The following is a 60,948-nucleotide window of genomic DNA, read 5'->3' on the forward strand; positions in this document are numbered from 1 at the left end:
TTGTCATTTTTGTCCCATGTTTTCACCTGAAAATGAAATTGTTATCTATATCGATAAATCAAAATCAAAATTTGTATATAATTTTTTAGAGCCTGATTACAAAAACAAAAGTCTCACCATTAAAAGCCATGTCCCAAGCACATAATTATAATATTCTCATGATAATTTTATGTAGCCTATATGACAGAATTGCACTGCACGTTGCACTTCACTTCATTTTCCTTTTTGAAGTGATTCCAATCATATTTCAAGCAATTCATCATGGTGAAACATACACATCTGAAGTGTCTCAGCTGAAGGAAATAATCCATTATTTATCGGCTTTAATATATCAGCCAAATTTTCTTGTCTGGCTGATAACGATAACATTAAAAATGATAATTTATCGGCCGATAAATACCGATATGGTGGTCAATATATGTCATGCATCCCTAATATACGCACGCGCGCACACACACACACACACACACACACACACACACACACACACACACACACACACACACACCTATTATACATTTAAGGAATGAAGAAATTTAACCATAAAATTAATAATTACTAAAATGAATCATTTATTGCTTATTACATTCAAGTTGAGACAAGTGTCAAGCCAAGAAACAACATCTAAACAAACATTAGATTGCATAACCATTCTTGATACATTTTTACATTTTTAAAGCCTCAAGATTAGCATTTAAAGTTGCAAAATTTGCATGCAGATTGTATATAAACATGTGAAATTGTATTATTCTTATGCTGTATAAAATATTTAATAAGACGTTTTAATAAGATGTTTAATTTAAAATGTTATTAGCATTGTTAAAACTACACTTATGCCCTTGATCATGTTGTTCCAGAACCAACAGAAGATTTTGACCCAGGAACACAATATACTTGGCAAAGTTGTCGTGGATGCCAATACATCAGAGTTGCTGGAATTCCTCCCTGCATGTCTGCAATCTCAACTGACAGTCAGGTTAAAATCCAGTTAAAGACGGCGAGTCGACTCAGAGGGAGAGCTCGCCAATCACCCAGGGGTCAGATTCTGACCTTTCCTTCCCATGCCCAGCGCCAAACCTGTTGGCTTCACGCCTCAAATTGACACCTAAATGGTTTTGTATAACGGCACTTACATTGATTACAGCCATACTTCCTCTTGAGCTTCCCAGCCAGAGGAGAATCTCACATTCAATTACAGAAAACTTGTTTCATTGATTTTTCGTTTGGTGCTCACAGCTGCGAGTTAGAGTGCAAACGCGTATGTTAGTGAATGTCCGCTGAAGCGTCCCTCACTGTCCTTGAGACCCGGGAAAGCTTCAGTTCAGCCATTAACGAAACAGTGGATCTGAAAGAGTCTGCTCTCGTGTTCACCTGTGAAATGCGCTCTGGGTAATTTGCTCAATGAGTATTGAGCGGCTGAAGATATGGACACTGCAGTCGTCTCACATTCATCAGTTCATCTCTCCGCAGTGCTCAGTCAAGTAGATATTACACAGCCATGGCTCCATGTGTTCATTCAGACAGTGGATATCAGGTTTTTGAATGCCATTGTAGTCTGATTCTTTCTATGCATGATAAGAGAAGTTTTGCTGCAGTTCTTTTCAGTCCAGATCCGTTTCTGTGAAGGAAATTTTGATAAATCAATTTTGTTCCTCTTTTTCTTTGTAAATGTGCTTTCACCAGTTTTTCCTACATAAATCTGTTTTTGCACTCATAATTCAGCCTAACTACTTAAAACAATGCAATTTGTTTGTTAAATAGGCATATTTTGTGAATATTTATCTACACATTAAAAATCCAGTCAGTGAGTCAGAAGCAGTGAATACTTCAGGAAGTAGGCTAAATCATTAGATTGATTCAAACTCTTGAGTCTTTCTGATTCATTTAAATAACTGGCTTGTTCACTTCAATTATACTACACTGGTCATGCTGAATTGTGTTCAACCAAACATTTAATAGATTGACAGGCAGGTAGGACATCGTATCATTCCATACCGAATTCAATGATTGGACAAACATTTGATGGTCCCAGGCCTTCAACAAATGATATATATATAAACATATAAATACATTTAGATCACTTAACTTAAGATTGCTAAGATTTAGATTACTATCAGGATGTGAAGAGACTTTCAACTAGCATAACAAAAATAAAATTCTGGAACAAATCATCTACCCTGCCTTTAAAAGGCTGCTATTATACTTTTTTGGATAGTTAACCAATCGGATATTTAGTGTGTAACATAGCTGTTTGTGAATGTAAATGATCTGCAAAGTTTAAAGATAAAAGTGCACGATAAATGATGCAATTGTCTCCCAAAATAAAAAAAAACGATTTTGAACTGCCTGAAACGAGTCATTAGTAGCTTAATTCCAGTCATTCCTACACGAACCTATGTAGTCGTAACAAATTTGCATAATGCCAGCCTGGTTTTCATTGGCCTCATTAGGCTGAAGGAAATGCAAATTCACGCCTGTACAGTATGAGGGTACAGCTCAAACAAACCTTTCAGCTGTGCTGAATAGGTTGAAAAGTTCGTACTTCAGCAATAAAACAAAAAAAATTTAATACAAATGTGATGTTTATCTAAAGCCATTTTAGCTTATTAGTAAATTATTAGATTCAATTAGAGGAGCTGTCTTGTATTAGGCGAGATTGTCAAACCATCAACATGTATAAAACATCAACAATTACTAGTATCCTCAATTCCCAAACATTTAAAAAGTGTAATTAAAAGGAAAGGTGATGTGACACAGTGGTAAACATTAACAAAATGAACAAATCACAGATTCTTTATTTTCTTGCATTTTACAAAATGTCCCAACTTTTCTAAATTTGGGATTGTAGTTACTTGAAAAAAGTAATCTTATTTCAGAACTCGCGTAACTTGTAAGCTTTCGGAAAAGGAGGGGTTAGAGAGACCGAATCCTTTATCAAACCGTTTTAAAATGAATGATTTTCAGTCACTTTGTTGCTGCAAATCGCCTCTTAAGAGTTACATATACCGCTCGGGCGCAATTTTGATCCCGATATGTCGTTGCCATTTCCATGTACTGATCTGTGAAAGTATATCCTGGCCTCATTTTGTTCCTCATTGAAACTGTTCTGATTTCCCCGCCATGAGATAAAGACATTTGAATAATGATACAATATTATCACGCTCTGTGATGACACGCAGGCTGATGGCTATCAACAGCTGGCCGCAGATATTTCCAAAGAATAAAAAGGCTTCTGCAACAAATTTAAAATCTGCTTTGGGCACGTTATATTAGCATACAAATACAGAAAAACCTTGCACGCCGGTATAAGGATGAAATATAATCTCAAAGAAATGTATTCCCTTGCTATAGGAGTTTGATAGTGGTACGCTAACGTGGTTTTGATTGAATTTTTTGACTTACAGCATACGTCTACACAGGTAAACAACGGCCTCTATTCATCCAAAGAGAAATCAGTGAAGTTACATGGCTCAGGAAGTAAAGCGCTGGAGCAATCAGCAAAGGTAATCGGAAAGTGCTCTGTGGCTGTATGGTTTTAAAACATTGCTATTAGTCTTCAGGTCAGACCCGTGTTGAAATACTGCAGGGTGAGTTTGAGCCCAGATGCAGTCTGAATGATTTACCTCCCGTCGCTTGTGTTTCACCAGAGGTTACAGCTACTCCGCAGAGCATGAACAATGCTCAAGCGAAGTGAAGGGAAAGAATGACAGAGATGGATAAAGGAGGTCAAAAACAAAAGAAAGACTTTTCCCCCACACCTGGTCTCTCCATTTGTCCCTCAGGATGTAGACAGATATCCATTCAAGCAGAGATATAACAAATAAGCCATAAACAAATACTGGAAAATGGCACATGCTAAATCCAGCGTGTCTCGAAAGCTCAAGAGTTTAGGGCGTATTAAATGACACTTTACCCAGCAGATCAAGAAAAAGTTTGCAGGGTGAAGTTGGAATGGTTTATCTGGTAATACGATGGAAGAGCAATTGGATTTGGAAGCTGTTAAGTAAATACATGGTTTGACTGATAGCATGAACTGGCTACTGCAGTGTTCATTCTGTTCAAATGTTCGATTCCAATCAAAGCCTCTATTTGTTCGGGCCAATGTTAGCCACCCTCTTATGGCTTTGAGGGCTTTGTTAGGCTTTGTCGGTGTTGTTGAGTTCTGAGAGAACACTCTCTCATGCAATCCGTGGCCTCATTGGCCTTCATCACCGCTAACTGATCAAAGTGGTTTCTGAAGAGTGAGGATTACCATATGTTTATTGGTAAAAAATAAAGGATGAACGTGTTGCAGTCCGTTACAGGATTAATACAATTTTGTTCTATTTCTACTTTGGAATATTTTGATGGTACTTTTGTGGTTGTGTAACATTCAGAAGTGGATTGAGAAAACGTTTTAATTCCAATACAGTTGCTGGACAGATGGATGGAGGAAGTGAGGGACATAGATAGATAGATAGATAGATAGATAGATAGATAGATAGATAGATAGATAGATAGATAGATAGATAGATAGATAGATAGATAGATAGATAGATAGATAGATAGATAGATAGATAGATAGATAGATAGATAGATAGATAGAAAGAACTGAGATAGAAAGAACTGAGAATGTATTACATTTTAATTTAATTTGAGGTGGCAAACATGATTCAGAATTCGAATTCCAATGTGGATATAAGTACTTACAATTAAATGTGATTAAAATATAGTTATATATTAAAATAAATACATCAATATAACTTAATAAATAAATGTTTCATAAATAACTTTCGTATTTAACTTTCATATGACGTTATATGCAAAAGTAATTTACTAAATATGATGTTATAAAAAAATGTAATAATATGATGAAATTAATGTACATTTATTGTGAACACTGCATTTCCCAGAGTTCATTTACCTTCAGTAAATTCCACTTCCTGACTTTTCAATTCATCTTCCTGTGGGGTGTGACCAATTCAATTCAAAATTAATAAGACATTAATTGAAAAACAGCCAATTATGCCAAACTGTGCACAATCCTGGAACTTTTTATGGTGTTTTTTGTTTTGTTTGGTTTTTGGTCTTGTTTGGAGATAGACATCTCTGCACTCATTGTACATATTCCCTGTTGCTTAACGTATATGGAATGGCTGAAAAAAAGCCTAACACCTTTAGCTTTGATTCATGGTTTGACTGTAAATAGAATAATGGCTTAAATAAGGGAAAACAGAGTTTTTCTTGCCTACAGCCATTCAGTGATGTCTCAGGTTAAATAGTTTGGCTGTTCTTGACAAGAAGCATGAGCAGGGAGAGAGATAAATGATCCATCAGAGAGAGGTCACATTGGCCACACTGTCTCCCACTGTCAATCAATTGATCTTCTATATTAGTACCGCCCTTGCCCACCCCTCTCATACATTATTCATGTTGTGGCAATGGATTTAAAACAAGGCACTAATTATTTATACAAGGCAGAAACTACAGCTTAACAACTCATCAGGATGAGATAAATTATACTGTTCCCTCACTAACATATGCTCTAACCCATAAACTCCTTATGTATTGGCCAAAACTGCTTATTCTTCACTTGCTCAACTATGGCTCTCTTGTTATAACATATGGCCCGAACTATTCTGGTATACAGATTCATCTCAAATAAATCATTTTTAATATTGCTAGTGCAAAATGTGTTCGGACCGTCAATCGCAGATGCTCATTGCAATTAGTGCTAAAACAACACACATGGGCATTAAAGTATTGTGTCTGTACAACAAATCTTCAATTAGCAATTGACTTTTTGTGCACTCTGGTGTGTATTTTATTTTCATGGTTTGTTAAACATTTGAACAAATTGTTAAAAAGCAATATTATGTACCCTGTTAAATACAAATCAGGTTTAACATACAGAAAGCATTTCTCAAGGGCATTAAGTGGTGTGGGAGAGAAAACTGGACTCAGATCAGAAGTCTGATTAACCCCACTGGGACACACTATGGTGTAATTCCTAAGCACTGGTCTCAGATCAGGGATTAAAGTGGCAAAGGCAGGACGTTTTCATTGCAAGGTGTGCGAGTGAGGGCTGAAGATCTCCTGTGGGGATTGTGTAATGAGAGAGGAGTCACAGGGGGCCGTATGGAGAAGAAACCCCCCGCTCATATTAGCAAGCTAACAGCCTGATTATTCACCACGTCTACTGACTGACTTGGGTCACCTCATCACTCTACCTGGGAGCGAGACAGAGAGAAAGAGAAGCAAAAGGAAGACAGATTATCTGTTAATTTGTGTTTGTGTCCATGGATTACAAAAAGGATGGTTGGTGTCCTGATTGATTAATAGTTACGCTACAAAGTACAGTAACAGCTATGACCATCATATACTGCACCGCACTAATGATGGCTTTATTTTTTGTCTTTCCCCAAAGACAATTATTTCCCCAAGTCATAATTTTGATGAAAGACACCACTGATCTGAGACAAGTTTTCTCTTACACACCATGCCATTGTTTTCCATAAATTAATGCTGATTTCTATTTATACCTATAGACTAAACATGTAATATGCATGTGCACGCCGTCACCGTTTTCACAGATTCACGTTTTTGGAGTTTACACGGAGATGATAATGTTTTTAAAAGAAATTCAAAACTTGCACCTTGGAACCTATTTCAAAGTTTGCGTTCTCGAGCCACCAAACACTGTTGTCGTGCAAATGAATGACCAGAACACATTAAAAGTTTTCTGTTTTCAGTTAAAACGGTGTCGTGTAAGCGGCCCCTAAGTTAATAACTAATGATCTTTGCAATGGAAGTGAATCGATCAAAACTTTAGCTGGACAATAACTTTATTCTAGAGCTGCTGTAAAACCAAAACAATCTCTGTTACTTTAATTTCCTATAATCACTGTAAAGCTGCTTTGAAACAATTCATATTGTTAAAAGCACTATATAAATGAAGGCGACTTGACATTTAATAGGGTACATAATATTGCTATATATAATTACTGTTTAAAGCTGCAGTCCATAGTTTTTCCTCTTTGTCGCCATCTCTGTTCAAAATCTGCAATTGCAGTTATTCGCGGAATGACTTTACGTGCGTTGTGCCTCGGCATGGCACAGCTCGGATGAATCCAATGTTTTGAGGAGAATGTGCAGCTGTCAATCACCGCGCTGGTGGTGTGGATACTGTCATTCGGAATCACAGATTCTACTTTTTGGAAGTATGACCAACATAAGAATTTTCACCGTAAAATGTCGTCTGAAGAAGTAAGTAACATCCACTTTCCTTCTGACCAACTAAGGGAAAAAAGCATTGCAGTAAATCGCACCGATTAAATCTAACGATTGCTTGTCATATCACGTCAAACTGTGCAAATTATACTTTATTCTCAAATTGTTGATGTTAACAACATCAGCATTGCGTGACTACATTTAATGCCCTTCCATATTTATCCTTGTTTTCGCATGGGCCGGTTGCAGTCTTTCGCGTTTGTTCGGGTGAATCTCCAGTTGTCACTGGTGATTGTCGTTTGAACCTTTCTGGATCCGCCATCAAATTGATTTGAATTATATCAAGTGCTGTGAGAAAAGGCTATAAATCTCCACCTCCAACATCCTCACACTCAACATAGCCTACTAGCCGAGACACTTTTGTGTACAGATGTGACGTAATGACGCAAAGACATGCTCGAATTTCCCGGGGAAATCCACTAGTACCACTGGAATTAAAAACATTATTACATTATTAAGGCAAGCAGATCGTTTTGAACACTGGCTGGTTATGTACTTGCTCAAAAAGTTATTTTGGATCATTTTTAACCCAAAAAAGCAACTGACTGCAGCTTAAATAGTGCTAAAACAACACACATGGGCATAAATGTATTGTCTTTAGTAAACTACTTTTCAATGAACAATGGTTTTTGTGCACTCTATTGTGTATTTATTGTATCATGTTTAACATGTAAAATAATTAGCAATAGTGTGTGTGTGTGTGTGTGTGTGTGTGTGTGTGTGTGTGTGTGTGTGTGTGTGTGTGTGTGTGTGTGTGTGTGTGTGTGTGTGTGTGTGTGTGTGTGTGTGTGTGTGTGTGTTCATTTATAATTTGAGTATTTTAATTTTATATCATGTAATTTTACATATTTATTTATGTTTTTGTTTTGTTATGTCTCGTGCACAGTCCATTTGTCATGGACTTCAAGGCTCAAAACTTAGTTTTTGAGTTCATGGCGTACTGAATGAGAGAGGTGAATACCACTCTTCAGCTGTGATTATATCCACACACACAAAAAAAATATTGCTCAAATAATAAAGTGGTTATGGAGACCGTAGTGTTCAAATACTCCCATTACATCAGTCTCATGCAGGAGTTTCCGAGATCATGGTTGTAAATATAAACCTTGAGAAGGAATCCAACACAGCTGTTTTAAAAAACCTAAGAGCTCTAGTGTGCTTTACTGGCCATGTGTTTGTGATGTATAATATCACTGATCCAGGCTGACTGCTGTCAGATTACGGACCCTGCAAGCCAATGTTTTGAACAGACAAGACAGTGCGGAATGAACAGGTTGTAGAACATGACATTTCTTTCACATTCTGATTACTTGTGTGTGCGCAATGGCTGGGTCTGTTTGTTTGTTGTGGGCTGCAAAGTCTGAGTGTTCATCAGAAATCCACAACAACCCAGCAGAGGGTATAATTTACAGTGATTGCATTTGAATACTCTCTGACACTCACTCCTTGACAATTCTCCTTTCTTTCTTTCTTTCTTTCTTTCTGCTCTCCATTCTTACACAATTGTTTTCTGTTTCACTGTTTTTCACTGAGCAGGGGTGCGTTTCCCGTACAACTATACAGCTCGCTGCTTAACTACCATAGTACGATGCATCCTTGGAGAAATCAACTAGTCACGACCATAATAGACATCATATAGATAGACGCCCTATCGACCGCTACTGCCTACTGGCGCGGGTGAGCCGTGGGGCCGCCATCTTAGACCGGTCACCCGCTCCACTCAGTGTAATCTGTATGGCAGGTGCAATGAGCTGTCAGTGCATTTAATTAATCATACCTCACTGAAAACTGAACTGATTTTCGCGCGGGTTTTTCTGCTGCAAAGGTCATTCATGTAGCTATTATACAGGACACATGGTCCGGCGTATTTTAAAATTCATAGTAGGCTTAACAGTAATATAATATTCTGATATAAGATATAAAGTGACCAGACGTCCAAAATCAAAATATGTGATGTAGGATATAAGGTATTTTATAAAGCACACACACTAAATATGATAAAGTAGCAGAAACAGATAGTTGCAGTAAAGCAAGATATTTTAATAAGTTGAAGAAACGTGTGTGTTTTACATTTGCATTGCTTCCTGATATCACATGCGCAAACACAAATAACCTATATATATATATAAAACAGTTATGTCCGGTCGAAAAATGTATGAATTAACTTCAGATTGGATTGCGCTAAAAGTAAGTTTCGTGCCTCTTACAAGTGCTTTCGAACTTCTTTCTGATCTGAATGGTAATGACTTCTCCTAGTGTCTAGAACGCAACTGAATGCCTTTTCAAGCGTCTCAATACTTGAAGAACCACAGGAAACTACCTTTAAACACGAAATTACTTGATTTACAGAGGGTCTATTCACACGTCTATTATAAACGTTACCTGAGGTAATTTTCCTGGACCTTTTTACAGAAGCTAAAAGTCGCCGTAATCTTTACTAACATTGTCCGTAATGATTACTGAGATACACATTCGGACGGGACTAAAATAACCGAGAAGCTCTTGTAATTATTACTTTACCCCACCTCTCCATGTCAGGTGAACACCGGCTGGTGCAGTAAACATTGCCTAGCTAACGTTAGCTGGCTACGATTTCAGTACAGTAATATCAAAGATCCTTGCTCCTTCTCAATTATCTGATAATATTCTATTCACAAAATACAACCAATAGTACGGTAATGTTATAAAATTAATCCCCCGGGCCCTATTTGCAATGGTCCGCCGATTAGAACAGGAAAATACTCCACAGTGCTCTAGCATCTTAAGTCAAGTCAAGTCAAGTTTATTTGTATAGCGCTTTTCACAATACAGATTGTATCAAAGCAGCTTCACAGTATTAAATTTAAATAATACAACAAAGTTTATTTCAAGAGGAATTTATTGATTGATAAAATTAAATTAAATATCCCCAAAATATCCCCAACTGAGCAAGCCAAAGGCAACAGTGGCAAGGAACCGAAAAACTCCATCAAGTGACCTAATGGTGTCCTAAAACTCCATCAGGTGACCTAATGGAGAGAAAAAAAAACCTTGGGAGAACCCAGGCTCAGTCGGGGGCCAGTTCTCCTCTGGCATTTATGAGCTAGAGGCCGGTTATCTTAACTGCTGCCACGCAACGAAACTAGGAATACGACCGGTTTAAGATGGCGGCCGCATTTCTCAGTGCCCAGCGGCCAATAGGGCATCTAGTCTCTATATAATATCTATGGTCACGACTGTTTCCCGAAACCATATGTCGCAAAGTATCGTATAACCACGTTGGTTTATGACGTCTCGCACGTGGTGGACTAATAACTTATTTTAATTAATCTGTTTGAGATCGAATTAACGCTAGATTTTGTCAAGTTACAGACATGGTACCTGAAGACCATTTCTAATTTTTCTCAGTTATTTTGCTTTATTACCAGACTCGTTCTTACATAGTAGAGCACGTTCGAACATGCGCAGTCTTCAAAAACGGTGCTTTAAATCTCTTGACAAACTAAAAGACGTAAATTACATACAATGTATTCTAAATAAATAACACGGGTTGTACTGAATGTCAGCTTGCTTATTTGACTAAATATAAGGATTTATTCAGTCTACATCTCATGTAAACTAGAAACTATGCTTCTAACCACAGCTCGAGAGCTGTCGTTCCAACTACACAAGTTTGCGATGCTGTTTGCGAACGTTCGTTGGAACGATGGTTTCGGGAAACACCAAATCGTTGAAAAATGCTGATAACGACGTAACTTGCGACCATAGTTGGCTAACGATGCTTTCGGGAAACGCACCCCAGGTTGGGACAAGTGTGTCAGCAGTCGGACATATTGGTTACTACCCTGAGGTTTGGGCATGTGTCAGGTAAATTAGCTGATAGTGTCTATACCTTCTTCTGTTCCTCCTCTCAAAAAAAGAAAAGCTGTCACTGAAGCGCTAACCTTTTAAAAGGTACACCTTTGTAGGCCTACTATACCACTAAACAGTGCATATTACTGTCTTAAAGGTACATATTAGTTCCTAAAGTGCACATATTAGAGGCATTCGCATCATTCTTGTAACTATTGGCGGAAGTACCCGCATTTTGGCCTGTTCGCACCACAGGAACTGGGAACAATTTTAGTTATAGGAATGCCCTTTTGGAGGACTAAATTAGCTCCAACTTCAAGCACACTAGGAATTCCAGTGACGTAAGTGTACGCTGATTGGACGAAAGCATGCCATACGAAACCCTGGCACCTGTCATTTAAAAAAATCTTACTGGCAACCACTGAATGCAACCAGGAAAATGGCTCTAGGGGAAAATGTTGGTGTTTGGGGACTGGCCTGGTGGTTCCTACACAGTGTGAAAGCCCCTAATAGTACCTAAATGATACATATTAGTACTTTTTGAAAAGATACCATCACAGTGACAGCTTTTGTGCCTTTTTTCTGTGGGTGATTTCTTTAATTACAAACTGATATTAAATAATGCAAACAAACTGAAAATCTAAAATGAAACAAACAGTTGTTGTTAGAAGTCTAATTTCACTCTGACTGATGGCAATCAGTGTTACTGTTAACTAAAGAAATACTAAAACTGAAATTAAAACGAAAAAATATATAAATTTTTTTTTTAAATGACTGAAATTAAATAAAATGACAAAACCTTAAGCTAAAATTAAAACTCTAATTCAAATTATTAATAAATACTATAAAATAGTATATAAATAATAATAAAACAACACTAATTGCAATATGGCATTCCAGCTGAAAAGACTCACATAGCTTTGACCTCAAACATTACATGATCAAGCGTGAACAGCTTTTTATGGTCAGTTTTCCATTTTCAAGGCTGAAGGTCTTTATCAAACAAAGCAAATAGAATAGAGTATACCCGAGCACAAAAAGCAGACTGTTTGTTTGTCTGTTGCTCAGTCTTGTCACTAACTTAACATTCAGCAGAGCAGAGACTGATGGATTTAATTATGATTCCATCCATGTGAGTGTGTGAATGATTTCTCAACATTCCAGAATGCAAATAGCAGGAGAGGAGGGAATTGTGCATGATGGGAATCAGGCAGAGAGTGTGTGTGGGGTGGGGGGGGTATTGCATGTCTGATTAGTTGGAAAGTCGTTTACACATTAAAGTTTAACTGGCTTGTGGTATAAGAGCATATCGGCAGCCAAAAAGTGATAAGAACAGGACGCATGACTAAGATGTAGGTGAAATGGGACGATTATTTTCCTTTCTAAATAATATTATAGGAATGCAAATGTCAGAATACATGGCACTGTCTATGATACAGGGTACAAAACTTGATCTTTTATATGACCCTTTACAACAAATGGTCGATGAAAGGAGGTGCTTAACTTTAGAAAATGTTGATTGTCAAATTCTATAAGTTTTTCAGCTCAGGTCAGTAAATTCCCCAAAATATTTGTTTCTTTCAACAACTTGTAAAACAGAGTCGACAAATCAATCATCAAATCAATCATCGTCGGCAATCATCACAAAAATATATGTAAAAATTATTAACAACAGTGATTTGTTCAATAACAAAATTTAATTATTTACTTGTAAGTTCACTGTGCTGTAAAAAAGTTGATTGAACGTATTGTTTTGTGAAAATGTTTTTAGGTGTAATTGTTTATCTAACATTATTCTATTGGGCTCTTAAATGCTTGATTCTGATTGGTTGATGAAAGTTAAGGTTTGCAATTATTTTCCAGGAAACGCACAGCTATAGGTCCAAGCAGGTCTTTGTGTGCATTATTTTTCTAATAATTCAATGGCCTGTTGTCAATTACTCCTTAACATAACATATTATTTATTTATTTATAAAAAACATTTATAATAAATTAAAAATATAGATAACATAGGGGAGACTAGGACTAGTTGCCAGGTATAGATTTTAACTAAAAAGTTGAACCTGTCTCCTGGGACAAGGCTACTTTGTCACATTATATTTTGGCCTCTTGTGTAACACCAATAAAACAATCAATTATTAATTAACAACTATACAATTCTACAAGTAGGCTACTCTCATCTCTCCCATATCTCACTGTTGAGTAAGCTTTACTCAACTTTAAGATCACTGCTGTTTTTTCTATATATTTGTTTAAAGATTATTGCTCTACATTCATGCCAAAAGATCCTAGTAATTTTTTTCTTCTTTTGCCTATATAGACTCCAGATGGAGGTAAAGTGTTTGTTGTGTCTGACAGTGCAGTTTGTGCTCTAAAGTCTCTCATGTGGGTTGGATATTCTAAAGCTATATTTAAATAATAAAAATCCTAGTTTGATTGATTTGCACTGAGAACTTTATTTGTGTTTGGATGTTTGGATGTGATCAGTCTGGCTCTTCTAACAGCCAGATGACTGTGTTTTTGATTAATTGTCCAACAATCATTTGATTGACTGCTCCTTGTTTTGTCTTCTGGCAGTCTCACCAAGTCAATATTCTCAAAATACAAGTGCTGGTCTCGTCCTGGATAATCTGCAAGGAGAAAACCATGACTGAAAGCTGCAAGGCAGCCAAACAGGTGCTCGGCAAAACCTTCAGTCCTCACAGACTTCCCCGCTGTTGTGTATTTATATAAAGGTGACTCGAGAACTGCATCCGCCCACCTTCCCCCTGTCTGTCTCTCAGATCCAAGATCTTATCAGCTGAAACTGAAGTGTTGGACCTGTGCCCGCACAGACATACACACACCTTTATCACACAAATCTAGATAAGAAATAAAGACATTTCAGATTAGTGCTGACAGCGTTCAGCACTCTTGCTTCTCCCAACCGGAGATGTCTGTGAGTGGGGCTGGGCAATAAAACTATGCCGATAATTGTCGCAATATAATTTTATTAGATACAATTATAACAAAAGTTCGATAAGTGTACAATATGATGTTCATGCGCTATGCAAATTATGTTGTGCATGCTTGTTGCAGACCATTGCATTGGTGACAGTAACTGATATGCGCTGCCATTTCTGTTGCGTATGAGAAAAATGTAATTGCAAACACGGCAAAAGCAGAACGAAACGTTTACTTCCTGTCACTGATCGACTCGCTCATGCGACCACTAAACAGTATGGAAGTTTGTTTCCGCCACAGAATGCAACATTTTAAAAGATAATTGCGACTTTTTATCTCACAATTGCGAGTTCACATCTTGCAGAATTGCGAGATATAAACTCGCAATTCTGACTTTACAACTCGCAATTCTGACATTTTTCTCACATTTGCGGGTTTAGGCCTATACAGGGTTTTTCCTGCATAGAGAATTGTGAGGCGGCCGCCTCCGTCAAATTTCGGGCCGCCTCCGTCTGTCGACAAAAACTCAAGACGGAATCACATGATTAGATACCTCTTTTCCACCGACACGATTCCGCAGCGGGTTCACGGCCGGGTTCCATTCCATTCTCAAACCGTTCTGCGCATTTCGACTGCATCAGAATAAGCACGAGCCCGGCCCTGGCCCGAGACGCTCAAGCACAAGTCCGACAGCTCATCAGAATTATCAGCCCGAGTCCGACTCGAGTCCGTTTTTTTTATTAATATTATTACACAGCGGCAGCCTGCCCTATTTGCAGCCATTAAAATAGGTCAGTTTTGTTAGTTATGTTTCTTTTCATTTCTTTATCATGTTAATTTAGACAAATGTTTTGGAGCATTTTTTTTTTAAATGACGACCAAGCAGCCGAACCGACAGCGAGTATAGCCTACAACATGTTTGATCAATTTAGCCTCTCAAATCAACGCTAATAGGCTACTTTACTTGGCTACAATCCATAGATAGGCTATAAAACACTTCAAGCATATCACACAGACAGTTAATTTAACAAATGATTATTTATTAAACCACAGTGAGTAAAACAACTTTTTTTGAAATACTGAGGCAGGCTCAGGCTGCTCGAACCAGCGCTCGCAAACGAAAGGAGCAATAGCCTATCTAAACCAATTAAATTAAATAAACTTGCAGGTTATCTTACCTCAAAAATGCACGACAGAACATGGCCATTCTTTTTTCCAGTAGTTTCCAACAGTTAAACTAAAATAAAAGTCCAATCAAACGAAAAGCATCCGTAGTTTCCAACAGTTAAACGAAAATAAAGTCCAATGAAACGAAAAGTTAGAGCAGTCTTTTACAGAGCATCGTGGAGAAAAAGAATAGCATCCACAGTGTAGCCTAAGGTTTTAACCCAGTCCTCCTCTCTTCTCGCTGCGTTTTAAGTTGGCCATCTGCGATTTTTTCTCTTAATATTCTCCATTATTTGCACATGAGGTGAATCGTGGGTCGCGCTGATGGGAAACCTTCTGTGTGTGTGCGTGCGTGCGTGCGTGCGTGTGCGTGTGTGTGTGTGTGTGCGTGCGTGCATGAGACTGTCATGTCAGTCATATATGTCACTGTGTAATTATAAGATTATGAAAGTTATGAGGTTATGAAATGTCTTTCTATGTTTGTTTTTCTATCGTCGTCGTCAGCTTCTCATATTTTTTTAATTAATGTCTAAAAATATAAAAAGAAGGAACCCAAAAAAAGTCAGAGGCCCGGCCCGCATGTGAATTATGACGTGAGAATTGGCCCGAAGCCCGGCCCTAGGGGCATAAATAAGTCAATAATAATAATATTGGCACGTCGGGCTCGGGCTGAAATGCAGGGCTTTAAGCACCTAAACTGTCTCAAACGGAGCAAGGTAAATTTCTGCGAAAGCGCACGAGCCCCTGCCCCTCCCCCTTTTCAACATCACCTGTCAGTTATCACAACCTCCACAGACGCACGAAAGTCAAGAAGCACCTTCTCTGCAGCATCGAAGTGCCTTCACTTGTCACAGCCAGGTACCGATACTGTTTTTCTTAAGCTTCGGCTCTCAAACTAGTTAGGTTAAAATATATCCATAGAGCCAGCCTGACTTAGGCAATAGCCGAAATTCTTCTGCCGTTTTTATAAAATAAGCTATCACAAGTAGCAGTCACGTAATTTACTAGTACTGTTTTGTAATTTCATGGCCCCCTATGAACTGTAAATAAAATCAAATTATCTGATTATTAAAATACCTAAAAATAAATAAATACATGCTTGTAAAAAGTGGGGTTTTTTTCACCTTCTAGTGGTCATTATACATAAAAAGATGCACCAGATTAATGCATTTATCTTTAAAATGTACAAAATTTTCTTACGGGGGGGCATGCCCCCGGACCCCCCTAGAGGTACCGAGCTATCGGATTTTGCCACCTCCGCCTCATTTTCAGCCAGGAAAAACCCTGCTATATCTCGCAATTCTGACTTCTTTTCTCAGAATTGTGAGATATAAATTCGCAACTGCGATGACTTTAAAAGTCATACATTTTGACATACCAAGTCAAAATTCTGAGATTAAAAAGTCAAAATTCTGAATTAAAAAGTCAATATTATTTCTTTAAAAGTAAAAATTTACACAAATAAGTCAAATGACCTATTTCTTGCTGACTTGCATGAGCTCACTTATTTGTACAAAAGCCCTGAACCACATCAAAAAATAAATAAATCTAAGATTACGAGAATAAAGTTGTAGCAAAATTAGATTAAAGTCGTAATATTTTGAGAATAAAGTCATAATTACGAGAATAAAGTCGTAGAAATATAATATTTAAGTTGTAATATTTTGAGAATAAAGTCCAAATTACAAGAATAAATTCATAGTTTTATGAAATAAAGTCGTAGCAATACAGGACTGAAGTCGTAATATTTTGAGAATAAAGTATATTTCGTAAATAAACTTGATTATTTCGAGAGGGGGAAATCACAGTATGAGAAATAGCATGATTATTTATCAAAATTAATATAGCCGTTTCAACAGCATGGATGTGGTGGATTTAGTTAAATCTGTGTCGTAAAATTAATTTCATTTTGGCTGGAATTCGCTTTGGAATTCTATTGAAGACAGTCTTACAAAGATAGCATTTGCACAAACAAGTTTACGAGTGTATAACTATACTACAATGAAACAAACTTCTCTTTCTAAATTTCACTGTAAACTGTATAAAAATAGATCAATTCAAAATGAATGTTTAAGAGCAAGCATGCTGATGGGCTGTCGATTCATTAAATGATAAGCTGTTTCCTCACAAAAGCGGTTTATTCAGTATAGTGAAGCCTCTCCTCCATTGACATCCATTAAAAAAATGTCCTCTGGTCTCCTTCCCTGAGTACCGCAGCGTTAGGCTTTTTTCGCTTAAGGTTGGAGGCTTGCCTTCAAGTGGCTTTGCTATAGCTGCTTAAATCATTGCTTTTCACACAAATTGTGTTGACTCACAATGAGTTTGGAACAGAAAAGGGCTCTTTAAAGGGACTTTTAGCATACTTTAGTATATTCTAAAATATTTAATAAAATAAAAAAACATTAAATTTCAAGCTTTTATATTTTATTGTCGTGCGAAAGCAATGTAATTTTTTATTTTATTTTTATGTAAAATGAATAATAATAATTGAATCAACCCCTCGGGACATTATAGTGATCAAAGTTTAAGAAACACCCATGAATAATATAAGATTTGTTGTTGAACGTGATATGTTTCCTTGTGCTAACTATACTTTATATTACTCTCCAAATGGCACAGTTTGTGTTTTTAAAACTCCGCCCCTTTCGAACAATCGACTACAAGCTTGCATTCAGATCTGGCACCATCCAATCTACAGTCGGTAGATTGAACCAAGACCCCGCACATTTTTTTTATTCATTTTTTTCAACAATCTGTTTCACTCAGATCTATGCCATACAAAAGGAAATATCTGTCGCTACTTCCATTTCATCTCAACTTAAGAGTTTGGCTCTAAGACCTTCTGAAGTTCTGGAGTTCTCAGAGGGCAAATTATGTTCCATTTGAAAGAAAGCCACAACATGAACAGAACAGCTGGAAATCAGCAGTTTATTCCATCTTGGTCAAAGCAGCAGTTACATGCTGGTCCTTCAGCAACCTGTTATTTCTGTATTAATTGCAATCAGCAAGTGAAGCAGTAAAAGTACCAAATTGTTGCACCACAGTGATAACCTCATACATATGATTACATCCAAACATTTGATGAAAGAAATTCATTGTGGAGAGCATTATGGATATAAACGAAATTGACATAAGATCAGTATAGAGTTGATTTAAGGGGAATGTTTGCTGTTCTTCTTTTTCAAGTGAATGATTTGGACACATACCAATTGGTATGGTCACACCTTGACGCCTAAATTAGACAGCAATCCATTCTGAACCATATCGTTTATAGATATGTCAGAATTTTCCAAGCCTAGCAATTATTATAACAGTGGTGTGATGAAAGTCATTATGTGTGAAGTAAAAAAATGTGACTGTATACATTTATTTAACTTTTCTTTGACTCACAGATGATCTTTTATTTTTTTATTTTTTTTACTATATGTAATATAAAACTAATTATTGTCAGAAATAACATCAAAGTTTGCCATGGGGGTTGACCCTTAACTGAGGTAAAAACACTGTAAAATATGACCTTGAGTGACTTATATTTATGAAACAGATACATTTTAAAATATGATCGATAACAAAGTCCATTTCAAGGAAAGTCTGTTCACTTGGCGGCCATATTTGCAACGCCTCTTTGAGGCTGATTCTGGCATCCAATACTAAGTTGAATGGGGGAATCCTGAAACTCACAATTAAATAACATATTTCAAATCAGCAACAAAATCTGACACAAACTGTCCCATAAATGTTGTGCCCAAATAGCGTAAAAAAAGCTTATTTTTCAGGCTAGACCAGCAAGTGCACATGTGCAGTCCTAAGCGCGAGTCTCATGCAAGCGGCAACCTTCCGTTCTCTCTCTTGAATCCAACACACACTTTATTCAACAGGAAGAACAGCTCGTTCCGCGCGTCATACGTCATCCTTTCAGTTTCGGTTTTCAATCTGATCAAGATGTTCTCTCGATCGGATTAGAAAAGAAATAAACCACCGCTTTCAATCCGATCGAAATTATTTGTAATAGAGCTGACACTTTGAGTTTTAATGGGTGATGATATAGCCCTAGTTGTTTTTAAGAAATATCTGTAGTGACTGCATGATCACATCAACATATTATTTACCACCATGCGAGCCACAAATTAGGAAGCCAATGAGGAACACTGCCATAGACCCTCCATGTTAAAATGCCCAACTTTACAGTAGAAAAAAAAAATATGGTTACAGCCTGGTACAACAAGTGGTTTTGGTCTAGAAAGATAATTTTGCCCTTCATGAAAACTGTGAGGGGGGGTGATTTTTTTAAATATAATTCATCCGTTTAAACTATATTAGGCCTTAAAGTTCTGCATAATTAGGGCGTGGCCACTTGATTGACAGGTGGATTGCTGCTGCTGTCACTACTAGTTTGTCTGCTGTCTGTTAGCCATCACGTCACCTCAGCTAATCCCGCCTCTTTGCGTGTTTACACGACAGTTTCACACGTTTTGGCCCTTTTGGCCTTCCATAGAACGGCAGCTTCTAACGGCAACTGCAGTGACGCAATGACTTTACCAATCAGCGATGTGGCAGTATCTCCTATAGGCTTACTATTCATATAAGTAATAGTAGTGCACCATCTTTGTATATCTATAGTCTTCTTTGTTGATAATCAGAAATAACTTTTCCATCAACTACGGGTAATATAGTTTAGTAGCCTAAGCAATGCAGTAACCTGGTGACTTAATATAAAATTCAGGTGATGATTTACTGGTGTGCATGTATAAAATGCTATAGCCTTATGGTTTTAAAACTTTTTAAAACAATAGTGTGATAGTTGAGATCATATCAAATTGATCACGTGTGGCTCTGCACTATTTTCCTGATGAATAAACATTGAATGTGTGAAGTCTTCATTCTAGGAAGTTGCAGTTCTTGTCAGTAAGTCAAAAAGGACAGCAGGGCCAGAGGCCACAGTGTCATTGTGTGTGTCAGCCTGAGGGACGCCGTTAATATATTTTACTCTAAGCCTTTTCAACACCAGGATTTATATTGTATTAAAGCCAGTCCTGACACTGAGGTTGCTTCTCTCCAAGCTTCAACCTTGAGAGCAATGGCATTGTCCCTCTCCCACAGCTCTCTCGAGGGACAGAAAAAAGAGGACGTAATAAGAGGAGTGAGAAGTGTAGATGGACTGCCATCATGTGGCCCTGCTGACATTCTGCAGAAAGAGAAGAAACACTTACACCTTACACTGGCCTACACTGCATAGTGAGTGATGCCGTGACGCTACCACATCCATTTATCATTTCAATACCATTGTAGTATCTATCTATCTATCTATCTATCTATCTATCTATCTATCTATCTATCTTAAAAATTGAGAGTTGGAAACAACTTCATCCCAGGGTAAAGCGCAGCATCTATAATTACATGAATCCATTCTAAATTTTAAAGCTACTGCTTCAATTTTTCTTTAGGTACTTATTTTTCCTTCTTTTTTTTTTCAACATAGTAAACTGTTTTCTGTTCCTCACTTGAAGATAAACTAGTTTTGCAGTTGCAGTCTAAATGATGAAAAATGAGAGTGGAATGCATAACTTCAAAACTCATTTTCCTCTGAGTGTTCAAACAGATTTAAAGGAGAAGTTCACTTTAAAAAAAACTTTTGCTGATAATTTACTCACCCCCATGTCATCCAAGATGTCCATGTCTTTCTTTCTTCAGTCGAAAAGAAATTAAGGTTTTTGATGAAAACATTCCAGGATTTTTTCACATATTATGGATTCCATTGGGACCCAAACGGTTCAAGGTCCAAATGACAGTTTCATTGCCGCTTCAAAGGGCTTTAAACGATACCAGACGATGAATAAGGGTCTTATCTAGCGAAACGATCGGTCATTTCAAAAATAAAATAAAAAGTTGACGTTTTATAAGCACAAATGTTCGGCTTGCTCTGTTCTGTGATGCGCGTTCGTGACGTCACGTAATACGCAATTACGTTGAAAAGGTCACGCTTGAAAAATTGAAGAAAATGTTCTTTTTGGCTTTTTAATATTAAAACACTCAGGATGCGCACACGAAATGGGCATTTTAAACGATAAACTGACACAAATACATTTGAAAATGTTTATATGGTCCTCCTTCCGCACATTTGTAAACACATCAAACTTGACCTTTTCAACGTAATTGCGTATTACGTGACGTCACGAACGCGCATCACAGAACAGAGCAAGGCGAACATTTGTGCTTATAAAACGTCAACTTTTTATTTTATTTTTGAAATGACCGATCGTTTCGCTAGATAAGACCCTTATTCATCGTCTGGTATCGTTTAAAGCCCTTTGAAGCGGCAATGAAACTGTCATTTGGACCTTGAACCGTTTGGGTCCCAATGGAATCCATAATATGTGGAAAAATCCTGGAATGTTTTCATCAAAAACCTTAATTTCTTTTCGACTGAAGAAAGAAAGACATGGACATCTTGGATGACATGGGGGTGAGTAAATTATCAGCAAAAGTTTTTTCAAAAGTGAACTTCTCCTTTAAGTGAAACCCTTTCCAGCTTGACTACAGTGCGCAGCTGTCATTTCCATCAAAGCTGTCGACAGGTTGAGATGGTAGAGACGGGCTCGCTGTGGTGAGATCTCCCGTGAGGTTTCCTCTCTGACAGATGGACCACTCATTGACCTCCACTCTCTGTTTCTGCTAAAGGCGGCAAGGCCCAAATGTCACCTGTCCATTCATAATTCATACAAACCCAAATAAAAATTTTAGCTCTTTTTTGATAGGCTTTGAGTATTAGTTTTTCAAAGTTTTGAAACATGAGATCACAGCAATAGCTTACCACAATGATCCAATACCCAATGGACAAATCAAGTTTTTTAAAATTGAGTCAAGAATGCAAAAAAAGAATGCTCATTTTTTTAGCTTTTCCTTTAAATGTAATCAGAAATGACCAAAGAGCATCTAATACACGTTTCTTTCCCTGTCGGCCTAATTTTCCCTCTTCACACACATAGAGTCAGCCAGAGAAGTGAGCTATTAGTCTTCGCACTGGTCTAAGGGGTGAAAGTTTGAGAGTGTGTAAATCATGAAATGTGCTGTGTGTGAAGTTTCAGGCTGTGCGGTTTTTGAGGGGACTGCTTTTAAATTGTGTTTAGCCAGAGTCAGACCTTGTGAGATGTAGGCAGCACTCTATCTCCTCTTTTTTTTTCTTTTTTTTTTCTGTCTCTCTCAATCTAAAGGCACAGTAGCCTAAATATTCTCACTCTATACTGTTAGATTATGGATTTCAGAGCTGAATTGCTTTGTTTTTATATTTCATATTGTCAAACCAACATCTTGTCTTACCGATAAGCTGGTTTGGATGACATTTTGTCATCTGATTCAATGACAGCCTTGCATATTTGGGACCATTGTAATACACTATCATTCAAATGTTTGGGGTCAGTAAATGTTTATTGTTTTTTATAAGTATATGCTCACCAAAGCAAATATACAGTAAAAACAGTAATATTGTGGATTTTTTTTTTTTTTTTTTTTTTATATTATATTTTAGTATATTTTAAAAATGTATTTAAAAATGTATTCCTGTGATGGCAAAGCTGAATTTTCAGTATCATTGCTCCAGTCTTCAGTGTCACATCCTTCAGAAATCATTCTAATATGCTAATATGATTTGGTGTTCAAGTAGCATTTCTTAGTTTTATGAATATTGAAAACAGTTGTGTCGCTTCATATTTTTTATCAAAACTACGATAGATTTATTTTATTAGGATTCTTTGATGAATAGAGAGTTAAATAGAAATCTTTTATAACATTATAAATGTCTTTATTGTCCCTTTTTATCAATTTTAATGCATCCTTGCTAAATAAGATCAATAATTTATTTTCAAATCAATATTTTGAATGGTAATGTATGTATTTGTCATTGTGTGCAAGCTACTCTTCCCTCTAAAAATCTGTGAATAGTAAATACACAACAAAAAGTTATGCAACACACTCAAATGGCATCTGTCATTTTCTAACATTTATATAAATGTTCAGATCAACAGGATTGGAGACATCACAGCTGTGTTTCTTTCAGAAAAAAATGACATCGCTCAGAACAACAGCACTGAAAAAGCATTTCAGCCCCAGAGAGCTGACACTTCAAGCCCTTAGGCAAGGCCTCTGGACTGATATGGTGAGCAGAGTCTGATTTATATAAGAGGTAAACTGTCCACGCTAGAGGTCTCATTATGAATTACTTGGTGCGTGTGTTAATGTGGATCTCAGGTGTTTATCCTCTAGTGTTAAAATGCAGCTGTTCCTGCTTTTAAGAGACTTTTCCGTCGTTCACACAATGCTAAGCCATCCATTAAATGCTAAGCCATCCAGTAGGGTCATGCCTCTTGGCCACTTGAAAAGAAAGTTGTTTACGCTTGATGAGTGGCATATTTATGTTTATGCACATTCTGAGAATTGAAAGCTTTTGCATTAATGTGAATATTCTGTATGCACATGCTGTGGATACTGTGGCATTTATGAAGGTCACAACAAGTGTGGGTTTGATATACAAAAAGGAAAACAACCTTTGAGACAAGCAAGTTAACATAAGATAACGTTTATCATAGTTCAAAAGAGAAGCAAGATTCAGAAGGATTTTGATGTGTCTTTGCTAAAATGCTAACGGTATTCCACGAGTCAGAATAATTGGATACCTTTATAATAATTTCAAGGAATATAATAAAAAGGACATAATTATTAGGCTAGGAAGATTGTAGGCTAATGGATCCTGCAGCCATTAACCAAGTTGTCAGAGAGATGTTTTCTTTAGATTTGTCCACTGCAGTTCAAAAGCAGGGTCAGTATGCTTTAAAAAAAAAAAAATAATAAAAAATATTTTTTTTTAAGAATATATATCTAGAATAATACTTTCCCATTAAGGATGCATTCAACTGATCAAAAAACGACAGTAAACACTTTTACATTGTTGCAAAACAATTCTATTTCAAATAAATGCTGTTATTTTTTTACTTTATATTCATCTCACAATTCTGAAAAAAATTATCGTAGTTTCCACGAAAATTTAAAGGTACACATAAGTAACTTTTGGCCCTCTAGTGGTTAAAAAACAAAACTGCATGTATTTTGCAGAAGAACATTGTTTTGGTTGTGCTTCGGCTCTGCATGTCTGTGTGGATGAATAGCTGTTACTGCTCATAAAACATTCACTACTAGGCTTATGAGATAACCAGTTTAGATGGAAAGGATCTCAAGATGACTAGTTGAGGAAGTTACTGTAGCTATACACATTAATAGACACAGTACTTCCTTGAAAATAAATTATAGCACAGCGCTAAAGCAACCATAATGAAATGACTCTTCATAATAGATAATGCTTTACAAAGAACTCTACATATGGCAATGTATCCATTCAATAAAACACCTTACTCACCAGTTGAGTAATGAAAACTCAATCTCTGCGTCACTTTTACAACATTTGAAATCCCATGTCTCGTCATCTTCGAAAAGCCAAGCCAATCTTGATTCTCGTTTTATGAACTCTGTCGCGAGCAGACTCCGTTGGGCGATTTTTTAAACGGTCGATTCCCCAGAGGTTCGAGATTCAGCTGCTGCTCTTTGTCCACCTTCTCACTCTAACCTATGCCACTCCCACACCAATACATGCTTAGGCTAAGTAGCTGGAAAAACTTTTCTCTATTTACGGATATGACGATCGAGACACGTCACGCAAACATGTATGAAATTTCCTGTGCAAATAAAACAATTGGCTTACCACAGTGAATTAGGGTAAGACAAAAACACGTTTTGGAAGGATTAATGCGGAGCACCTCCGCAAACTAATAGAAAACAACCAAAACAATCCAAGGTTTTTATTTAACACCGTGGCTAGACTAACAAATAAACAGACGTCACCCGAACAAAATATCCCGTTACAGTTCAGTAGTGATGATTTCATGAACTTGAACTTCTTCACTGAGAAAATAGAAAGCATCAGAACCACAATTGTAAACGTTCAATCTTCAATTGCGCCTTATAATGCAGCTTCAATTATCACCCCGCAAGAACAATTACAGTGCTTTACAACTATAGAACAAAAAGAGTTAAATAAACTTATCACTTCATCTAAAACAACAACATGTTTATTAGATCCTATACCAACTAAACTACTGAAAGAAGTGTTACCTGTAGTGGAAGTGCCTCTCCTCAATATTATTAACTCGTCAGTTATCACATGTTCCAAGAACATTTAAACTGGCAGTTATAAAACCTCTCATTAAGAAACCACAATTAGATCATAATAATCTAGCAAATTATAGACCCATTTCAAATCTTCCATTTATGTCTAAAATATTAGAAAAACTGGTGTCCGCTCAACTGGGCTCTTTCTTGCAACAAAATGATATCTATGAAAAGTTTCAGTCTGGATTCAGACCGCATCATAGCACCGAAACTGCGCTCGTTAAAATCACAAATGATTTACTTTTAGCTTTCTGACCAAGGCTGTATTTCAATACTAGTTTTACTTGATCTTAGTGCTGCGTTCGATACTATAGATCATACATTACTCTTAGATCGACTACAAAATTATACTGGTGTTCAAGGACAAGCACTAAGCTGGTTCAAATCATACCTATCTGACCGCTACCATTTTGTCTATTTAAATGGAGAAAAATCGATCATAACTCCAGTAAACTAGTGCCGTTATTGTTATTCTCAATATATATGATGCCACTTGGAAATATTATAAGGAAACATGGAATTAGTTTCCATTGTTATGCTGATGACACTCAAATATATATTTCATCACAGCCGGATGAAAACGCTAAATTTTCCAAATTGACAGAGTGTGTTAAAGATATAAAAGATTGGATGACGCGTAATTTTCTTTTATTAATTCCAGACAATACTTATCGGTTCAAATAACCGCCCACAAAACCTCGCACAATAAATCATAGGATGTCCTGTTACTTTATCCTCTACAGTAAAAGACCTGGGTGTTATACTCGATTGCAACCTGTCTTTTGAAAATCATATTTCATATGTTACAAAAACAGCCTTTTTCCACCTTAGAAACATTGCTAAGCTACGTAATATGCTATCAGTTTCTGATGCAGAAAAGTTAGTTCATGCATTCATGACCTCGAGACTGGATTACTGTAATGCTTTATTAGCTGGTTGTCCTGCATCCTCAATAAACAAGCTACAGTTAGTCCAAAATGCCGCCGCTAGACTTCTTACGAGATCAAGAAAATATGATCATATAACACCGATTTTATCATCACTGCATTGGTTACCTATAAAGCTCCGTATTAATTACAAGGTATTGCTACTGACTTATAAAGCCCTAAACGGCTTAGCTCCAGTCTATTTAACGGATCTTCTATCACCCTATAATCCATCGCGCTCTTTAAGATCACTAAATTCAAGGCTTTTGGTCATACCTAGGATATTCAGAACCACCAAAGGAGGGAGAGCATTTTCACATTTGGCTCCAAAACTCTGGAATAGTCTTCCTGATACTGTTCGTTGCTCAGACTCGCTCTCCCAGTTTAAAACTAGATTAAAGTCGCATCTCTTCAGCCAGGCATTCATATAATCCTACAGTTCAAACTACAATCCGGCCTCTAGCTCATAAATGCCAGAGGAGAACTGGCCCCCGACTGAGCCTGGGTTCTCCCAAGTTTTTTTTTTTCTCCATTAGGTCACCTGATGGAGTTTTAGGACACCATTAGGTCACCTGATGGAGTTTTAGGACACCATTAGGTCACCTGATGGAGTTTTAGGACACCATTAGGTCACTTGATGGAGTTTTTCGGTTCCTTGCCACTGTTGCCTTTGGCTTGCTCAGTTGGGGATATTTCATTTAATTTTATCAATCAGTAAATTCCTCTTGAAACAAACTTTGTTGTATTATTTTAATTTAATACTGTGAAGCTGCTTTGATACAATCTGTATTGTGAAAAGCGCTATACAAATAAACTTGACTTAATGATGTATGGACCCTTTTCACAGACTGTGATGACACGTTTTAACGTCATCAGCATCATAAAGTGCTGCAAATTTTTTATGTATACATTTATAACACTATACTTTGTTTTATATTGCCTTTGCATCAAATAACAAAAACTAGTTAACGCTGCTGTGAGGGAGCGGCTGTGGGAGAGAGAAAAATATATATTTTTCTCTGTCTGCCGTTATCAATCTCTCTCCATTTTTTCCTCTTTTTTAAAGTCGTGAAAACACTATTGTGGAGTTTTTCAACCACGTCACACTTATATTAGCAGGATTCAGATTCTATTTTTATTGGCTTAAACATGTAGGCATATTCTAGAAAAAGTTTTTTGTTTTTTTTTCTTTGCTAAAACCCATTTTTAATTTTAGGGAGTTAATTTTGGAATCTGCAGAAACAAACATATCTCTACTACCACCACCTGCCCAAAACAAGTTAGTACTAAATAAGAGAACCAATAAAAATGTCTTGATTTACCACCAGCAAATAAATCACCAAAAGCAAAAATTACATACGACAGAGAGAAAGAACAGAGCTACAGATTTTAGAACTGGTAAATTGTTTATTCCTTATTAATTGAAGGTTTACCATTTTCTTAATTTTATAGAAAACGGAGAAAAAAAATTGCCTTTTACAAACATTTACAAATAAATGACAAGTGGCTGTACAAATAGTAACTGAAGGAGAAAGACCAAAAGAAAGGAGGGAGGGAGAGTTGATTCACCACCATCAACTTTTTAAGTTGAGAAGTAAAAACATCCAGTTTTAAGATGACTGCCATGCAAACTTTGTGCTTGATCAAAATTATCCCCAAAATGCAAGCTATCCCATCCTTTCCTCTTTCTTACCACAGGCACAAAGTTTACAAACATAATTAATAAATGCATTTAACAAAGTAATTCTTAAAAAAGCATCATTATTTTGCCCATTTTTATTAGTGTCCATGTCTGCGTTATAGACAGTGCTGTCAGTGAAAGCTAAGGCAGATTGTTAGCACATGTACAGGCTAGGAAGAGGGTTGGGGTGAAACATCAAAAGGTCAAAGGTGAAGTGCTATTTGATACGCAGCAATTCGAGCTGATCCTGGTACTCGGTGAAGAGTCTCTGGAAACGCAAATTCTGACCAATCACAGGCAGCACCTCTGTCAGCAGATCCCTCTTTCTCAGACCCTGAAATAGACACAGAAGATAGTGAAGCCTTGTGAATTCAGTAAACATGCCTGAATGTTCAAAAAAAGCATTATTTTACATTGCAGCAACTCTCTTCCCTCTCTGTAAGTATTGCTCTATTTATTTCCGATCTCTATGAAGCCCCTCCTTCTGAAAAGCACAATGTGCTTTGACTGGACGGCTGGACCAGCGCGTTGTGATTGGTCAACCACTTCGAGCGTGTTTTGGTAATGTCATGGTCCTTACCATAACCACAAGTTTCAACACACTACTAACACAACTCAATCAGACCTCGCCTGTCTTTTGCAGAAATGGGCCCTGGGCAGAAATTATTTAAATGAGGAATACTGTGATGTGTACGTTCCCGAAGTAAACTCAAGACTACAATCGGTGTGTTTCAGGGAGATCAAAAACAGTGCTTGCATAGAGAAGTCCCTTTGGACTTTATTTTACTTGCTCAAACAGCAACATTGCACACTGAAGAAAGTAAAAAAAAAAAGTAAAAAAAGAGGCATTATAGTTCCTCTTTATGTACAAGAAAGGAAAAAAATACCAGAACTGTCGGCTCCCATGAGCTGTTGCTGGATTTGTGAACTGGTCCCAGTAAATCCTGACATAGTTCCCTTAACCTCTGCTCATAACCTGCAAAGATACACACGAGTTATTTCTCAATGACAAAGACAGAATGTGGGCAGCATTTTAATTTCTAAAGGACCCTCTTGACGGTCTTTTTCTTTTTTTTTACCAGCTTGCCAGCTTCTCACTCACCCTCGTTTACGAGGAAACGTGCGTAGATGAGAAGCCAGTGTCTGTACTCGCTTGCTGAGAGGAGGATAAGGGCAGAGGAGAGCTGGTTCTCCAAGAAGGCCAGAGTTATTCCCTGCTGCAAGTTGTGAGGAGTCGATGACAAGCGAGATGCCAACCGCCCCGCACTGAGAGAGACAAAACTGAGACGGTTACTCTACAAGAATCAGAAAGCAGCATTAGCAGAGCACAGCAATCACTATTACCTCAGATTACGGCCCTGTGTGAGGGCCAGTGGCCCCATGGAGCCCAGAGCATCCTGAGAGGACAAGCAATTGCGGAAGTCTGCACACTGTACCAGAGAGTCCTGCTTATCTGCGATCAAATTCCTGTTAGATATGAAGAGAAAATACACTAAATATCAGAGACAGAACAATCATAGTGGCCCCAAAAAGTTTAGTCAGTAGTCCACAACACAATTCACTCATGAACACAGCATTCTGGTTGTTCCATGTTAGTGGAACTTGACTTAATACATGGTTTGTGTCACTCACCAGGTCTCCAGCGATGTGTTGAAGCAGTATGTTTTTCCATTTGACAACGCCACCACAGCTACTCCTTGCTGGGTCAAAAGAGACTGACTTACTGTGGCATCTGTGCCTGGAGAGAGAGAGAGAGGGATAAGGTATAACATTTCAGTTGATTTAAGATAGTCATTTTCACAGGCAAACCTTTTCTCTTTTCTCATGTAATTCAGCACTTCTGTGTTACACTACCATTCAAAAGTTTGTGGTAGGTACATGTTTTTGGAAAGAAAGTCTCTTATGCTCACAAAGGCTGCATTTATTTGATTAAAAACACTAATATTGTGAAATATTACACACTATAAAATAAAATCTATTTTAATATAAATTGTAGTTTACTCCTGCAAAGCTGAATTTTCAGCATAATTACTCTTATTACAGTCTTCAGTGTCACACGATCCTTCAGAAATTATTTGGTAACACTTTACAAAAAGGTTCATTAGTTAACATTAGTTAACAACCTTAGTTAACATGAACTAAGAATGAACAATACTTCTTCAGCATTTATTAATCTTAGTTAATATTAATTTCAACATTTCCTAATAAGTTATTAAAATCCAAGGTTGTATTTGTTAACATTAATGCACTGAGAAGAACTAACATGAACAAACAATGAACAGCTGTATTTTTATTAACATTAACAAAGATTAATAAATACTGTAACGAATGTATTGCTAATTGTTAGTTCATGTTAGTTAATACATTAACTAATGAACCTTATTGTAAAGTGTTGCCAATCATTCTAATATGCTGAAATGGTGCTCAAGAAACATTTCGTAAACAGTTGCTTAATATTTTAGTGGAAAGTGTGATCCTTTAAAAAAAAATCTGAATTCAATGAATAGAAAGTTGAAAAGAACAGCATTTATTTGAAATAAAAAAAATAAATAAAAAAAAGTCACTGTCATTTTTTTATCAATTTAATGTGTAACTGAATTCTTTACCAAAAAAAAAAACTTTTTTAACAGGAGTATATTTTGATAGTTTTAAATGCAATTTTACATAACTTACCTAAAATATGGTAAAATGCTGCTGTAGAACATGAGTATGAACACCTACATTTGCTCAAAGATAATGTCCAAACGAAGTGCGTTTAGAAATGCTCACAATAGTTCTGTTCACTTACATGAAAGTTCCCACCTGTGATCGCTCTTTCTTTTCAGTAGACTGTGGAAAGCGTTAGCCTTGACTCTCATACACAGTCTTTTTTTTTTCACATTTAACAAATGATAGATAAAAATGTTTTCCAGCCTATGTAATAATAAGATCTAATCTATTTTTAAAATATTTTTTAACAGTAAAAATCATACTTTTTGCTAAATTCTCCTGTTCATTCCCATGGCATATTGTGCAAAGAGTTTACTACAGTAAATGAGAGGGTGGAGCTTAGCAATTAATAAGCTCCACATAAAGAAATAAAAAAAGAGGAGGAGCATATTAACTTATTCAAGAAAGAAAACAAAATCACACCTGATAAGATTGGATTCAGAGATTCATTTTTGACCAAAGCTGTCTGTTTCTGAACATCCCTGCAGAAAAAAAAAAGACAATACCAGCCATTTAACATCATGTCTAGATCTTTCAGATTTTACTTAATCACTGACCTTTAAAAAAAAGAAGTCACAAATCAACCTGGCTGTCGTTATAAATAGAGCCAAGTTTTAACAAACAAATGACTTTCTATTGAGAATTGGAGAGTATGGGTCAGTACCAGACAGACAGCGTGGCTGATGCCGTCAGCGCCATGACGAAGTGGCCTGAGCAATGAAGTGCTGACATGGGGGCGGGCAGCATGATGGATGGAATCAGTCTCCGTCCACATGCAGTGAAGACAGAAAGTGTGCGGTCCTCGCATGCTACGGCAACAACATCACTATGAAAAGAGAAAGAGAAGGTAGTTTTAGTTGAAATGTCAAAATCAGGGGTAAACCAGTGTGTTTTAAAGGGCCCCTATTATGCTATTTTAAAGGCTTCTGATTTTGTTTTGGAGTCTCCTACAACAGGTTTACATGCATCAAAGGTCAAAAAACACTTATGTTCTCATAATATACATTGCACATCATTTTTCAATGATTCTCAAACGACTCATTGGACTCATTTCTCAGTGATACGCTATTCAGTTTGAGGTACATTATGAGATGTTGCAACTGTAATTCCTCACCATCAGCCTTAACAAGTGTATGTCCATCAATAAAACGATGTGTATATTTCCTAATTTATGGTGCTGCACATGCGAGAAATGACGTGTTTGAAGACTGGACAGGTTGCTCGCGGGCGGACAACGTACAACATAGGCGGGCATTATGAAAATATCTTTCTAGTAACGTCGAACTGTCACGCAGTGAGATTTTAATTAAAAAATGAGTCGTTTAGGCGGTTCTGAGTTGATTCTTTCTTTTGGGAGACAATAACTTTATTTATCATACACTTTCGACTTTACAACTTTGCAGATCGTTTACATTCACAAACAATTCACATTAATTATTTGATATTTATTATTGGTTATTCACTGTCACATGGGCACAGGTGATCACTTCCGTTTTCTTTATTTCCTATGGCGGATTGTTTGATGCTGTGTTTGGACGGGGCGAGTTGTGGAAGCCAACTTTCTGTTGACCGTATTGCTTTGGTTGAAATATGTCAAGCTGAAATAAAAGTAAAATCAGATAAGACCGCCAGTCTATTGTTTTGGTAATGATATGACGACCGAGTGCGAGCGAGTCACGAGCCATCCCGCTACATAGCCTCTATGTGGCTATTGGATTCCTGAACACTGAATGAAAGGGAATATTCGGAAAAAACATAATAGGGGCACTTTAATACGGAACATACTCACCTGCTCCCTGTGGCTATGATGATGCGACTGGGAAGCAGCGTGTCCCACTCTCTGCCCTCTCTGCTCCATTTGAGCTGACTGAGACGAGCTCCAGACACCACAGAGACATCGTTCTCCACCTCCAGATATGTGATGGAGTCTGTGCCCACCTAAACATGCAGGTAAATTCTGCTTTATAAGCTGATTTCAATCCTCTAATAGCTATCTTTCATCCAGCAATGGCATGGAGTCTTGCATTTCATTACATCAGCACTATTACAGACATAGTACTTGAGCTTCCTGTTTACACAATATAATCTATTGAGAGCATTAATTGTGAACACAGGACTTATATCTTAGTTGTAGAGAGTGCTTGTGCCATACCTGAGTGCTGAATGATTTCCGTATGGATGGGGTAGGAAGTTTTAACACCACTACAGGTGTTACTAATCGAGATGGCTCCTTTTCCACTGAGGCTGGAGTCTACAAGAGAAGAGACCAATTAGAAATCAGTAAACAAAATTCATCTTTGATGCCCATGCCCACTCACATAAGAGACCCTCAGGTCTCTTCTCTATACAAAAAAGATAATAGTAGAGATTATAGATTAAAACGGTCATTGTATACTAGTGTAGATTTTTTCTTATAATTTTATACATAATAGGAACAAAAAAATTATACAAATGAACACATACATTTGTACATTACTGTTCAAAAGTTTGGGGTCAGTAATATATAATTTTTTTAATTCATAATTATTCAGTAAGGATTACATTTTTATTTCAAATAAAGGCTGCTCTTTTGAACTTTATTCATAAAAGAACTCTGAAAATTCAATATTGAGTAAGAACAACAATATTAAGTAGCACAACTGGTGATAATTGATAAGTAGTATTTGTTGAGCACAAAATCAGCATATTAGAAGCATTTCTGAAGGATCAGTGACACTGAAGACTGGAGTAATGATGCTGAAATATCAGCCTTGCCATGACAGGAATAAATGATTTTATTTTAAAATATAACTTTTTACTGTTTTTATGATGAATAAATGTAGCCTTGATGAGCATGACACCTTTAAAAATTTATTTTTTTATTTATTTTTATTGTACCGACCCCAAACTGTTGAAAAGTAGTGTATAATATGTATAAAAATGCTGTATGTAAATAAATATATTTCTATATAAATCATATTATACACTGCATGTTAAAAATGTATCCTTATATACTATAAAAATATTTTAGCAGAAGTGCTTTATGCTAACAGCATGCTGCGCTTTAGCGGTTACACAGTTTTCACAGTCAAACCCTCTGATAAAAGAGTAGATTTCGAAACTGTAGTTTTACAAACATCTCTCGAGAAAAGGAAATGTCACCTGTGGGATGGGCTGTGAAATGGGCATCATCATTTTGGCATCTTTCCTTGGCCTTCCCTTCTTCCTCTTCTCTACCACCTCTCCTGCCTCCATCTCTACCTTCCTCTTGACCATAGAGAGTGATTTCACCATGTTTTTGTCCTCACTGTCGCTGCTGGTTTCATCTTTTACTTTCAGCTCCTTCGCAGAGCTGTTGTCTTTAACCCTAAGATAGAACCACAAAACAACTTCAGTTTTTTAAGTTCAGTTTGGAAAAACACACCAGTTATCATGGAGACATTATTACCTGTCAAGTGGGGTGATGCCTATAGTGATGGGTATGCTAGTGACCCCTGGTGTGGCCTTTGACCTTTCAGTAAATCGTGAATCCAGTGCTTTCATGGGCTCGATTTTGGAGGCAGACGTCAACAGCAGGTTTGATTTCATAGCGATTGAGTTTACAGGTGCAGGTGCACTGAAAGAGAGACCAGAGACAATAAAAGAAATTAGATTTTTACAAAGTATGGGGCGAGAGAGGGGGGGAATAGGACATGCCCGGTACATTGCATATACATACACTTACCTGTCCTTGTTTTCTTCCGCAGTTTTGTTGGGAGAGGTGGTGGTGGGGTCATGGGAGGGTCGCAGGCCGAGTGAGTTGGCCGTGCTGGAATCTGAAGAGATCTGAGGGGTGAGCTGGGTAGATGCGGACGACCCCGGCAAGATCGGCACGCTGTTAAACAAAGCTGGTGAGAAGTCCCTGGGTAAAAGAAAGAGAGATTCAGCCACTGACTGCATGCAGTGGTATAAGTGAGTGATAATTTTAGACGTGTTGGAGTGCACGTTCATTACCCCGTGTCGAGCTGTGCGATGCAGAGAGGTGTGATTCTTCTTCTCCCGTCTGCGGTTCTGGTCTCCACCTGCTTCTTCAAGAGGTTCTACCCAATCCAAACAAACGTGCCATTTGTTAAAGCAGACAAAGTGAAATATACAATGCTGTCACTGTAACCATTTACTTGATGACTTGAAAGCTGACATTTTAATTCATGTATAATAATTGTATAAAATACATAAAAAATACTTATAAATATAAAACGTCCTGCAAACACATTCTTTGGAGACAAAAGTGTAAATATTCGAGCTCTCTAAACCACTCATTATGTGCATTAAGGCTGGCAGTATGATTCTCCTAATTCATTTACACCTAGAGTAGTCCCAAAAAGTATTTGTACACTTTTGGACTCTTAAGCCACATATAAATTATATGAATTTCATATATAATTAGATACCCAAGGCCATGTGTCCACCAAGTGTTTTAGCCAGCTAAAAACGCTGGCCGCTCTTCTGAAAATGGCTAGCTGTGGTTGCTTGACAGTGCTTAGTGCTGTGTTTTCGTTTAGTTTTTTCAGTTAAAATGCTTTGGCCACTATTATATGGAATATCCGTGGAAGTATTACTAATATCTGATTTTGCAGATAGTTTGTTTCTTAATCTGGCCCTTGTTAAGGATGAAGAAATGGCTGAACCACGTAGAAAAGAGAGGACGGTCGGCTGGATAAAAAGTAATAGTGATGAGTGCTGCGTTTTACCCAAAGTTGTACATTTTTCAACTCTCGATGACCAGAAAAAAACAGCAATCTTGTGAAATAGATGCTCAGAACCTCGTCACGCTGCTGGCATTTTTAACTATGTGGTGCGACCATTGAAAACAACTGAAAAATGATGCTGGCCTTGGTGGCATCTGCAAAGAAATTATGCTAGATAGTTTGGATTTTAAAAATACGACAGAGAGCAGAAAACTACACTTAGTAAACTTGCAAGTCAGCCATTGCTGGAGTTGGAAAAATGAGTAACCAAATTATTTACCCAATAATTTTTTTATTACTATTGGGCTATTTTAATAATTTGCTGTGTGTATTGTTTCTTCTGACCTTCCTGATGTCCTCCAGAGACTCTCCATTGAGCACATTGGTGAGTTTGGGCGTCTGGTTCTCAGGACCACTTCCCTGGGCTCCATTAGGGTTCGGGTTCCTCTGCCGTTCCTGCTGATACTTGAGCATTTCTGGGTTCTCAATGATTGTGCTGGCAAGCTGCGACTCCATTGTGATGGCCAGACTCTTTCCATAGATGTTCTGATGAATAGCATTCTACAAAAAAAATATACAGAATATACATGAAAAAATATACAAATATACAGAAATCTTACTTTGGAGACTCAAGTCTTTGAGTGCAGTGCAGTGTTTAAGAGTAACTCATTAAAAGTATCGAAGCTATTAAGCCATTTACGTTCTTTGGGTAGCATGACAGACTGACAGTAGCTCAGCTGATTTCAAAACAGTGTGGCTTTTCCTATAACAAGCTATTTTTTCCCAACTAGGAGCAGTGTAATGCAGCCACGACACTTCAGGAGTTTCGAAGTTGTCATCTGATTGGTTGAATTCTACAGGATTTCCAGGAGACGCGTGTGCCACTTTCTTTAAAGGGGTGGTTGATTATGATTTCACTTTTTTAATTTAGTTAGTGTGTAATGTTGCTGTTTGAGCATAAACAACATCTGCAAAGTTACAACGCTCAAAGTTCAAAGCAAAGGGAGATATTTTCTTTTAAAGAAATCGTTTTTTAAGGACTATAACAAACGGCTGGTAGGGACTACACGACATTCCTCCCGGGTTAGTGACATCACTAACCCTAAAATTTACATAAACCCCTCCCCGGGAACGCAATTTATAGATTATTCTGACAGAATATGCTAATCAATGACTAGAAGATACTACACACAAACTACATAAATTCATCAACTGTTTGACTCCGGTTTGAACATAAACATTGACATTTTTAGTGCATGTCTGTGTGAGGTACAAGGACACAAACTGTTGAAGCTCCGCCCCCTGTGCTGGGAGCAGCAGCTCATTTGCATTTAAAGGGACAGACAAAAATGGTGCGTCCCCAGCACACACTCAGGGGACATCAGAGACTTATTTTACATCTTGTGAAAAGGGCACTGCCTGGAAACAAAGCCGTCCTGATGCCAAACCCCCTCATGGAAGAAGAAAGCCATCGTGTTTACAACTGTGACAATGAGCACTTATCAGGATCAACTCAGGATTTTCAAATGAATGCGAATTATGTATATGTAAAGTTTGCGGCATAGACTCCAAGAGTTTTACACACTGTTACTGTAGGGACATCAACGTTACATTTTCATGCCCCTAAACATGACGCGAAACAAAACAAACTGTGATTGGTTGCTTTAAATGGCAGTCAGACGGCATCTAGGCAGCCAATGAAAGCTGCTATGAAGTCATCAGCCGTCAGTCTGAACTTAAGGTATGGGTAATACAAGACTAAATGTGTGCAACATAACTTTTTTTGGGCCAAATAAATCTTATAATTGAAGTGTTATTGTTGCATTAAAAACTGCAATGTTAGCTACTTTTAATAGTTAACTTGGTAGTTTATCCAACACTGGTGTGTTTGTGTGTTTTCTCCACCTTTTCCTCTTCATTTAAGGGATCTCCCAGTTCATCCTGTGAGAAGTCCAGGAAGGCCACTGTCCCATCCATGGAGCACACCAGAAGTCCCAGCCCATTCAGTGTCCTGAGAGATACAATCCGTACACAACACTTACATTTAGTCATTTAGCAGACGCCTTTATCCAAGGCGACTTACAAATTAGGACTAAATTCAGCGAGTCATCATAAAGAGGCAAGAGCAACAACAACGCAGGAAGTGCTCAAAATTAAACACTTTCAAGCAAGATCAGCAATCATCAGGTGGATATAAGTTTTTATCCCACAACAATGTCTACGATGCTTTACAAAGCTTGGAAAATAGAAAAGTAGTTTTCTTACCACGTAATATCCATAATAGATTTATCAAAGAGGTCATGGATGACAACCAAGGGACGCTTGAGTGAGGTGAGCTGAAAAACAAAAGCAGGACAACTGATTCAAGGTGCGTTATCTTAACATTCAGAAATCCTATCCGTACACTGTGGGAAGATATGACATTTTTCTGTCCTCATTGAAACCAAAATACTGTGTGAAACAAGAAAAACTAAATTAATCAGAACATATTATGTGGAGCTTTGAACCAGTGAGGTTTCACTGCGGGAGCCACTCCAGTCCAGCGGGACACTGACAAAATGCATTGTCATGGTTGCAGCTGGTTAGGACAAAAACTCATTAACATGGACGAGATGTGATTTATTGCTTTCTCGTGTCAGTTGTCTGTTTTATATTGATTAAGCAATATTTTTGAGCACAGCATAATTACAATTGTTTAAGGTCAGTAAGATTTTTATTTTATTCAATTGATCAAAAGTGACCGAAGACTTAATACTTTAAACAGACTTTTACATTACCTTTACATTGCAACATAATATAGAACTAAATAATATAGTACTAAATGCTGTTCTTTTAAACTTTCTATCTATAAAGAAATCCTGAAAAAAAATAATTGTATCAGGGTTTACATAAAAATATTAAGAAGCACAACTGTTTTCAACATTGATAATAATAAGAAATGTTTCTTGAACACCAAATGAATGATTTCTGATCGTTCAGCATATTAGAAGGATTTCTGGAGGATCATGTGGTACTGAAGACTGGATTAATAGGTGAAATTCTGCTGAAAATGTAGCTTTTCCATCCCAGGAATAACATTTAAAAATATTTTATAATATGAAAATACTAGTGTTTTACTGCATTTTTGTCAGTCAGTCCTTTTGAAAGGTAGTGTATTCTACATGGAAATGTTGATGACTCTTCCAGGTCTTTATAAGATTGTATTAGTTTCCATTCATTTTTCACAAATTAAACATTCTCTAATATTATTCATGTGGCTGATGAAGGGTAAAAATAAGGGGTGATAGTGAGAAGTCTCATACCCAAACCGAGAGTGAGCGGTCCTTACTACCCACAGCACAGCAGCAGTACGGGCAGCTGGGTTTGGGTGTGCTGCCATTCTTCTGTTTTTTCTTAAAGATCTTAGGATTGAACTTCTGCAGAGAGATGGAGAGAAATTCATAAACCATTCAATAACATTAAAACAAAAGCATTTACTGCAGTAAAAACCACAATGAAGATTTCAATACATGATTTTTTTGTGAAATATGAATGATTTGAGCCGACACTAACCACCACAGTAACAGCTTTTCGATGACCCACAAAATCCATGTTGGTTTTCCAGCCGTCACGTTCAATGATCTGAGCTGTGGGTCCAGAATTATTCATGGCGTGAGCTGAAACCAGGTACTGACCATCTGGAGACCAGCTCAACCTCAGGACGTGTGTGGTGCCGCCACACTGAAACGAAGCAAGAGAGAAGGACAAAGAGAGAGTGCAGGGTCAAGTGCATGTAAACAACTTAAAGAAGAAAAAAATAAGCAAAGCGAAGTTTAGTCTTACTTCACTAAACGGTTTGGTGATGTTTGTCTCCAGCTGCCAGTCCATGGTCCTCCAGACCTTCAGGCTATGGTCATCTGCCTGAGAGGCGATGTACTTTCCAACGGGGTCCCACGTCAGGCCTTTCACCAGCCCAGTGTGTCCCTTTAAAGTCATCACAATCTCTGCGGCATACACATACAAAAGCAAATTCAAAAATGCAGTCTTTGATGCTTTGATTCAGAACTGAATTTATTGAAACAGAAGCCAACATTTTCTAGATGTTATTAGAGTGGCCATAACAGTATTTAGGCACTTAAGCCACACTTTAAAGTGTTAGTTCACCCAAACATTCTTTCATCGATTACTCACCTTCATTTTGTTCCATACCTATTAGACTTTCATTCATCTTCAAAACACAAATGAAGATATTTTTTATGTATCTTAAAGATTTCTGTCCCTCCATTGAAAGTATATTCCCCCAAACACTTCAGAACGCTCATGAGAGATTATAAAATAAATCCATATGTATTGAGTGGTTTAATCCAAGTCTTATGAAGAGACACGATCACTTATATGATGAACTGATTTAATTTAGGCTTTTATTCTAATGTAAACAAACATTGATCATACACAGAGCACTCAAATTTGGTAAACAGAAGCATGTTTGCTTGACATGCGAGAACCAATTAAATTCATTCTTGCACATCACGCCAGCATATTTGAGTTTCCGCAAGAAACAATGTTGTTTCTGCACGTCAAGCAAGTTGAGCTTCTTTTTACTATGTAAGTGCTCCATGTATCTAAATGAAATCTGTTCATCATATAAAGCGAGTGATCGTGTCTCTTTAGAAGGCTTAAATTAAACTGATTGATTCATATGAATTTATTTTACAAACTCTTTATGAACGTTTTGAAGCGTCAGCGATTTGGATATATAGACTTTCTGTGGAGGGACAGAAATCTCTCAGATTTAATTAAAAATATCTTAATTTGTGTTTCGAAGATGAATAAAAGTATTTTGGGTTTGAAATGACATGAGAGTGTGTAATTGACGACAGATTTTTTATTTTTGGGTAATCTAATTTTTGGGTAAATGTCATTGCATTAGAAACATATCAAACCAAGCGGCATCTGCAAACAAATGACACTAGGCTTTTTCTTAGATCTAAATTCACTTTTCACCTGGAAATTTTCGAGCGTTCCATATAACGATGGTATTATCCACACTGCAGGACGCGAGCCAGACATCATGAGGTGACCAGGCAACATCCATTACATCTGAAACAGATTTAGAGAAAACACCACATGTGCTTCACACAATGCCAAAACTGAGGATAATATCCAGCAATCACATGGGCAGTGTTTTTCTCCTCACCTCCCGTGTGGCTCCTCAGAATCATGACGCACCTCCACTGTTCCACATTAGCCAGTTTACTGCTGGATCCAAACACTGTGCTTGGACCTATGAAACTGTTCAACAAAATAAATAACACAAAACGCCTCAAAGGTCTGTGTGTGGATGCATTTGTGGCATCTGTTTGTGTTTTATAAACAAAAGACAACAATCTGCGTTCAAAAGTAGGGAAATAAACAGTGCATTTGCGCTAGTAGGGCATCTTGATCATTCTGTCTACTGGAATACATATAAAAATTAGATTTTTAGCATCACATCCTTATTTTTTTTAAATGTTCAAATTCAAATACATTTGAAAAATTATAATATTTCAAAAAGTTAATGTAAAAATGTTTAAAATGTTGGAACTAATCATTAAACTAAATGTTTTACTAATTCTTTTTCTTTAAAGGTGCAGTGAGCGACTTCTAAGAAACGCTATTGAATGTGGATCGGACTTAGCACCACAACACACTTGTAGCCAATCAGCAGTAGGGACGTGTCCACTCATGATGGGAGCAGAGAGAGAGTGAGCAAGAGAGAGATTTGAAGAAAGAATGTAGAGAGAGAAAGAGATGGCTGAGAGACATTACAAAAGAGAAAAGGTCAGAGGAATATTACTGGAAAAAGAAGGGTTATGATCAGGTAAGAGCTTTAGGACCCGAGTTAATACTAGAAAAGTGTTCTAGTGCTGGAGAGACCTCAGCGGGAAGGCCTGAAAACAGACTCAGAGTTTGTGTTGTTTCTGCTCCATACGTGAGTAACATTGGTTTTGCAATGTTTCACAGAAGCAAGATATGCTGCTGTTGTAATGTTAGCAATAGTAACAGGACAGCTTTGAGTGTCACTGTTTGTCTTGAGCTGATGTGCTGCTGGCGACTAACAACCAACTCTTGCTTGTATGTACTCTTGTGTGCTGTAAGGTAATTTTTTTGTTCTTCCTTGTTATTCATTCATCGTTTTCGCTTTACTTTTCGCAAAGCATTATTTTGCTCCACTACAGCTATGACAGAGGCATCCACTCTTACATCACGTGCTTGTGCATTTTGGGGTGGAGCAATGAAGGGAGGGATGTGTTTGTTTGGGTTGATTTCAAATATCAAGTGTTTTTTTTAGAAATTGTTTACTGCACCTTTAATTGTTATATAATTGTAATCAATGTGAACTTTTTTTAAAGTTGGGAAAAAAGTCAGTTTTACTCACGCCGCTCTCTTCCACACCATGACCAGTTTGTCATCTCCTCCTGACGCCAAGTATAAGCCATTATTAGACCAGCGCACGCAATTCACACATGCTGAAATGCACAAAGTTACATAAAACATTTGATTAGATACAGAATATTCATCAGTGTCACACATTCTGTCTCACATTCTGTCAGTGCAGTTCATATCCACAGGAGTTTACAATACATTTAAGTGATAATATATATTCTAGACAGTCTCTGAATTTTTCTTTTGAATGTTGGGAGCAAAATATGTGGTCTAAATGCAGCAAAATGAAGTATCAAGAGAACAACAATCCACAAATGTTTTTTATTAACCAGTACTTCATATATTTTCATCTTTAAAATTGAGATAAACAGGTAATACCTAAGTGATTGTCCATCTGACAAAGCAATTTGGGAATATTTTCGTTCTTCTCATCCTCTTCTCGAAGAACCGGGGCCATATTCCAGATGACCACTTTCCCAGAGTCCTCACCTTTTAGTGAACAAAGAAAATATTAGTTCCTGATGACAAACTACTAAATTAGGACTGTAATTAAACTACCTTTTACAAAAAACTAAAACAAAAAAATATTAATCTGAAAGCTATACTATAGTTAGTCAAACGATTACAGGAAAATATATGTAAGTGGATTTGATTTTTCACCTTGGCCACCTGTAGCAAACTTGGTTCCATCTGGATGGATATCAACTGAGAATATTGGTTTACCTGAAAACGAAAACACTCTTAGAACACAAATGCAGTTTGAAAATACTTGTCTAACATTTGGACAAAGAGTCCAAAAATATTCAATGATAGAACAACGAATGCACTGTATACAATACTTGCAGTTCAAAGAAGGCCACATTAACATATAACAGATACAATGTCACATGGTTGATTTAATCTGTTAATTATAACCAGATCGTCTCGTCTTAAATTGCATAAGTGATTCTTAATAACAGCCATCAGCTCCAGCTTGATCGACCCATGTCATATGTCTACCTGCCTGTCTTTTGCAACTTCAAAATGGGTGGTGTGCACATCATTCATGGGTGGCTTCTTAAAAACCAGCCAAGCTATACAAAACAAAAAACCAACCGATTACTATGATTCTTATTGCGCTAAAATGAGCAGAAAAGAATCCGAGCGCAATCACAGCACTGGAGAAGAGACCCGATCCGTCTCTACATAACAAAAGCTCAAGTTGAAGCCCCGGATTCTTGCACAAACACACAGTCGGGCTGCTGCTCTCACCATTGTGATTGACCCAACTCGGCTTCAGGAGCTTCATCTTCACGCTGATCAAGTATAAAACCGCCGTTTGCAACCCGCGATCTCCTTCTGTGCTTCCGAGGAGAATTGTTTCCAGCGTCCACCCTCCCGGCCGGCCGTTTAAGAGCTGCGGCTCATCCGTTACTTTGTTGCTCAGTTAAACTCCATGTCTGTCTCTCTCTCTCTCATCACTCTGAGCGTGAAGCTGCAGCAACTGAAGTCACGCCGGAAGTTCGCCGTCTTCATCGAAGTTCCCTTGGAAACAAAGAATCAGCGTGTTTGTTCCTTATTTACATTCATTCATTCATTAAGCAGAAGCCGTCATTAAAAAAAAGATTTACAAAGGAGAAAAAACATAAACACAAGCATCTAAATTAGCTAGTAATAATAGCAGTAACACATTATATAAGTATACCTCAGTAACAGAGAGAGAAAATAGAATTTGTGTTCAAAGGGATTTCACTTCACAAAATTCTATCTATCTATCTATCTATCTATCTATCTATCTATCTATCTATCTATCTATCTATCTATCTATCCCCATTGTTACAATTTGACGTTTCTGCAGTTCACAGTTCATAATATAGCACAGTTGATTAAAACTACTTTATGTTTCTTGACAAAAATGTAGTTAGGATATATATATATATATATTTAGATAGATAGATAGATAGATAGATAGATAGATAGATAGATAGATAGATAGATAGATAGATAGATAGATAGAAAGAAAGAAAGAAAGAAAGAAAGAAAGAAAGAAAGAATTGACAAGTAGGTAGAAAACAAGGATTGACATTTTCTTTGAGGACAGTAAAATGTCATGTAATTTCTAATGTAACTATTATGAGCGTAAATTATCATATAGCTCATGATAAAGCACAAAAAAAAAATACAGTTAACCACTGGGTGGCGAGCACACATCTTTTCATAACGGCTGAGGCGAAGATATGAAGTACAGAAATAGAAATAGAAATACAAAGAATGCGGTTACAAAACGGGGAACGCGAAGTGGGCGGAGCTTGATGCGTCATGATGAATGATTGGACCCCACAGCGCCCCCTCGCGGACTTAATACATTTACCACCAACATATGCCGTTCTAGCTAGTTTCTCTTTCACAAGTGCAAGCAGGAAATAGGGAACCGTAGAAGAAGAACTCCACTCCACTCAAATGATTTATTTACATCAGGAGGAGGTGACAGAGCGGAGCCTGTCCTGTCAGTATGGCTCTAACTTTCAGTCTATGACTTACTATGACATATAACATCAACTGACAGGGAGCCATGGGCGCATTCGCTTGCCTTTCTGTGCTGTGCTCGTTGTGGCTTTGCCCGCTAGTTTCTAGCGAACAGGTAGCATTTGTAGAGGTGTTTCTGGAAGAGCACCAGGATGTTTTTCAGGGTGAGGTGGTCAAGGGGAGTCTGGAGAACGACCCCGTGGAAAACCACAGCAAAAAGAAACATGAGCTCAAAGGAGACCTCATATTAGTAAGTTATCCGTGCTTGATATTGGAAATTATTTGCACTATTCTGAATGTGTTTCTTGCCATGGCTGTAACACTTTTCTCGTGTGTTGGGTCAGCACTGTGATTATATATTGGTCAAATATTATAAATATTAACATAAATATTATATTAGATATGACAAAAAATGCCAATATAGCATTAAGTTATATAAATTACTTAATTGAGAAAATAGAATAACAACTGTTTTGTATTTTACATTTACATTTACATTTATTCATTTAGCTGACGCTTTTATACAAAGCGACTTACAATTGCTATATATGTCAGAGGTCGCACGCCTCTGGAGCAACTAGGGGTTAAGTGTCTTGCTCAGGGACACATTGGTGTCTCTCACAGTGGATTCGAACCCGGGTCTCTCACACCAAAGGCATGTGTCTTATCCATTGCGCTACCACCACCCCCAATTTTGCTAAACTGCTAAAATTATATACACTACCATTTAATTTAATTTCACTGTTTTGAATGTGCAGTTTCTTGCTTTCTGTCTTTAAAATAAAACATGCATTATTTATTGTATTTGCTTAACACTTTTCTCTCCTGCTGTGTCAGCACATTGGTATATTAATAGTATGACACCATATTGGTTGTATTAGCTGTATGTTTAATTTATGTATTATTATACGTAATAATACATAAATTAAACATACGGTTAATTTAACCAATATGGAGTCAGTATATCCTTAAAATGTTCAAGAAAAAAACTTTAAAATGACAAACAGAAAACATTTTTTAAATGTAAATGTAAAAACAAAGTTTTATTAATAATATGTTAAATATTGCAAATATTGACAATATTAGCATTCACTTCTATGAATAAATAAATTGGGAAAATATAAGCACAACTGCTTAAAATTATATATAATTTTCTTAATATAAAAATAAATAAAATAAAAAGACATTCTAGTGATCATCATCTTCAATTGATTTTTTGATTAAAGTGCAGATGTTGCTTTTTTTTAAACTAATCATAAGTAAAGTTTGTGGGACATGCTTTGTCCATTGTCTTAAACATCAGTGACATGCTTCTTTTTGTTTATGCAGATAAAAGATGAAGCTCTTGAAAGCAACAGTGAAAGCAGTGATGGGAAGGATCAGAACCCGTGGATTGGAGTGGTTCCTGTCCAGATGGAGGAAGGCACAGTTTCCAGCAACAGCAACCATGAGTCATTTGCTGCCTCTGTGGTCAATAAGGTATTCAAAACTGTCATTGTGAAGACTGAAGCATGATGACAAGGTAATACTGATCAAACTGACAGCTGTCTCCTCTGTAGATGAAGCGTGCTCTTGTTTTTGGTGCGTCGGCTTTGATCATACTGGCTTTAAACCAGAATACCGTCAGAGAGGTGAGGGCTTTGCTGTTCTGATCCATAAACTTTTATTTGATGGGATAATGGTTATTAGATAAGTATGAAAAAACAACAACAAAAAAACTGTTCTTCTACAGATGGATCTCTCTCAGGTCCTCTCAAAGCCAATCATTGTCATTCAGACATCAGAAAATGTCACTAAGCTCATTGGAGCACTCCTCAGGTAATCTTCAGTCATTCAATTATCAGTATTCTTCGGAATAAACAATATACTGGATTTTTTATTTTTTTTATTTTTTTTTATTAGGGGCCTTCATGCAACAGCCAAAATCACTTATAAGACTTTTCTACAGGATAGCCTGGTAAGATTTTACTGATAATAAGCTCATGTGCTGCATAGTTTCATGCTTGTTATGATTCATTAGTGTAGGCGTGTGATATTTCTATATGCGGTGTCAAAGGGGGCCACCTTGACCCTGTGGTCCAGCTGTGGCCGTTCAAGAGGAGGGTTGTACGGGGAATGGCAGGGGGTCATCTGCACTGGAGAGACCAACTCTCAGGTCCAGGTATGAGTGTTATTAAGACATCTCATATCGTCCAGGGTACTATCATAGCTTTACAGCTAGAGCTGCATGATTAATTGTTAAAAGATCACGATTTCAATTCATACACCCATGCAATCTTATTCCTAAATGACAACGATTCTGCTACGTCTATTAAACCTTTGACAAGTAAGATCACAGCAAGCATTCAAATCTGCTTTAGTGCTGCTGCTGACCCAGAGAGAGCAGAGTTGTCAAGTATAGGTTTGAAACAGCTTCAAAAATTATAATTCAAAATTATCACAGCAGTACTGGGATATAAGTTTATAGAACAAAATAGAATAAATTACTCTTTGAAAGTAACCTGACCCATCAAATAAAGATTGTATCAATTACACTGTTACCAGTAAAGGGCAAGAAATGATTGTCAAAATGTATTTGTCATTGATTCAAATCAATTAAACATTTTTAAATAGACTACAGCAATTAACATTTTGTCATAACCTCTTGTAAATGACATGCTATTTTGTTTAGTTCTGTTCAGAATCGTGATTTCTATTTAAAAAAAAAAAAAAAATTGTGATTCTCAATTTATCCAGAATTGTGCAGCTCTACTTACAGCTCAAAAGGTTTCAGCGCTGTCATGTATATAATCTTATGTTTCTTAATACTTCATGTCACCTTTATTGGTCAGAAAGGAGCAATTCTCTTCTTTTATCTTTCTTTTTGTCCATCTGCCTAGAAATATCTCCAGCAGCTTTGGAACACTGTCGTTCTGGTGGCCCTTGTCCTCTCCACAGGGGTCATAGTTCAAGCACGCTGGCAGTACCAGGACAACCAGTTTAATGATGATTTAGAGGTGAATGCTGTTTTTGTGACATTCTGAAGTTAGAAAGATTTTGATTTAAAACCTAATGCCCAGTTTCACAGACAAGGCTTAAAGCTACACTGTGTAATTTTTTTAAGTTGATTCTTAGCAAAAAAACACTTTGTTCTTTCAAAATGATATGTGCTCATTAATGTGTAATTACTTCTACCAACTAATCAAGTATTCTCGTAAGCGTAGAATGTGCCATTTAGAATACATACGAGCGAGTCACTCGAATGCCGGCAGCCATGTTTCGCCTCGATCTTGAAAATACATTAGCCAAAGATGGACATATCTGGAAATTCAAGCTTTGCCTTTCGCGTTTTTACACTCAGTGGCACCATGACGAATGCGAGGGGGAGATTACTCACGACTGCCGCCAGATTTGAAATAATACGGCCACCGTAGGAGTTAAAACGCCCTCGGAATGGGAGGGGCTGGAAGTAATATTCAGTTGGTAGTCATAAACAATTTCACCGCTAGATGGACGAAAATAAATCCTACACAGTGTAGCTTTAAGCCTAGTCCCAGACTAAAATGCATGTTTGAGCTGTCTTAATTGAAAGTAACTTGCACTTACACTAATAATGTTTATAAAAGCTACTTAAATGTCTTAATTGAAGGCCTAAACCTGGCTTAATCTATGCCTGGCTTAATCTAAGCCTAGTCTGTGAAACCGAGCCCAATGTTACTAACTGTTAAGATGAAGCAGCGTTAAGTAGAGGCTGAGAGGGAAAATTATTCTTCCATTCAAAAGTGTGGGGTCAGCAAGATTTCTTCCTAGAATTAAATAATTTGATTCAGCAAGGATGCATTAATTTGGTCAAAAGTTACAGTAAAGACATTTTTACAATAATATAATGTTACAATAGATTTCGATTAAAAAAAAATGCTTTTTTATTTTACTTTCCATTTATCAAAGAACCCTGACAAATGTTGATTATGGTTTCCACAAAAATGATTAGCACCATTGTTTTCAACCTTGATAATAATTAGAAATGTTTCTTGAGCACCAAATCAGCATATTAGAATGATTTAGATGATTCAGCTTTGCCATCACACTTACATAAAATATTAAAATGATATCAAGTTATTTTAAATTGTAATAATATTTCAAAATATTACACTTTTACTATATTTTAATCAATAAATGCAGCCTTGGTGAGCATAAGAGACTTTTTTTTTTAAATCATAAAAAAGTATCTTACCAAAATTAACCCCAAACTTTTTAACAGTAGTCTATACACTGTACACGGTTTATAATAATAATAAAATATACTGTTTGTCTTATAGTCAAACATTAAGCAAGACATTTTAAAGAGATTATCAGCACTGAAGACGAGGACATACCGGCAGCCCAAAGTGAGGTGTGACCAAACACAAACTCAGCCGGTGGAGACGGACAGTTGTGCAGTTTGTCTGGAGCAATACAACAACAACCAGGTGACAGATATTCTGCCCATCCTTATGCTTTTGCTCTGTAGAATCATTATTCTTTTATAAAGAGAGACAGTCTATCAGATATTTGATCTCTGCTCTATTTGGGTGTGTTTTAGTGTTTGAGGGTGTTACCGTGCCTCCATGAGTTCCACAGAGATTGTGTGGATCCCTGGCTACTCCTCCAGCAGACATGCCCTCTCTGCAAACGTGGCGTTTTTGGTGAGAAAAACAAATATTACTTGCTCATCTATCTATATATTTTTGCTCCATGCAAACTGTATTTGATCTGACCTCTTCCTGTTCCAATTCTCTTCCTCCCAGGTAATTTTTATTGAACTGGACCAGGATGGATTCTGGACTAGGAAATAGTGGAATTGGATTGACTGATTCAGACTTTTCATGGCAACTAAATCCCTCCTCTGTACTGTAAGGTCAGGATTCCTCCATGGTAATGATCTTTGAGCTTTCCAAAGACTATATACCTTGAGTTCTTTCAAGAGACCCCAAGAGTCAGGACTAGTTCCTGATCTTTGGTCAGACCACTTGAGAAGTTCCTTGAAGGTAGGTTCTTGTACACGGGATCAGTTCTTTTGCGCACAGTTGAGTACTCAAGTTACATTTGTTGAACCGGCTCAGCAGTTTACAGATACACAGATTGTGAAGTCATGTGCACAGCAAAAAACAAAAGTAATGATTCAGATCTCTTCAAATTATGGAGAAATCATATGACATGATACCAGGGCTAGTCTTGTTCCACCCTCCCCCCCCTCCCCCCCCCCCCCCCCAGTTCTTGCCTGAAGCTGGTCCTAACCTAGAAGTTGTGGTCTTGACATCTTTTGAGACCATATAAAATGTTTCTGTTTAGAATTGTAAGCAGAGACATAATGCAGGTCGGAGGCTCATACATTACATGCAGAAAAAAAAAAAAGATATCGCGGCCACGTTTTATTAATTCATTCCCATGTTTTAGTTAAATTGTGGCCGTGATTTAACTAAATACTAAAATGAGGGAATAAATCTGTATACTGTGGTAACGATTTACAACATTTTATGATTTGCCTAATAATTACCTAAAACAATGGGGAAAAAATTGTTGTGGGAACGAATACTTAATACATGACCATGTAATCTTGTTTTTTTCTCAGTGCATATCAAGTATGGGGCTCCATAATGTAGTACCATTGTAGTGCCATTGTTTGGCTTTGACAGCTAAACCCCCAGCTCCAGCACTAGCACCAATTCAGTGGAAATGGGGCATGTTAATCAATTCTGTTACTCTAAACTACCCAGTAAAATGAAAGATACATGAAAGGAGTATCTGTATTCCATACAAAGAGCTGCAAGGATGCCCTGTGCCGCCTTGCTGCACAGAGCGACTTTCTCTGTTAGTGTCACTTTTAAAGATGATTTATAAGGGACTATTAAGTACATTTACATGCATTTTAGATGTTCAGTTTTAGAGTTTCAAATTGTCTTTTTAAATGTAATGTAAATGCTTTAGTCTGACTGAAATGCCAGTCATGTTTTTGCTTTTTTAGACTAACAAACCTACATTACCTTTCGAAAGGTTTTTGTTGTTGTTATTGAAAGAAATCAATACTTTTATTCAGCAAGGATGCATTATATTGATCAAAAGTGACAGTAAAACATTTATAATGTTCCAAAAGATAGTTCTTTTCAACTTTCAATTCATCAAAGAATCCTTAAAAAAAAGAATCTGTTTACTGAAAAAATATTTAGCATCAAAACTGGTTTCAACATTGATTTCTGAAGGATCATGTGATACAGAAGACTAAAGTAATTCTTGCCATTATAGGAAAAAAAATTATATATATATATATATATATAAAACAACTTTTTTTTTCAATATTGTAATCATTTTTTACAATATTATGGTTTTGTATTTTTTATCAAATAAAAAGGCAATTATAGCTCAGCTTCATTCAGCATGTTTGCACAAGTTTGCACATCCCTCGAAAGACGTGTATTTAATCCTTTTAATATTTGAGTATGCATTGTCACGTATACTTGGACAGACTGTAGTTCAATTATATCTGCGCATGTAAATGTACTTAAAGATAGGACATAGGAATAAGGAATCTCAAGGCAGCCAATCATTAAATCACAATCTATACTTATGCCAAATCTGAGGAATTTTCCCCATCCCAGCTATCACACTATCTCAGGAGGGCATCTGCTAGACAGGTAAACAACCATTACTTAAAATATTCTAAAAAAAAACACTTACACAAGAGGAACAACAAAGAGACACAGTCTTAATAAGAACAGTATTTATTCATGTTTTATCTTCCTATGGTTTACGTTTTATTTCAAAAGCATTCTTAAATATGCTTTCTGTTACAAAATGCTTTGAATTTATCTTAGCAAGTAGAAATATGCTGCTCTACATGGCAAGAGAACATTGCCTGTTCAAAGTCTATGTAAGAAAAAGGACATCACTCTCTTCCAGAGGGACGAACGCTCACAGCCTTTGGCACAGTCTCATTCATGTGTTTGAAATCGGACTTTGCAGCCAGTCTGTACAACCTTAAGTGGGAAGGTTTCTCAAAGGACTGTCAAGTCTTAATCACTTTCTGAACCTTTAGAGAACTGGAACAGGATCTTTTGAGCTCCATTTTTGCTTTAATAGTGTAATGTACTGCGTCTTTTGTAGCAATTTATTTTAGATGCAACGTTCTCGAACCTGATGTTCCTTTATTTATTTGTTGAATTTTACTTGACAGTGCAATAACTGTTTGTACCTCTCCTCTGTTCAATAAACTTGTGTGTTACTGGGCAAAAGAAATGGCTCCTTTGCCTTACAACATTTTATTTTCTTGGCATAGTGGTGACTGTCACTATCAAAAACATTAAATATGATTATCTTGATCCCTTTATAGACACACATCCCTGTGCATTTTACTAAGCACTTCAAACTCCAAATCAGCCTGTTTTTATATTGATTTATAATTCAGAAAATAAACTCATCAAGAACTAATTTTCAATCTGAAAGAAATAATAGGCCTATGTAATAGACCAGAGTGTCATCTCCATGTGCCAACAAGAGCTACAATTAACCTCAGGTACTTCATTCTGCTTTTTCAGTTCTCCAAGAACTGTGTAATGTTCTGTTCTTGACTCAAAAGTCTTAAGAAGGGATCATGCCCTTGTTCCTCTTCCTGTCAGCCATCGTTCTGCGACTGTGATTGGCTCCTCTGCTCTTGTTCGCCTCCTTTTTACGACGGTCCAAAACGGTCTCCTGCGCCTGTCCTCGCCCTCTTGGACCACCTACAACATGACTTGCCGGTGGCGGTCTGTAGCTATTAGGAAAAAACAAATTAAATTAAATTAAAGGTACATTATGTAAGAATTTTGTAATAAAATATCCCAAAATCACTTGCACAGAGTGATATATTTCCTGCAGTTGTATACTTACAATATCCCAAAAGTTCCCAAAGATTTTTTTAATTTCAGAGAAATTCCAATTTTAAATAATGGCTCGTCCCTATTCACTTGTCGCCTTGTCAATGACGTAATATCCGCGTTATCCCTGGTTTCCGCTCATACTGCCATAGTAACCATGGACATGGACAACTGCGTTACGTCTAGCGGCACGCTCACACTGTTGTTGTGTCATTCAAACATTATGGACCATGGCAAGCAGACTTTGGGACAAAAGGAGAACTAAAAGAGGATCAATATAAGCGTGCCATTTTCGAGATGCTGAGAGCTCGACGTCCACGACTAATTTCGACTTGACAGAGATGCGCAAATGTACATAAAACTAATCAATGTTATATAGCTCAACATGATGAAATGTTAGAATATGATCAGTATGTTATTCTAATGTTGATCTGGCTTACTGCTAGTCTCATACAGACAAACTAACATAGAATAACATTATGACTTTCAACACACTCAAATGCAGTTTAGTGTGATAGTGTAGACCAAGTGCAACTGCGCTGTGTTACCTCACAAGTTTCATTCGTCTAATAAACTGACCTGTGTGAGTATTAATTCAGCACTTGCAGAATGAAATGTCCTTATTCCTTTATATCCGCGGGACTCGCGTGTGGCGCTGATATGTCTCTCATTAGCAATCGCGCCCTGCTTCATACCACAATCATGTTAAAAACATCAATGTTTCCTCATCCATAACTTCCATCAAACATCACTCATCCATAAACATTATTAGATCCTTCGGCATGATGACAAGTTCCATAATTCCGCTTATCATCCACGTCATCAACCTACGCCTTTGTTATTGTAAGAGGTTAGCGACGGAAAAATTACATATTGTAGCTTTAATGACTGACTGATCCATGTTTCCGGGAATGCGGGTGTGAGTTCAGTAATAGGATGCGGCTGTCACTCCCGTAATTAAACTGTGTGTGAACGTAACCATATTAAGGATTTAAATACAGGACTGACAACCGTATTCCGTTGCTGTGTGGACGTGGCCAGTCCGTTGTCAAACTTACCCTTTCCTGCTTTGCATGGCAGCTCTCCTGGCCTCGGCTCTCTCTCTGAGGACTGCTGGGTCCTGGACGAAGTAATCCTTCTTCACAGCGTCATTCTGATCAAAATGGCATAGGACAAGATCATTGTAAAAATGGATATGTGCATTATGTAGGAGCCTGGAATTTTAATGTATGACTAATCAGTCTACTTCCATTTAACAGAAAAAAAGAAAAGAAAAAAAAAGTCAAGTACTGAAAGCACCATATGATCTATCACACACATCAAAAAACCTGTGTAAAGGACAATTTAAAGACAATGAATATAAAATTTGAGAAAATAATTAATTCAAACCGTGTCCTCTTCTTCCCCCTCGTCTTCTTCCACCTGAGCCTTTTTGACTGTTCTTAGAACTTGTGGGATAGTAAACGGCCTAAAGGGTGAATACATAGATGTTAACTTAAATGTAAATAAAAAAAATTCCAATATAAGTTAGGGCTGCACAATTTGGCCAACATGTTTTTGTATGACTTGAACAACATATATGACTAATAATAATTATACTCAGAGCAGAGATGAGTTTTTCTGTTTGAAAACCTTTGAATCTGAACATTGGAGAGGGATGCATTCCTCTCAATATCTACAATGGTAAATGCAAGCAGGAAGTGGAAAAGGATTGTTATGTACACTGTCCACAGCTCATACCTGCGGTTCAACAGTTCATCTTCTTCATCCAGATCATTTGCTCCTATTTGGTTGATATCATACGTGTCGTCATATTCGTCGTCATAATCATCCAAGCCGAAAGCATCATCACGGTCTCCAGAGGGCTCATTCGTTATGGGAATCTCATCCACCACTGTCTGGTAGGCTTGATATCTCTCTCTCTGCTCTTCTATGTGCTGCTTGTCATCGAGTGTGGCACGTACACTCTCCCCCTGTCTGAAATACGCAGAGATTTTAATTTCTAGCTGACACAAACCAGCTTTTACAGCTTTAGCTGAATATTTCATAAGTTCACTTTATGCCTACTCTGATTTCAGTTTACACTGTACTTGTCAAAGACTATTTTTTATTGGATAGTTTGATTAAACAGACTAAAAAAAAAAATCACAGAGTAACTGCAGGGCAGGATGGGATAATGTTTCATGAAGTGGCAACAATTGTTACAGAATTTTAAGTTTCAACATGGGTTCTCAGAACCTACCTCCGGCCTTTCCATATGCGACTCATGTCCAATCGGTCACGGTTGAACACGTCAAACTCGTCATCGTTAAACACATTTGATCTTGTGCTCAAAACTGGGGGAAGCTCCTTCTTCACAGGCCTACAAGGCAACATTACAGAGCCAATAAATAACAATGAAGTGGACCTCCTTAGCTGAACCATAAATCCTTGGGTAACCCTTTACAATAAGTTACATTAGTTAACTACATTAGTCAACAAGAACTAACAATGAAAAGCACTTCTTATTGAGCTTAGTTAATGCTAATTTCAACATTTATCAAAACATTATTAAAATCAAAATTTATAAATTATTTAATGGACCTAAGCTAATGTGAATTAACAATGAACAGTTTTTAATTTTTTTATTAACTAACGTTAACAAAAAATGAATTAATACTGCAACAAATGTATTGCTCATTGTTATTTAATGCATTAACTAATGTGACCTTACTGTAAGGGTTACTATTTTTTTATGCAAGACACTTCAGTTGGACTTTACCTGGCCATTGCCCTGTCCAGTTTGTCAAGAGACGGTGACAGTTTATCTTCCAGGATGTTGTTTATGACAAGTTCCGAACTGTAGCCGTACTCCTCCAAACATGCCAGTATGAATCCATCTCCCAAGTCTGGAAGCAGCTCTCGGATATGGGTCAGCAGAGACTCCAGTTCTCCAGCACTCAATGTGCACACTGCCCCCTATAGGCCCCAGAAAAAAAAGATAGAAAAAAAAAAGCTTTTTATTTCACCAGTTGGTGCTAAAAATGTATTTTCAACAATGTTGTAGAATTTTTTAGCAGCTAATGAACTCACGTTGTCGCCCATACGAGGAGTGTCAGTCATAGCTTCCGCTCCTCTCAACTCCTCTCTGACTCCTGCTCCTTCCTGCTGGGAAGCTTCTAAATCTCTGCCAGTCTTGCTCTTAGCTCCTGCACTTTGATTGGCTGATGAGATTGCAGAGGGGAAGCTTCTCTTTTTCCCCACAAACTCCCAGGCGGACTCTACACCCTGCAACAGGTAAGATGTCCTGGTGTCGTCTCTGAGTGGGAAGATCAAGGAGAATAGCAGAAAATCATAGAAAGGAGTTTAAAAAAGTAGGGAAATATGTATTATTCTGATTCTCTGTGACAGAAAAAAGTAAAGACAAGATTTAAAGGCGAGTCAGGCAGAATGTGCTTTGTGGTTCTCTCTTTACTTGCACAACAGGTTAAACTGGCACTGAACTGATGGCATAGACATTGTTTATGCTGCAATAATCTCTCTGACATTTAACAATCTGCTTCTGCTGCCAGTGTTTCTTTGCATGGCAACGTTAATGAAGTGAACATTGTATATACATGGTAAGTATTGGAGGAAATGAGCACTAGCTATGGTATCAGTGCATCAATATTTAATCAAGGGTGTAGGAAAACAATTAGAAATTGGGACAGGTTATTTCTGGAATCATTGAGGTCGTCTTCTGTCAAGCAGAAGCCTGAAAGATGCCAGAATGCTTTACCTTTTGTTACTTTCAAAATCAGTGACCATATGTTCTATACAGTGGCCATAGTAAAGGATACAGAAGAGGGAAGGCCTGCTGAAGGAGACTGATGTCATCCACTATAGGGAACTGTTCATCATAATCTGCCAGAAATCTGAAAGATAAAGAGACAAACAGTGCAATGAGAATGCATTTGAAATTAGTTGTCGGCTATGATAGATTACATATAAAACCACAGGGGTGTAACAGTTCTCAGAAGAAAATCGAACCGTACCGTTCTCCACCCACTTAATCTCAATCTCAAATCTGACGACGCATATATAATATGGTTTGTTGAAATTAACAACAAATAAAACAGACAGAGTTCAGTGAATAAACAGTCGAGTAAGACAATGCATGTGTACAGTATCAGTGCATTATGTCTTAAAGTGACAACAGCCTAATATTCCTGCTGTCTTTTTAGTGTTAATCAACCAACAAAAGACAAATAAATCACTCACTGCTCTTGATTGAATAGCTTTTGTAACTTTAATGATTCATATTTAATTTATACAGTAAAATATGCAATGTTATTTTACATTTGATTACTTTATTCAATTTCTGTATCTGAAAACTATAGTTAAATCTACCAAAAAAGCTATATATTTGTGTCTTTGCTCTATTGTATTTATTTGTGCTGTTGCTTGTAGTTAGATTAGTTTTTTTTTTTTTTATAAGTAATTTTTCCCCCTACAAAACACACCGCACCGAAACCGTGACCCTGAAACTGTGATACAAACCGAACCGTGAATAATTTGAACTGTTACACCCCTAAACCATACACTTGGTGAGAAATTTCTATATAATTTACCTTTTCTCTTGAAGGAAAGCTGTGAAGTTCTGTAGAAGATCTTCTACAAAGGATGCCACGTTTTCAGAGCTGTGAAAATGATAGGATCAAGGATATTTGGTATTCATTCTTGTGTTTGCCTAATCTAATGAGGTTTAAAAGCATGTATTTTTTCCCTCACCCCTCCAGTATGGGCTGTAAACACGAGTGTTGGAGCAGCAGGTGAGCAATCTCCACCATTTTCTTTCTGGAATGAGATACTTGTCTCCACATGTTCTCCTGTAAACTGAGACAGATTGCAACTTTTTTAACTTATCTTTACAAATTCACAAGAGTAGTAGTAGTAGTAGTACAGATTTGAATGCCATGTCAGCAGCTGAGGCAAGAGCAGAGTTATATTATAAGATACACACGAGTTTACAAAAGAGAGTCTAGGTTTGTAAGATAACACATCAGTCAAGTTTGCCATTCTTACCTTTTATTGAAATTCCTCTTCTTCACTGCCTTTTCCAGGTCTGGAACTACCGTCTCATAGAATGACGATAATCTACATTTAGAGATGCTCTGTTTATTATTTTTGTATCAGAAATATCCGGAATGAATTTCTGCCTTTGAGGACACTGAATTATAGTTAGAGTCATTATGTGGATGTAGTTGTGACACCTGTTAAGAAAGTTGTGTTGTTTGAAGGTAGAACAAGCCTCAGGGAAGATGTCCAGGAAAGAGTGGACAGTAGTGCAGGTATCACACATGTACAACACCAAGTCTGCAAGATCCTATGAGACATAAACATAATAATATTTAAATATAAGCATATTATTTCTTTGAATTAAAGGTTGAGTCAGTATTTGTGAAAACGTTTAAGAAAGATGTGTTTTGGTTACCTCCTCTGGCATGGTCATGGCAGTTAGACATCTGTTTGCATTCAGTTTGAGGGGTTGATCCCCTGACTGAATACCACACTTCTGTAATATTGAGTCAAACACCTAGAATATACATGCGCACATTTTAGGAAGTTCAGCAGACCCTGACAAATCAAAGCATTTAGAAATGTTTATTGTGTCACATGAAATACCTGGATGATTGAAGGTACAGTCTCATCTAGGTCTCCATAATAACTGGGCTGCTGAGTAAAAATGTTCTCTGGAAAAGGGGGAAATTGGGATTTTTTTGTTTTACACATTGAAACAAGTATGAGTGGTAAAAAAAAAAATCAGGTGAGTTCATGCATTTTTCTAATTATAAATATGTACAATAAGATTACTAGTACCGATCATTTTATGTACCAGTTGGGAATTTCCTTTCCCAAACAGCACACACAGATCCAGAATTTTGGGAATGTCAAATAAGTAGTTGTTGTAAATAATCTCTGCAAACACTGCAGGGGTAATGAAGTTCTCCTGAGGATGAAAATAAAACAATATTTTCAATTTTGAATCCCACTGAATGCCAAATATATTACAGTACACATTTACATTACTGTTTAAGAGTTTGGGGTCAGTAAGATGTTTTATTTTTCATTGAAAGTAAAATACTTTTATAATGTTACAAAAATAAATAAAAATAAATGCTGTTCTTTTGAACTTTCTATTCAACAAAGAGTCCTTCATAATTTTTTTTTTTACTATTTCCACAAAAATATTAAACAGCACAACCGATTTCATCATTTATATTAATAATAATAATAAGAAACATTTCTTGAGAACCAAATCAGCATATTAGAATGATTTCAGAAGGATCATGTGATACTGAATACTTGGAGTAATGATGCTGAAAATTCAGCTTTACCACCGCAGGAATGAATTACACTTTAAAATATATTGTAGAAAACAATTTCACATTACAGTTTTATTTTTATGCATCTAGGATTTATTGCCTGCCCAAAACCACACAGTACAACAATTAAATAATATAGTTAGTTGTGCAATATAATTTATGTAATAAAACAGTTTATGTTCACCTTAGACTCTTTGTGCGTAGCCATCCTGAGGAAAACCATGAACACAGAGCGATGAACGTTCCTCTGCATGTCGGCTACAGCTGGACTGGACGAGATACCAGACGGGTCTAAACTGCGGGGAGCGTGCCTCAGATAAGAGTCCAAGCACCTCTGTAATGACTCATCAAATACCACCTAAAGGGAGAAAGAATAAAAAAAGAAACACTATTGACAGCTACCTGGCTAAATAATGTAAGTGTCCAAAAACAACAATATTATTATTGTATTGGGCTGTACCAAAACCTTCATTACTAACATTTTGACTTGTACAACTTGTATTTTAGAGATTCCGACCTGACACCAGAACTTGTCGTGGGGTAAAGCCAGCAGCCACTCCAGATCCTCTGAGATGAACTGAGCATGTTCCAGGAACTCCTCCACTAATGCAGGTGTGCCATCCTCAGGTGGGGGCTTAAAGGTTAAGAAACATCTCTCTTCTTTACGATCAGGGTGCTTGTGGGAGAGATTCAGGTGGCATCATCATTCAAATTGTTCATAGAAGAACTGGACTGTAGTGTTGGGTCAAGTCTACTCTAGTTAATTACGAAGGACATAAATGTAAAGTGATATATTCACTCACCAGTGCTGGTAGAGTGCGTTCTTTGCCTTGTGGTCCAAAGGGCTGAGTCACATGCAGTTCATCTAAAGGCACTTTTGCACAGGCCATTTCACCTGCCCTGAAGAAAATAGCCAATGGGTGTACCTCCTGATAAAACATACAGTACAAAGACAAGTGCTCGTTTACTTTGTCTGAACTGTAAATGATTTGCCTAGAGTTAAATGGTGGTTTAAAAGATTATTAGTGCTGGTTTATGCACATAAGCCTTAATCATCTGGCCTAAGAATTTAGAGTTATTATTTTGATTGACTGGTTTACTGTCTATAGATGGTTGACAGGCTAATTTGTCAGAGATCCAACACCAGTGAGACGGTTGACAACACCATAAACATATTTTGCCACTGTATAGATTGTCAAAAGAAGAGTAACATTTAATTTTAGTTTTTGTAATTTCATTTTAGACATGCAGTTGTTTAATTATGAGATGACTAGATGGCTAACGTTATAGTATTAGCGAGCTGGCTAATGCTGCCCGTGTTAGTGAGCTCGGTATATTTACTAAAGACAACACGACCAAACAACAGCAGTTTTCATTAGCTGCAAATGATTTTAGTAGCAGTAAAAGATAGACATTAACGTCACACTTTTGTTGACTTACTAAAAATGAGCCAGACAACCACAAATCAGAGCGAAACTAAGAAAAAAAGTTAGATTTCTTGCGTTTAAATAACAAATAGCTTCGTTCATTTAAACAGCACAGTATGAAAATAATTCAAATTAAAAACCAAGTGATAAAAATGTCACCTCTTGACTGAATCTTTCAACAGATGTTTAACAGCTCAAGGCATCAGCTCCATCAGCGTGGATATCCGGTCTCCTCTACTCGTGTTGAAGAGATTCCAAAATAAAAGTCTTTTAAAATAAAAAATAAACTGTTCTTGAATCGCCGTAGAGCGACGTTTAACTAGTGGATCGATGAACCCCATATAACCTATATTTTCATGACATTTCTATTCATTCAAATCTAAATGTATACCTAAGTATCTGTTAAGTAGCCTAATGTATGGTGTAGGCAAATATTAGTTAATGTTCTAATCTTAATGAAAGTTTATCCCCAGACAATGATGAAGCCTAGACCTAGTCTCAGACTAAAATTCATGTTTGAGCTGTTAAAACAAAGTAACTTGCACTGGCATATCTTAAAATATGTCACTGCCATTGTTTTGTCTCAAGATGCAGACCAATGTTGTTGTTTTGTCTAAGGCATGTTTATAAAAGCTACTTAAATATCCTAATTGAACTAAAGCCTAATCCTGTCTTAATCTAAGCCCTGTTTGTTAAACTATGCCATTGTGTTCCTAAAATAATCTAGTTCTTTAGGGTCCCTGGGTTGACTGAGAGTCTGAATGGGGTTGGAACACAGACAGACAAACAGATAGATAAATAGATGGATGTTTTTTTTTTGTTTTTTTTTTATTCATGATTGTTTTTCCACTCATCCGTTTCTCAACAGATCATTTACACTGCACTTAGGCCTACTTAACTGATGGATGAAATTAAGTTCAATCTTTGCTTGTCATTGAAGACAGTTTTTCCC

At 37.0% G+C, this 60,948-nt stretch overlaps 3 protein-coding genes and 2 long non-coding RNA genes across 7 annotated transcripts in view; 3 read left to right on the forward strand and 2 right to left on the reverse strand.

Annotated features, from left to right (window-relative positions):
- The window catches only part of LOC309500100, a 9,168-nt gene extending 6,879 nt beyond the window's left edge, over nucleotides 1-2,289 (forward strand). For both annotated transcript variants that reach the window (XR_014206482.1, XR_014206483.1), the window contains exon 4: nucleotides 858-2,289. This is a non-coding gene — a long non-coding RNA (uncharacterized lncRNA). The remainder of the gene's footprint in view (nucleotides 1-857) is intronic.
- Nucleotides 2,290-26,140: 23,851 nt separating this feature from the next.
- Nucleotides 26,141-28,004, forward strand: LOC309499263. Its single transcript, XR_014206184.1, has 2 exons — nucleotides 26,141-26,887; nucleotides 26,933-28,004. It is a non-coding gene; the product is annotated as an uncharacterized lncRNA (long non-coding RNA).
- hira (histone cell cycle regulator a) lies at nucleotides 27,739-43,343 on the reverse strand. The gene is made up of 25 exons (XM_082170211.1): nucleotides 43,104-43,343; nucleotides 42,513-42,575; nucleotides 42,231-42,341; nucleotides 41,845-41,935; nucleotides 40,624-40,718; nucleotides 40,431-40,526; nucleotides 39,270-39,430; nucleotides 39,000-39,167; nucleotides 38,750-38,863; nucleotides 37,713-37,783; nucleotides 37,353-37,458; nucleotides 35,793-36,008; nucleotides 34,714-34,799; nucleotides 34,445-34,621; nucleotides 34,169-34,336; nucleotides 33,883-34,087; nucleotides 32,894-32,992; nucleotides 32,531-32,679; nucleotides 31,406-31,567; nucleotides 31,165-31,223; nucleotides 29,665-29,770; nucleotides 29,377-29,499; nucleotides 29,135-29,298; nucleotides 28,920-29,008; nucleotides 27,739-28,366 (listed from the first exon to the last, which is right to left on the reverse strand). Exons 1-25 carry the CDS (start codon nucleotides 43,138-43,140, stop codon nucleotides 28,250-28,252), a joined length of 3,033 nt encoding a protein of 1,010 aa, XP_082026337.1. The 5' UTR covers nucleotides 43,141-43,343; the 3' UTR covers nucleotides 27,739-28,249.
- An 888-nt stretch (nucleotides 43,344-44,231) lies between these two features.
- rnf215 (ring finger protein 215) lies at nucleotides 44,232-49,574 on the forward strand. 2 transcript variants are annotated; one of them, XM_082170363.1, is made up of 10 exons: nucleotides 44,232-44,607; nucleotides 45,687-45,836; nucleotides 45,917-45,988; nucleotides 46,090-46,175; nucleotides 46,260-46,314; nucleotides 46,414-46,518; nucleotides 47,237-47,353; nucleotides 48,656-48,805; nucleotides 48,919-49,021; nucleotides 49,124-49,574. In XM_082170363.1, the coding sequence occupies exons 1-10, from the start codon at nucleotides 44,404-44,406 to the stop codon at nucleotides 49,135-49,137; spliced, it is 1,056 nt and encodes a 351-aa protein (XP_082026489.1). In that variant the 5' UTR covers nucleotides 44,232-44,403; the 3' UTR covers nucleotides 49,138-49,574. The 2 variants fall into 2 exon arrangements, with proteins under 2 accessions (XP_082026489.1, XP_082026490.1); XM_082170364.1 differs by lacking the exon at nucleotides 46,414-46,518.
- Nucleotides 49,123-60,256, reverse strand: ascc2 (activating signal cointegrator 1 complex subunit 2). The gene is made up of 19 exons (XM_082170238.1): nucleotides 60,156-60,256; nucleotides 59,373-59,498; nucleotides 59,087-59,245; nucleotides 58,754-58,927; nucleotides 58,064-58,193; nucleotides 57,869-57,936; nucleotides 57,678-57,779; nucleotides 57,457-57,569; nucleotides 57,269-57,340; nucleotides 56,975-57,079; nucleotides 56,815-56,883; nucleotides 56,044-56,118; nucleotides 55,298-55,523; nucleotides 54,987-55,183; nucleotides 54,468-54,587; nucleotides 53,966-54,202; nucleotides 53,615-53,693; nucleotides 53,284-53,378; nucleotides 49,123-52,122 (listed from the first exon to the last, which is right to left on the reverse strand). The coding sequence occupies exons 2-19, from the start codon at nucleotides 59,457-59,459 to the stop codon at nucleotides 51,951-51,953; spliced, it is 2,280 nt and encodes a 759-aa protein (XP_082026364.1). The 5' UTR covers nucleotides 59,460-59,498; nucleotides 60,156-60,256; the 3' UTR covers nucleotides 49,123-51,950.
- Between the last annotated feature and the right edge of the window lie 692 nt (nucleotides 60,257-60,948).

This window comes from Leuciscus leuciscus (assembly GCF_965113295.1).
Source record: "Leuciscus leuciscus genome assembly, chromosome: 5".
NCBI lineage: Eukaryota > Metazoa > Chordata > Actinopteri > Cypriniformes > Leuciscidae > Leuciscus > Leuciscus leuciscus.

Coding starts and splice junctions, on each gene's coding strand:
- rnf215 (XM_082170363.1), top strand. CDS start 44,404: ATGGGCGCATTCGCTTGCCTTTCTGTGCTGTGCTCGTTGTGGCTTTGC. Junction 45,837..45,916: donor CTGCCTCTGTGGTCAATAAG/GTATTCAAAACT, acceptor TCTCCTCTGTAG/ATGAAGCGTGCTCTTGTTTT. Junction 46,315..46,413: donor CTTTTCTACAGGATAGCCTG/GTAAGATTTTAC, acceptor GCGGTGTCAAAG/GGGGCCACCTTGACCCTGTG.
- hira (XM_082170211.1), bottom strand. CDS start 43,140: ATGAAGCTCCTGAAGCCGAGTTGGGTCAATCACAATG. Junction 41,936..42,230: donor TCAGATGGACAATCACTTAG/GTATTACCTGTT, acceptor TGTGCATTTCAG/CATGTGTGAATTGCGTGCGC. Junction 40,719..41,844: donor ATGGTGTGGAAGAGAGCGGC/GTGAGTAAAACT, acceptor TTTGTTGAACAG/TTTCATAGGTCCAAGCACAG.
- ascc2 (XM_082170238.1), bottom strand. CDS start 59,459: ATGGCCTGTGCAAAAGTGCCTTTAGATGAACTGCATGTGACTCAGCCC. Junction 57,937..58,063: donor ACTGGTACATAAAATGATCG/GTACTAGTAATC, acceptor CCCCTTTTCCAG/AGAACATTTTTACTCAGCAG. Junction 53,379..53,614: donor AGGGGGAAGAAGAGGACACG/GTTTGAATTAAT, acceptor CATTTTGATCAG/AATGACGCTGTGAAGAAGGA.